At 34.9% G+C, this 72,089-nt stretch overlaps 3 protein-coding genes and 1 non-coding gene across 4 annotated transcripts; 2 read left to right on the top strand and 2 right to left on the bottom strand.

Annotated features, from left to right (window-relative positions):
* The first annotated feature begins 32,908 nt into the window (after positions 1-32,908).
* On the top strand, positions 32,909-35,387 carry LOC139892561 (mediator of RNA polymerase II transcription subunit 30). The gene is made up of 3 exons (XM_071875673.1): positions 32,909-33,377; positions 34,965-35,048; positions 35,141-35,387. The coding sequence occupies exons 1-3, from the start codon at positions 33,000-33,002 to the stop codon at positions 35,237-35,239; spliced, it is 561 nt and encodes a 186-aa protein (XP_071731774.1). The 5' UTR covers positions 32,909-32,999; the 3' UTR covers positions 35,240-35,387.
* A 684-nt stretch (positions 35,388-36,071) lies between these two features.
* TRNAS-CGA (transfer RNA serine (anticodon CGA)) lies at positions 36,072-36,153 on the top strand. The gene has a single exon. It is a non-coding gene; the product is annotated as a tRNA-Ser (tRNA).
* Positions 36,154-36,447: 294 nt separating this feature from the next.
* Positions 36,448-39,319, bottom strand: LOC139892562 (non-specific phospholipase C6). The gene is made up of 3 exons (XM_071875674.1): positions 38,200-39,319; positions 37,563-37,739; positions 36,448-36,929 (listed from the first exon to the last, which is right to left on the bottom strand). Exons 1-3 carry the CDS (start codon positions 39,317-39,319, stop codon positions 36,631-36,633), a joined length of 1,596 nt encoding a protein of 531 aa, XP_071731775.1. The 3' UTR covers positions 36,448-36,630.
* Positions 39,320-43,996: 4,677 nt separating this feature from the next.
* On the bottom strand, positions 43,997-48,489 carry LOC139892563 (CBS domain-containing protein CBSCBSPB1-like). Its single transcript, XM_071875675.1, has 14 exons — positions 48,299-48,489; positions 47,177-47,345; positions 46,948-47,080; positions 46,698-46,868; positions 46,254-46,332; positions 46,026-46,139; positions 45,862-45,928; positions 45,654-45,759; positions 45,378-45,436; positions 45,060-45,166; positions 44,826-44,953; positions 44,649-44,734; positions 44,469-44,558; positions 43,997-44,383 (listed from the first exon to the last, which is right to left on the bottom strand). Exons 1-14 carry the CDS (start codon positions 48,424-48,426, stop codon positions 44,177-44,179), a joined length of 1,644 nt encoding a protein of 547 aa, XP_071731776.1. The 5' UTR covers positions 48,427-48,489; the 3' UTR covers positions 43,997-44,176.
* Between the last annotated feature and the right edge of the window lie 23,600 nt (positions 48,490-72,089).

Genomic DNA, 72,089 nt, shown 5'->3' on the forward strand with positions numbered 1-72,089 from the left:
GATCACAAAAGTACAATTCGTTTTGATGTTTGATTTCTAGATTGAAAATGGATGATGAATCATTGTTTGAAGAAATGAGAGAAAAGTGGAAGTAAGAAATAAGAGATAAGGGAGAAATGAGAGTTGGGAGGTGGGTGGTGGTTGACTACACTAGTTACATCTTTGGTCAAATGGCAAAGTTGGTCCCTCGAGTTTAAAAGCGGGTGCGTGAACTAACCAAACGAATTATTTTAAATACGCGAGAATAAACGGGAGATGTTACAATCGAATAACGGAAATATTAAGATCTTTAGTTAACGAAAGATACGAATTTAGATAACGAATGATATTATCTATAAAAAAAGAAGGCGTTAAAATAACTTTAACGGAAAAAGGCGGGATGTTACATATTATCACATATATAATTATTAAGTACATTAATAATTCGGTGTGTGTATACACATATAACGTGAAGGTTATAATTAAAGATACCATACAAAGTCTACAAACATCACCGCTACTTGTGGCCTTGGGTGGTCCTTGTTGCCTTATGGGAACTGCTTGTGGATTTCGAATGTCATGACTTAGATTCTGGTCAAGAATCCTGGGCGCCTGGTAACAACAGATCATTCGAGTGACTTGCATGATAGCAACGAAGTTTGGGCAAGATTGTACAACATCTTTGTGAAGAATTATAACCCGAACTTCTTTAAACTAGGAGCTTACTATAAGTGGAAGCTTTCCATAAATAGTAGGTTTTCCAAAAATAGAAACTTTTGAGAAATAGAAACTTTTCTTAAAAACCGTCACTGTTAATATAGTTTGCTATATTAATAAACAAACTTTATGTCTGTTAGACATTAACTAATCGAACATTATATCTCTAGGTTGAGATCTCCGATTACATACTCCGTTCATACTTCTTGCGTGGAATAACTTACTTGCTACTAAGGTGAACTTCATAGCCCCACTTTTAACTATTTCTTAACTGTTTTATAAACTTTGGGGTGAAACACATGCTTGCTTTTAAACTGTTTTACGATTAGACACAAGTACTCAAACTTATTAGTTCAAACTGTGCTATGACATGCTTTGTTTCATGCTAAATCTCTGCCATGATATCGTTAATTGCTACTTTGAAACGCAAACTTAGTTATTGTGAGTAGGCCTACTGAGAGTGACGTCTCTACCCATTGGCATGATCATCAAGGGGGTACTTAATAATGATTCAACGACACCGACAGTTCAAGTGTCATAGGGTAACTTTGTTTAGTCTCGATATCATATGCCTCAGCACTACTAACGAACTGAAAAAACTTTATAACTAAATCTTGTGGTCTGAAACTTTATTGATTATATAAACCTATGATGTTTACTCAACCATTGTGTTGACATTTTAAACATGTTTGTCTCAGGTGAAGATTAGTTTATGTGTTGCCTTATGATGCTTAGCAAGCTGTTGCATTGGAGTCCACATATTTAGAACTTATCATTTGTTATTTATACATGAATTTCATTATGTAAACATTATTACGTTTCCGCTGCAAATCAAATTTTGTTTTATTAAAACGTCTCATTTAGAGTCATTCTCGCTTTACACTTGTGTTATGATATTGTGAAGTCATATTTTCCCCGGCCCTATTTGGGGGTATGACACTTAATTACTAAACCATAATTTTTAAACCCTAAAAAAAATGCAGAAGAATAATATTACTCATGATGCATGTTTTCATTTTTTTTCTTCTAGCGTTTTTCCGCCAAAATAATAACATTCATCACAAAGTGTCTTTTTTAAATGTTTATATTTTCATGTGATCTTGATGCCTGGAAAAAAATTCGAAAAAAACGAAAAAAATTTACTTTCCCCCAAAAAAATGCTTCCCTCTTGATTAAATCTATATGTATATATATATATATATGTATGTATATATATATATATGTATATATATATGTATATATATATATATGTGTGTGTGTGTATATATATATATGTGTGTGTGTCTGTGTGTGTGGGAGGGTGTGTATTTTGCTTGTTTGTATGTCTACTTGAAATTACATGTCTCTGTACACTATATTATCCATGCTATATGTCCAACTGTTGTGCATTACTGCTATATGTGTCCTCTTTTTATGAGTACTTTGTATGGTTGCATCTTCCTAGGCGCACATAACTCTTACATGTAGGTATCATTTGCCCTCTCTATTTCGTTTTTATGAGCATTTCTGGCTGAAGATCCTTTATCTCTTTGCTTTCGAGTAGAGGGAGGGACGACGTTATCTAGTAGCAGGTTCTATACCCGCGGGTGGAGTAGTGACTTCCTTCTAATTTATAGTACGAGGAATGATTGTCAACACCCCACCTCCCTCATACCCTACATTTGTAGGATTGGGTATTGTTGTTGTTGTTGTTGTTGTTGTTGTTCCGTCGTGTCTTAAAAAAAAGCCTGGCGTTATACTTAGAGCCCCAACCAACATAAATGTACTTCCCCAAAACAATCGATCCATTCAAAGAACGAATAACCTCAACAACAATCGAGTGAGATTCAAATGTTACAATTGCATACATGAGTTATGGTCAACTTTTGAACTCGGCTATAACATCGAACTTGCAAAAAACTGAAGAGACGGTTGGTCAAAACCACCTTCAATCAACCGACGAACATAGTATTACCAGGCTCCACACTATTCTTCCAACGACTGGGGGAATACTTCTAGGAACAGAGTAATCAACGAGGTTTGAGAAGGGTTAGGGTTTAACAAATTGGCTAAAGAAAGGTTATGGTTATTGTGAATGAAAGAAGTGAGGGGATGGTGGATGAGGTTGGGGTTGAAAATCCGATCGACCAACTAGATTTTTTGTAAGTTTATTTTAGGTTTTAAATAATTAATGTATATTAAAGGGGCTTATATATAAAAAAAATAATAAAAAATACACTTAAAACTTCAAAACGTATCTAGTTGCTTTAAAAAACACACTCCCACTGTAAATGTGGATATTTTTGTCAACCTTTCAAAAAATAAACTCCTCATTATTTGAGTTTTTTTATTACGAAAATTAAAATTTAGCAGATTAAAAAGCCATAATCATTCTCGACTTTGAATTTAGGTGAAAAAGGAAGGGATGGAAAGAATTAGGAACGGGAGTAAATAAGATTATTGTTAACAACACTTTTTGTTCATATTTGAGTAGATTGGAAGGAAAAATAACATATTTATCTTATTACTATTTACAATCCTCTTATTATTTCATAACCAACATTATTTTTGTTGTACTCAACATAAGATAATAATAAAAATTAAACCATTCGTCTTTTCTACTTTTTTTATGTTCAAAATTATTAATATGCAAAGAACAAATAACTAAAAGATGGCTAGATGTTGCATATAGATTATGAATGTGTTTGGCGTTACTAGCTGGAGCTGGAGCATATAGCTGGAGCATGAGCTTATGATTAGAGCTGGTAGCTGTAGTGTATTTTTAAAGTTGGAAGCTGGAGCTTATTTTTTAATAAGTGTTTAGCGAAAAGTAGCTGGAGCTAGAGCTTATTGTTGTAAATTGACTTAAATGGACAACTTCATAAGCTAGAAATTCTAGGAGCTTTTTTTTAATAAGTTAGTTCAACTAGTTGCTTTTTTCAGAGCTTATTTTTTTTCATAAGCTCTGGAAATTATGTCATCCAAACGATGCTACTAGCTTAAGGTTATGAAAAATAATAAGCTTAGGGTGTGTTTGCCGACGCAGCTTATGAGAGCTTAAGCTTATTTTTTTCGTAAGCTCCAGCTTCTAAGCTTGTTTGGTATACAAATATTTCATAGCTTATGAAAAAGTAAGCTCTGAAAAAATAAGGTTGTTGATGTAGATTTTGAATATAATTTAGGAAACTTATGGAAGTAATAAAAGTAAAATTACATTATAAGCCCCTTAAATCATTATGTATCATTTATCATTTATTTTTTGCCTTTTATGTCATTTTACATACATAACCTTCAGCTACTTTGCCAAGCACTTATAAAATATAAACTCTAGCTTCTAACTTAAAAAAAAGCTCGAGTTTTTGGATCTAGCTACAAGCTCCAGCTTCAATTCCAGCTACAATCTATTTTCACCCAAATACATCTTTAAGCTCGTGCGCTATAATTTATTTACATATCAATATCAATTTAGTTTAAATATTTCAAATAATATCTCTGTAAAAATATTTATCTTGTTAAGAGTTGATAGTTTTAACTACCTTTGGCCTAAGCTTTGATAAATTCTTTCTAGTATGAAGAATTAATAGTAGAGAGAAATAGCAATATATATTTCTTATTTTTGTAAGAAATTGGTGTGTGTTCTTTCTTACATTCATCATCTATTTATACATAAGAATAATAACTGTATAGAATCAATCACGGGATATGAATTTTAAATTTGTCTCCTAAAGTTGAATTATTGTGGATGGAGATATAAATTGTCAAACATCCATTTTTGGCTTTTTATGATTATAACACTCCCCCTTAGATGATAATTTTTGTTTCATTAGAGATCAACTAGTACTGCCTCGTTAAAAACCTTGCAAAAGAAAATCCAGTAGGAAAAAACTTTAGCTGAGGGAACAATAGTGTAGCATGAGTTGACTCCCCCTCAAGTAGACATCGGTGAGCTGTTACATCCTTTTAACATGCCTCATGCCAATATTGTGAACATGTGCTCTGAAAATAGCAGTTGGAAGTGCTTTGGTGAAAAGATCAGCAGAGTTTTTGCTGGATTGAACATATCTCATTTCAATCTGGTTGTTCTTAATGAGATCTTGAGTATATGAGAAGAATCTAGGAGGTATGTGTTTTGTTCGATCACTTTTGATATACCCTTCTTTCATCTGTGTTATGCAAGTTGCATTATCTTCATAGATAGTTGTTGGACTTTTATCGCGTTCTAGTCCACAAGAATCAGTAATGAGTTGTGTCATTGATCTCAACCAAAAACATTCCCGAGTAGCTTCATGTAATGTAATTACTTCGGCATAATTTGATCATGTTGCAACAAGTGTTTGTTTTTGATAACGCCATGAAATTGCGGTACCTCCATTTAGGAATACATATCCAGTTTGAGATTTAGCTTTATGTGGATCGGATAAATAACCTGCATCTGCATAACCAACTAAATCTTGTTTTGAATCGTTAGAATAAAATAATCCCAAATCAGCAGTTCCTTGAAGGTATCGAAATATGTGTTTGATTCCATTCCAGTGTCTTTTGGTAGGAGCTGAGCTGAACCTTGCCAAAAAATTAACTGTAAAAGAAATGTCAGGTCTTGTACAAATTGTAAGATACATATGAGCTCCAATTGCACTAAGATATGGTACTTCTGGTCCAAGAATATCTTCATGATCTTCACAGGGACGAAATAGATCAGTGTCAACATTAAGTGATCTAACAATCATAGGAGTACTTAATGGTTTTGCCTTGTCCATATTGAAACGCTTTAAAATCTTTTCTGTATAAGTTGTTTGATGTACAAGTAAACCATTAGGCATATGCTCAATATGCAAACCAAGGCAATACTTGGTTTTTCCGAGATCTTTCATTTCAAATTCTTTCTTTAGAAGTTGAATGGCTTCATGGATCTCTTTATTTGTACCTATGATGTTAAGATCATCGACGTAAATGGCTATGATCTCATATTCGGATGTTGTTTTCTTAATGAATACACATGGGCAAATAAGATTATTGGTATACCCTTTGCTTATCAAGTAATCACTTAATCGTTTATACCACATGCACCTCGATTGTTTCAACCCATATAAAGACCTTTATAACTTGATTGAGTACATTTCTTTGGGTTTTGCATTGGATGCTTCTGATACCTTAAATCCTTCAGGTATCTTCATATATATCACTATCAAGTGATCCATATAGATAAGCAGTCACAACATCCATGAGATGAATTTCTAATTTTTTAGAAACTGTCAGGCTGATTAAGTATCTAAAAGTAATTACATCCATAACAGGAGAATAAGTATCCTCATAATCAATTCCTGGTCTTTGAGAAAAACCTTGAGCTACAAGTCTAGCTTTATACCTTGTAACTTCATTTTTCTCATTTCTTTATCGCATAAAAATCCATCTATATCCCACAGGTTTCACATCTTTAGGTGTGAGAATGATAGATCCGAAAACTTTTCTTTTATTGAGCGATTCAAATTCAGCTCGCATTGCTCCTTTCCAATGATCTCAATCATGTCTATTTTGACATTCCATGACAGATTTTGGTTCTGGATCATCATCATCATTCATGATGTCATATGCAACATTATATGAAAATATCTCATCAATATTTTTTATTTCATTTCGATTCCATAATATTTTTGAATGTGCATAATTGATTGAAAATTCTGTATTGACATCATCAATCTCCTTTGCAGAAGGAGTATTGATTTGTGGTTCTTCTTGAACACTTTCTTTTACCTCATTATCAGCTGATTTTCTTTTTCGAGAATTTTTATCTTTTGAACCAATTGGTCTCCCACGTTTCTGGCGTGGCAAAGACTCAAGAGTGACATTATTGCCAGCTTTTGGAATTTCAATTCGAGCTGGAGCATTTGCTGCTGGTATATATTATTTAGTCACTCTTTTTGTATCTGTAAATGCATCAGGCAATTTATTCGCAAGTTCTTGCATATGCGTTATTTTTTGATCTTCGATCTCGCATTCTTTTGTGCGAGGATCAAGATACATTAATTGAGGTTCACACCATGAAACATCATTTTCTTTATTTTTTTATTTCTCCCCCTAATCTAGGGAACAATGTTTCATTAAAGTGACAATCAGCAAAACGTGTTGTAAAAACATCACCCGTCATGGGTTCAATATATCTTATGATTGAAGATGTTTCATATCCAACATATATTCCCATCCTTCTTTAAGGACCCATTTTAGTGCGTTGTGATAGTGCGATAGGAACATAAACCGCACAACCAAATGTTCTAAGGTGGGAAATATTTGGCTGATAGCCAAAAGCTCGTTGCAAGGGAGAATATGTGTTACTTGCACTTGGTCTAATGCGAATTAATGATGCAGCATGTAAAATTGCATGACCCCATATATATACTGGGAGTTTTGTTCTCATTATCAATGGTCTAGCTATTAACTGCAATCGTTTGATTAGTGATTCGGCTAAACCATTTTGTGTATGCACATGGGCAACGGGATGTTCAATAACAATCCCAATAGACATGCAAAAATCATTAAATGCTTGAGATGTAAACTCACCAGCATTATCCATTCTCACCCTTTTAATAATATAATCAGGGAAATGTGCTCTCAATTTAATAATTTGAGCAATAAATTTTGCAAATGCCACATTTTGACTTGATAATAGACAAACATGAGACCATCTACTAGATGCGTCTATTAGGACCATGAAATATCTAAATGGTCCACATGGTGGATGAATTGGTCCACATATATCACCTTGAATTCTTTCAAGAAACATTGGTGATTCTTTTTCAACCATAAGAGGTGATGGTCTTATCATCAATTTTCCGTGAGCATATGATTTACATGGGATAAGTGCATCATGAGGGATCTTTGATCCGTCAATGGATGTCCATGTGTATTTTGAATTATTCTTTTCATCATTGTTGATCCTGGGTGGCCTAATCTTTCATGCCACATATTAATCATTACAGGATCACATGCCTTTTCATTAACTACTGTATGTGCTTCTGGTACATTTATATATGTATAATGTAAACCAGAATTAATTCTTGGTAGTTTTTCAATCACATGATTCTTGTCAGTGATACTTAAGTATTTATCATTTTCTGTAGTCACCGACTGATAATCATATCCATTTTGGTATATGTCAGAGAAGCTTAACAAATTTCTCTTTGACATGGGAGAAAATAAGGCATTTTTTATCAGAAAATTTGTACCATTTGGTAACATGAATTTTGCCTTTCCCATTCCTTTTATTAAATCCGCAGGACCTGATATAGTATGTACTGTTCCTTCTGTTGCTTTAAAATCAGTGAAATATTTTTTAGATTTGAGTATAGTATGTGTGGTACCACTGTCTGCAATACAAAGATCCCCACCATTTGACTGATTTTGCACTCCAGTAGTGTACATCATGAACTTCAAATAAATGAGAAACAAATAATGAGTTCATAATTCATCAATATATTACATTGAAAATATGTTATAAACGAAAGTACATAATAAGGAAAACATATAGTAAAGTAGATATGGTATAGATCGTAAATCTACATCCATTTATTTGGTAGGGACATATAATAGGAATTTTATTCATTAAAGTAGTCACTTGTTGGCTCAGTGATTTTTGTATCAAGGTCATCCACAAGGTTTGTCTCTTTTCCTTTTCCCTTTAGGGATTCTTGATATTGATTAACAGAATATTGATTTGTTCGACAGTTTTTAGACCAATGGCCAATTTTACCACATCGATAACAAGAATCTTCAATATTCTTTGAAGAGCTTCCTTCAACATTATGATTTGTGGGATTGTATGGTAGTTGAAATTTATAATTTTGTGGATTATTATTTCTTTGTCCACGACCACGACCACCATAACTATTACGACCACGACCACCACCACGACCATTACCATAAGGGTGATTTCGAACATAGTTATGATTTTTATTATTCTTATGGTAATTTCCATGATGATGGTTTTGGCCAATATGACCACGACCTCGCCCACATCCTCGTCCATGTGCATTTCTTCTTTTACTATTATTATTCTTAATAGCATTAGCTTCAGGGAATGCTAGCCCACCCGTAGGACGAGATTCTTGATCCTTCATCAGTAATTCTTTATTCACTTCTACAACTAAGAGATAAGTTTGAAGTTTGGAAAAAGTTTTGTAATTCTGCAATCTCAAATTTTCTTGTATAGTTATGTTTGCAGAATGCATTGTGGAGAAAGTTTTCTCCATCATATCAGTATCACTTATTTCTTGACCACAGAATTGAAGCTTTGAACGGATCTTGAACATGGCCGAGCTGTATTCACTTACCTTTTTAAAGTCTTGGAACCTTAGATTTCTCCATTCTTCACTCGCAGATGGGAGTAATATTTCTTTTTGATTATCGAATCTACTCTTGATACTTTCCCATAAAACATGTGGATCTTTGATAGTGAGATACATATGTTTTAAGGTGATATCAATATGTTTGCGAATAAAAGCAATTGATTTTAATTTATCTTGATCAGAACAAGTATTATTTTCTTTTAAAGTTTCTAGAATACCCAATGATCCAAGATTTATTTCTACGTCCATGACCCATGATGTGTAGTTTGTTCCCAAAACGTCAAGGGCATCAAACTCAAGCTTTGATAAGTTTGACATTTTCTATTTTCAGAAAGATGAACAAAATAAATCATAATCATAATCAATTTTTATTCATAGACAAATAACAACATGAAATTATAATTAGCTTAAATTCATAAGTAGCAAACAACAGAATAATGGCATGATTATAAATAATAAAACCATAAGGGAAGGATAAAATATAGGTTCATCTGGTGGTGTACTAGCAACAAGGATGATAGCTAGTATGATCAATACAGTAGGAAAAATCATCCTTGAGTTAATCATCTTTTAAAAAACTTTTGAGATTAGTAATTTGAGAAAATGAAGATTGATATGTGAAAATGGAGATGTTAAATTTATATTTGAAAAATATAGTCGTTCTAACGTCGTCAATCGACGTTAACAACTGTTATGTATATATGACCGTTGTAACGTCGTTAATTAATGTTAACGACCGTTATGTTGCCGTTGTATTAAAATAATTTTAATAAAAGAATTTAATTAGTATAAATATACTTACTATAAATACATTTACTATTAATACGAAGATTAAGATAATAACTAATAAAAATAAACGTATTATGCATAACTAATAGTTTTAAGAATAAACATTAGTATGCAATAAATAAATGTAAGTAACTATAAATAAATGTTAGATAATATAAATGTAAATGTTAGTATACAGAAATAAATGTTAGTAAACATAAATGAAAATTAGGTACTATAAATAAATGTTAGATAACATAAATGTAAATGTTAGTATACAGAAATAAATATTAGTAAACATAATTGAAAATTAGGTACTATAAATAAATGTTAGATAACATAAATGAAAATTAGGACACAGTGTCGACCATATATTATTTAGGCGGTATAACCGACCATATATTATTTAGGTGACAGAGTCAACCATATTATAAATGTTGAGATAATCATGCTGATAACGTGTTAAGAGTTAATAGTTTTAACTATCTTTGGCCTAAGCTTTGATAAATTCTTTGTAGTATGAAGAATTAATAGTAGAGAGAAATAGCAATATATATTTCTTATTCTTGTAAGAAATTGGTGTGTGTTCTTTCTTACATTCATCATCTATTTATACATAAGAATAATAACTGTATAGAATCAATCACGAGATATGAATTGTAAATTTGTCTCCTAAAGTTGAATTATTGTGGATGGAGATATAAATTGTCAAACATCCGGTTTTAGCTTTTTATGATTATAACATATCTTAGACCACCTTTAACAGTGGCGTGCTCGGAAGTGTGTTGGCCAACACGCCGTAGCGCGGCGTGTTGGACCAAAATTACGGCGGCGTGCTTCAAGTGAGCACCGAATATTTGTGAGGCGTGTTGCATTTTTTCCCATTTTTTAATTAGTTTTAATCCCCCTTTTCACTCAACTTCCAATCAGATTTTAACACATCATCCAACACGTCACTTAACACTTCACCCCATTACACACCGGTATGGCAGCACGCTCATCAAGCATCCCACTCCACCTAGCAACACGCCCATCATCCCCTTCAGGGATAAAGGTGGTCTTAGTTTATACTTCTTTCATTTCTCTTATTCAGTTTTAAACTCTAGATTCTTATTTTATACGGTTGATCAAGCCAAAACTGACCTGAGTGCAACTTGTGAAGGGAACCGCCTCTTTACACTCCGGGTGGCCGTGTTAACCCGTCCAGATAGTTCTCATCGAGGGTGGTAAAGAGGGCGGCTTGGTGGTGGTAGACTTTTGCCGAGCCTCCATGAATATTGATGAGAGGAGAAGGAGTTTCTCCATCTCAAGTCTTATGTTTTGTATGTGTAGAATGAATCCTCCAGAAATCTTCCTTATTCCTCCTTATATAGGAAAGAGAGGGCCAAGCCCACTAAAGGTGGTCCACTAAAAGGATCCCACCAATAGCCCATTAATATATAGCTTGCCATTAGTAGTTCATGGACTAAATAATATGGAGGCCCATCAAGAGTGGTCCGTTAACATGTCTAACGAGTGTAACAATACACACGTCATTATGTCCCCCAAGTTCGATATGACAAGCTCATAGATGTCGTGTCGAACTTCTTCAATCATATCGTACCTACGAACAACCACAAGGAACTAATGGGCCAAGTACCTCCAAAAGATATCATTACTGATGACGAGCTTACAACGAGCCAAATAGCAAATTGAGTCTGAAGCGTAAACAGCAACAAACGTCTTGCGCAACATATGTCGTCAAGTCCCCCAAGTTCAATATGATGGACTAACACGCGTCATGTTGAACTTTTTCACATATCATTTTAAATAACCCCAAAAGATATCATCTCAATTGATGATAAATCTGTAACGAGTTCAAATAACGAAAGTACGACAAATAGCGTTTGAAACCTCTATCAAAACAAAAGAAACAACAATCGCGAGCTTGTTTCTCAAAAGGCTAATGACGAGTTCAATCGTCTAAGTGCAACTATTTCAGTTGTCTTCTCTAGGGGCCTTGTTGCTAACAACTATAGCAACATACAGATGTACTGTAAGGACGCTACCCGTCGTCACGGATGCATAGCGTTATCAAGTTAACTTGTATAATTATTGTCATGACATGCATGTATCTAGACCATGCCGAGATAAACGCGACGTGTACGAAACCCGAAGGTATCCCGTTACGGTGTCACTTGGCGTACGTTTCTACGCGCAGTGCCGTTCATGCCGTCCGAAAGCTAGATTATACTTTGTTCAAGGCATGTGTAACATATGAATGGACTTACATTATTACATTCTTACGAAACACCGAAGTACTGCCATAGACAGTTACATAACACGTTCGTTAAAATTGGGAAACGAAATGTGTTTAAATTAATAAGCAACCAAGAAGACAAGTCCGATGCGCAACACGAACACAAAGTTTGGTGATCAGCCAAACAAAATTGGGAACTTACCAGTTCGTCAAATGTAATACTTCTTCAGGTTGGTTGCGTGCCAAGCTCATGGCACAAGTATGTCATTAGGCGTTCTCAAGTGGCAAGGTAACGTTTCAACCACTGCACAAGGGCCTTCCCAATTTGGCCTAAATTTACCAACATCCTCTACCCGGCTCACATGATTATTATGCCCAAGTAAATCACCGGAAAGGAACGAATGCGATTTCACGCACTGGTTATAATGACGCCAGGAATACATCTCGCAAAAGCGTACTAAAATACGAACTATAGCATAGTATAACATCCTAGTCCCCCAAGTTCGGTATGATACTATGCAAAGTATCATATTGAACTTATATATTGTGCCAGTGAACTTTAAGCCCAGATAAGGATTTGTAATTCACTCCTCACCTCATAGCTCTTAGTGGATGATGTCACATGAGCTAGTACTAGAAAGCGGAGACGTGTCTGTTACCAGATGGCGTGACGTGAGCTCTTACTCGGAGGCACGATGTGGCCCTTTCCCGAAGGCATCACGTGAGCTCTTGCTCGGTGGCGTGACGTAGCTTTCACCTGATGGCGTCACGTGAGCTCTTACTCGGTGTATCGTAGCTCTTACCCGATGGCGTCACGTGGGAATGACATTTCATCCGGAATGACTTCGCATCCCAAATGACATTACTTCGTAACGGACTGAACAAAACCTACACTGCAGTTTTCAAATTTATGACATGGAGTCACTAAACAGCCATGAACCTCCAAAATGATGCCATAGGCGGAAGGCGGCATGACACTATGTATGATGTTAAGGGTGTACGTAGCATAACCATGAATTTATGAGACGACGTCATAGGCTTAGACTAAACAGCCTTGTACCTATAAAATAATTCAACGAGCTTACACTAAATAGTCATGGACTTACAGACTGGCGGCATTACACATGAAACGATGTCGTGGATTTACATAGCACAATAGTGCATGGCCATGTGAAGGACAAGAGCCTCATCCTGGTGGTGTCATGCGAGTTTTTAATCAGTAATATCACTTGAGTTTTAACCCTTTCGCATTGCATATATAGGTCTTGGTGGCTATCACGTGAAAGTACGTGGCAATATCACAAAGGTACACAACGCGCCTCTATATATATCAGGCAAGGAATTAGATTCATCATAAGGTAAATTTGAGTATTTCAATTTACCATGAAAAGCTGGTCACATGATTATAAATTACAACAAGCCACTCCGCAATTTCCAAATGTAATACACCAATGAATTAAAGAATGAGTAAGCTTACTTCCATGCACGTGTTCGACCTTCCCGAAGCCACATAAACTTGCACTAAAATTATGTTAATCTCTGCTTTATTTAAAACTGATGCATAGTATCTTCTTTATTTCCACTAACACATTTTTTCTCTATTGTTCTAAATAGAAACATAAGCAATAAATTTTGTTTTTTTTTTTTTTTTTTTTGATAGCCTCCATAGAAAGCATTAGCAATTTAACTCAAGAATAACGAAACTTATCGTAACTAAATACGGTTATAAAAAATGGGTATGACACTAATTTTGTGTGCTCATGACGACATCGCTTAGCGTTAGCGCTATTATGAGCTTACCACGGCAGTATATGCATTTCATATTTGACTTGCTTTTAGTAATTTGGATTCGAAAGTGAATCTTCCTAACTACAGCTTCTTTGACAACCCTTTCGATGGTAAATCACATTTGTAACGTCGCTACATGCCGGAACGGTATCACCTCCCTAACGGGCTTGGCTTAACCTCTCTAACATCACCGCGTCGGTATTGGCATCACGTCGCAATGGACGTTACATGGGTGCCGTCACGTGTGTGGTTTTTCACCAATATATAGTTGTACTTATTGTCACCGTCATGATGGACTAGTTGGACCTCCAAAAGTCTTCAATGTGTGCTATTATGGTTCTATTTTGGTGCCGTAACAGGTTTATCACAACTATATCAGATTTCAAAGGTAGTGTCGTGACGGACTTAGCTTGATGCCCTAAATGTCGTCATCTCCGTAGCGTACCTCAATGTAACGCTGTAACGTACAGAATTACTTTAATGCCGCTACGGGCTTATCGTCATCCGAAATGCGGATCCATAACGGATTTTTCTTAATGCCTTGGCATATATATTTTTTTTTATAGTAGCAGACTTCACTTCTCGTAGCACTAGCTCATTTGGTGAATGGTGTCGTTACAAACTTATTACGCCGTAGTGGAATGAGTGTCCACACCATACGGACTTCAAATGTCGTGGCGTTGCGGATTTATAGGTGCCATAACAGATTTAGCACTATTTCAAAGGTAATGACGTGACGGACTTATTTTGATGCCGTCACGGGCATATCATCACCTCCACAGCGTTCTTCAAAAGCATAGCTCCGGACTTATTGACGTCATCACGGGCTTAGAATTTAAGTTGGTGCCGTGATGGATACTTTATTGTACCGTCGCGAAGTTCAAATTGGATAGTGTAAGACGTGTTCGTATCATCTTCATCGGTTCGAGGTGTAATGACGGAGCTTATGTTTCCTCAATCACCTTTGTGTCACCTTTTGTTATTCCAGGAGACGTCACAGTACATGTGACGGCCTGAGAAAGTTGTGTACCAATTGAATTTAATTGGGTCATGGTATTAGTAGCGTTACTAGGTACGTCAAGATTTAGGCAGGTGTATGGCAAGCGCTATGTTGACTTCCCTGTGGAACGAACCGGACTTACTAAAAACTACACTACTGTACGATTAGGTACACTGCCTATAAGTGTTGTAGCAAGGTTTAAGTATATCCATTCTATAAATAAATAAATATCTTGTGTAAAATTGTATCGTATTTAATAGTTTTTCCTAGTAAAATATAAACTATTCGAACCACACCCTTATGGCAAGCGCTATTCGAAGCGGAATGTATCTTAGTACCTAACGGACTGAGCGTTTTCTCCGTGGCGAACTTCAAATGCGACGCCGTTAGGGTCTTATCTTGATGTATTGCGTGATGGACTCTAATAAAGCTTGAGCTCGGTATCAATGAGCACGCGAACTTGATTGTACCCCGAGTTTTCGAGCCGTTGCAAGGCTGCCGATTCGAGCCGCAACATAGCCTCTAGTGATGGCATCACGGAGCATTAGCCGTGATCATCAAGACAATTTCGAGGGGTCCCCTCCATGTTCAAATTAACAAGCGTTACGGATTTACAATGCATGCCGCAACTGACATCACGTCACCATTATAACGACTAATGGGTCTATCGTCACCTCCACAGCGTACTTCAAATGTAGGCCGTGATGGACCCAAGTTGGTGCCGTCACAGAATTATTGATACCTGTGTTGCATTAGCTCCACTGCGATCGATTTAGTAAGACCTTCATAGCATGAGCGCGGTAACGGATGTGTCGTCACGGCCGTAGCGGAAGTGTTTTGGTGATGTAACACTCATGAAGCTTGGTACTATATTCAAACAAACTTGATCGCATCACAGGGTTTGTTACCATCTTCACTTGCTAAGTTGCTATTAATGTTCCATCACCGAGCATTTCTTAACTGAAAAGCACCATTTGTCTTCAACTCAAAATGTTTCAGTTTTGTCAGGTGGCGTGACGGTATCTCGTCTCAGCTCCGCACCGCTATCGCACCGTAACAGGCTCATTGTACGTCATTGCCGTAGCGTGGAAAACGGTGCTGTAACAAATTGTTACTGGCGCAGCAAATCAACCTCCACACCGCTACGGCTAGCGGACTTCTAGATGCTGTAACGACACGTGTAAGCTCTAGAAGCATCCCAAATTTGAGTGGCATCACTTGCCGGGACGGAGCAACCATGCTAGGATTAGACTTCGAATGAGCTTGGTTCCAAGTTTAATGCTCTGCTCACATGAGACGTCACACAAAAAGTATTCGTCCTGGTTAGTATTAGTATGGTAAGAATAACAACAGGGTATACATCTTGAAAATTTTATCAAACTGAAACTAGCATACGTGCGTTTAACGGTAACTAAAAACCAACGATTACCATAAGCATAAAAAGTAGGGACGTCATTAATTGGCGGTCTATAAAAGTCGTTAGTTACAAAATTAATTTGTTCGGGCGGTTACTTGCAATATTTGCAACTTCCCTTTGCATTAACTCTGATGTGGTCACCCACGAAATTCCACACAACGGTTACAATTTCATGTCTATTGTTGGATTAAAACAAATTGTGACGAAAGTAACCTACGTTAAATGTTAAATTCATGAAATCAAATGCAAGTAAAATTCAGGTGTACCTCCCTTTTGTTCACTTGTACATCCGGCAATGGAACCTGTATAACTTTAACAAAAAGAACCAGTTCGAAGCGGCTAACGATTATATCTTTAAGTGTACAATTATTAATAAATCTGGGAGATAAATTAAAAATTTATAGTGCCAATCATTTACCCATCTAGTAAACAGGTACATGAGTTGATTCGCTCGCGTCGGTTACGAAACCAACAGTTGCGAAACTAGCGGTTACGAAAAACCAAATGTAACCGACAAATATTACAGTTACCTTTCACTTAATCGAGTGAACGGCAATTACCATCATGTGTTTCCGAGATGGCTTTTCGAGCGACCCCATGTAACTTAGCTTCTCAAGACGTCTCATGTCTGGTCGACATCCTTTATCAGTTGATGGTGAGAACAAGAAGTAATGAGTACTCCCCCTACGATTACTTATTGCTACTACTCTTGATTAAAAAGCGGTTAATGTGATAATAAGTAAACCCCATAAAAACTATTAACATGTCATGAAAATCGTGTGTACTTTTACCAAAACAGATTAACTCAGCAGATAGTTAAAATAATAATCTTTTATTATTTTATGAACAAAATTTAACAAGATTAAATTCACTTATTCAATAAAACATGCACACGATTAATCTTTCCCAATGATCCAGTTACACCATAATAATTGTCATGAATATAAAACAAAAGAGGAGTTAACGATATACCTTTCTTGGAGAATTGATGAGACGGAGAGAAACTTACGATCAAAAGTATGACCGTCTCTTTGGATAGTCCACTACACTTTCAAGCGACACCAATGGATGCTAGTCCAAACCCAAGTAATTTATTATAATAATCAAATTATTATTATTTTTTTTTGAAAAGCAAGAAGGACTTATATTAAACAATCACGAATAGTACATGGTTGACTGGGCAACCTTAACAACACAATACATCACGAAAGAAATAGAGAAAACAAATTACACCGCCCTAAGCTAATTGCAAAGATTGCAACTAACAAAAGAGAGAAACTAAGGTTGTGAGAACCATTGAAGCCAATCCATAATATGACCCTTGCAACGTCGTGAAATCCAATCGTATGAAAGAACTTGAACCTCGCTAAATAAAGATGGGACCGTCTCGAGCTTATTCTTGAACACCTTTGCATTTCGATTCTTCCATATAATGTAACAAACCACCCAACAAACCGCTTGCCATTGGTTCCTTTTGTGATCATGTGCTACGTAGCCGAAGGTACCATTAAAAATATCCTCATACCCGAATAAAGCCGAATTATACCCCCACCATTTAAGGACTTGCGCCCATATGTCTTTGGCCATTTGACAAGAAAAAAGTATATGTTCCACCGTCTCAATGTCACCATCACAAATCGGACATCTCACGCTGTTCAAATCGATGCCCCGTTTATCTAACTCGAACCTTACCGGTATACGACCTAATCTCGCCCGCCAAATAAACACCTCTACTTTTTTTGGAACCAAACCATTTCGCAACGACTCAATTGAATTAACCGCACGTGGTAGGATGACTTTGTCCACTAGAACCGAACAGTCCTTGACCATATATGTACCCTTCGAATTGAGATTCCAGCTCCAACAGTCTTTTTTATCTTCGATCAGCTGCAAGTTCCGAACAGTATCTCGCAATTCAGTTAGTTCACTATTCGTTCGTCCCATAGGTGGATAGGCCCAATTGCCGAGCCCATCTCCCTTAAATTCTTCGGTTTTGTTACTGATGTTGATATCTTTGTCAATCTCGAGCCTGTATAATCTTTTGAATTTGTCTTTGAGGCTTGCGTTCCCCACCCAAATGTCATTCCAAAAAGAGGTGCTTTTCCCGTCCCCGAGCAAGCGTATGAAAGACTTAGAGAAAGAAATCCCTAACCCGTCCACATGTTTTCCTGCAACACAAATAGAATTCCAAAGGCTAGCGTTTGGTTTTCGGACAAGCCCGTTTCCAAGCACAAGACCTCCATTAGAACCATAAATGCTACGAATTACGGTGACCCACAAAGTGTTAGTTTCGGTTTTAAACCTCCACCACCACTTACAAAGAAGAGCTAAATTTTTACTTTTTAAGGACATGATATTTAAACCTCCTTCTTCGTGAGGAAGAAGGATTTTTTCCCACTTAACCCATGACATTTTAGAGTTAGAACCCGTCCCGCCCCAAAAAAATTTCCGTCTCACACTCTCGAGAGAATTTAGCACACAAGTAGGGGCACGAAAGAGCGAGAAGTAATAGAGAGGTAGGCTAGAGAGAACCGACTTAACTAAAGTTAACCGTCCACCGAATGAAATCATTTTTGCTCTCCAGTCCGCTAACCTCTTGTTAAATTTCTCGATCACCGGGGACCAATCATTCAATTTCTTCATCTTATTACCCACGGGAATACCCAAATACATGAAAGGCAACCGACCTGCAAGACATGAACACCAAGACGCAAGAGCTTCCACGTTATCATTACTAATGCCTATCCCAAATAATTGACTTTTATTATAATTAACCTTCAACCCCGAAGCCCGTTCAAAACATTCCAACAAGTACATTAAATTTCGCGCATTACGTCTACTCCATTCGCCAAAAAAAATCGTATCATCCGCATATTGCAAATGAGAAATGACGACTTTATCTTTACCCACCTCCACCCCTTTATACATCCCTCTCTCAACCGCCTTTTTTGTTAGGATATTAAGTCCCTCCGCTGCAATAATAAAAAGGAAAGGTGATAAGGGATCACCTTGGCGAACGCCCCTTTTAAGATTAAACTCACTTGTCGGAGACCCGTTTATGAGAATGGAGATTGTAGCCGATTTAAGACACGAGGAAATCCACTTACACCATTTGGTACCGAACCCCATACATTTCATCACTTCAAGAAGATAATCCCAATTAAGCGAATCAAAGGCTTTCTCGAAGTCTACCTTAAAAATTAGGCCGTGCTTTTTGTTTCGTTTAAGATCTTCGACCACTTCATTTGCAACTAACGCACCGTCTAGAATATATCTACCCCCAAGAAACGCACTCTGTTCCTTCCCTACAAGACTAGGTACCACTTTACAAATTCTCAAAGACAACATCTTCGCGATAATTTTATAATAACTGCAAATAAGACTAATCGGGCGATAATCACTAAAACTCAGCGGGTCCGATTTCTTCGGAATAAGGGAAACAAAAGAGGCATTGCAACCCTTTGAAAACTCGCCAAAAACCCAAAACCAGTTGATAGCACCTACCAAATCATCTTTGATTATGGACCAAAACTTTTTGAAAAAACCAAAGTTGAACCCATCCGGTCCCGGGGCCTTCGAACTACCACAACATTTGACCGATTCCCAAATTTCCCCTTCCGTGAAAGGAGCTTCTAAGAGCTCGTTGTCCGCTGATGTAATCAATTCAGAAAACAGTCCTTCAAGGCTTGGTCCATCCGAATTATGTACCTCGAATATGCTCTTAAAATGGTTGAAAGCAACTTCTTTGATTGTATTAGGATTTTCACACCAAGACCCATTAACATTAATCCCCCGGATGTTGTTTTTATTATATTTCCTCTTTAAGGAATTATGAAAATATTTTGAGTTTTCGTCTCCATCGATCATCCAACGAACACGAGCTTTCTGTTTTAGCATCCCTGTCTTGATTTTTTCCTTTTCCATCCATGTTTTTCTCGAGTTTATCCATTTAGTCCGCTCTTCATCCTTTAAACTACCTACTTCTGCTTTCATTTCAAGATCCGTTACCACCTTTTTAACCGACTCAATCTCACAATCAAGCTTGCCAAAGTGAACTTTACTCCATTCTTTAAGGTCTCCTTTTAATCTTTTTAACTTGTTACGAAAAACGCAATCCTTCCGGTTACCCCCCATTGGACCAGACCAAGAATCGGCAATAATCTTGTCAATACCCTCAACCACGAACCAATCATCAAAGATTTTAAACGGTTTAGGCCCAAAATCCACTTCACCATCCGACATCATAATAGGACAATGATCCGATACAGTTCTATCTAAAGCCACCACTTTTAGATCGGTCCAAAAGCTAAGAAAGTCGTCCGAAACCAAGAATCTATCTAGTTTACTCATTTTCAACCCATCATCACTAACCCTAGTAAATTTCCTCCCACCCAAAGGAATGTCCACTAAACTATTTCTATCAATAAACTCGTTAAACCTCCTAGCCCGGTTATAAAAAAATTCACAATTCAATCTTTCCGACTTATCTCTAACCTCATTAAAGTCCCCACAAATGACCCACGACACACCATCAATACACAAGATCTTGTCAAGCGAATCCCAAAACTTACATTTATTGGCGTCATCATGCGGACCGTACACATTGACAATAATCGATTCATTTCCCGACTGTTTCCATTTCCCCCGTATAGCAATAAAAAAGTCACCAATTAGCTCACTATAAACCTCGAAGATGTTTTTATCCCAAATTATTAATTGTCCCCCCGACTTACCAATCATTTCTTTTTGAACATACCCACAATCATTAGAACCCCAAAGCCCGAATATTCAATTGTCGACAAGGTTATGACATTTAGTTTCTTGAAATGCTAGAATAGAGGGCCTTTCGACCAAACATAAGCTTTTAACATCACCAAACTTACTTTCTTTCCCGGACCCGAACCCACGAATGTTTAAGGAAATAATCTTCATAAATAAAAAGAAGATACGAACAGAGAAAGAAGACACTTACATATCTTTCTTGGTCCATTTTAGACCAAGATTGGTGCCGAATTCCTCAACTCCAATACTGTTTTCCGATATCAATTGGCTCACCTCCTTCTTCTTGCTATTCCTAGACGACGATGGCTTCTTACTCAGTTTCGATCTTCTACTACCACATGTCACACAATTAATCCCACTTGGATCCTCAACGCCTTTCCCTTTCCTAGTCGATTTTTTCGCATGTAAAATTTTCGATGAAGCTTTCCAGTTGCCGATGGAATTCCAGCAGCAATTGGACGAATCAGAAGCATAAACAACCCCTTTACTTGCTTTTTTAGGCAAATAGTTGTTAGCGGTATCCATAACATTCAACGAGGATGTATCACCGGAAATCTTAGCCTTCTCCACCCCGTCACCACCGTAGTTCTTAACTGGACTTTTACATTCTTCTTCATCCGATGAGCAATCGGTATCACCGAGATCCTCTATCACCACATTATCTCTTGGATCGGCCGACCTAATGACATTAAACTTATTTTGATTAATAGGCCCATCAACACTAAGCACCTTTGCTGGATTATCACGAGATACTGGGCCAGATTTATCAACATGAAAGTTGGGCCCATTTAAGTTGAAGTGAGCTGACCCAACACTAGTACCCGAATAACAGCCCTCAGGATTTACTTTTTTATTCGAGACATCAGACCTCACCTTGGTATCCGGAGTCTTGGACTTGGAGATATTTGCATCTATAGGTGATTCTTGCACATTGGACAAAAAAGCATCATCATTATTATCTTTATCAAAAGGTTGCTTAATTCCCATGCAGGAAGACCCATCATCTTCCACCTGCAATGGTAAGCTGCCATGACCGCCACCATTCACCTGACCTTTTTCCGATCGAATCTCCCCATCTTCAAGTTCATCGGAAGCGTCATCACCGGACAAAGAATCCGGAATTTCTTCCTCATCTTCCGAGCTGTCCCAATCCGACTGTGGAATATTTTCCAAATCAAGTTCTATTTTATCATCACATTCTGAAATACCAACATGTTTGCACCAGATGCCTGCGACCAATTTTACTATTCCATTGATGCGTTCGTCATTCTTAGTATGAATCAAGACTTTACCAGAAATTAGATTTTGATTACCTCGAATAATATTGCAATTCTTGAAATCCAGGGCTGGCCCCCACCACTCCGCAATTGATTTAAAGGTACTACAAGACCAATATTTAAACGGAACCCCTATGATCTCGACCCACGTTAATCTACCCGAATTGACTGAACGGCCATCCCACAATTTTAACTCATTAAAGCACTTTTTCACCGGCGAATTAGCATCACATACAATATTTTTGGCCGTAACACTGTTGGCACATATCAATAACACATGTAGGCCACCAATGTACTTAATATGTATACCATCGTATCCGTTAGCCAGCCCTATCGTGGTAATAAGGTTAAGTGCACCAATGTTTTTCAGTTCACCAACAATAATACAATCTTCCATCCCCACCAATGGAGAGTTATCTTCAACCTCCACCGTACGAAACCTTTCAGCTTCTTCCGATTTCCAGGCCTTTCTCGATCTAGATTTGATCAGCAGTGTTCTTAAATCCTCCTGAGGTTTAGGTTCACCGAATAACCTAGATTTAGGTTCACCGAATACCTCATTGAGAGCCGGAAAATCATCTCCACGACTAGTGCCCACCTTTGATGACCCCTTTGGTATCCAGACAGCACCACCAGTATTACCTTTTGGTCCGTTGCCTTGAAAAACAGGCCTGGTATTGAAACGATTTGAGTCAGGGTTTTGCGAACGGTTGACGGCTCTAAAAACCCTAATTGGTCTTGAATCAAACGTTATGCTTTCTAGTCGACGAAGAAACTGTGCTTCATCTCCAACACCATGGAACCTAGCAAAAGCGAACTTGAGTCCATTTCTTAGTCGTTTGCCTGCCAAGTAGATGTCCCTAAGATCGCCGAATTGCTTGAAGACCCGCCAAAGATCAGAAATAGCCCAATGATCACCGAAATTAAAGAACATAAATGATGTCAAACGATGCCCGAAAAACTTTGTTGTCGTCGGAACCCTAGGCTTTCCCTCTCCGCGATCTCTCTGCCCCGTCGTACTAAACCTGTGTGCATGACTCTCTCTCCTCTCACTCTCTCCCCTCTCACTCTCTCTCACACACTCCATTTTTACACTTTGGTGGTGGAAGTTGGGTGGATTAGGGTGGTTTTACGGTGGTGGGAATTTGGTGAGAAGAAATTGGAAATGGGGATGAAAGTTAGCAGAAGATGAAATGGAAATTGTGCGAACTTAATTTCATTTGTATTTTAATAATACGAATTTTACAGGAATTGAAATGAACTAATCAGAGAAAAAGGAATCAGATCTGGATCTGTACAAACATTACCTTATCCACATACATGAATATAATAATGGATCTGTAAAAGACAGTTTTGATAGCAGATAAATAAACATTGGAATCAACTACGATTCGTAAATAAAATTCTACAAATTACAGTAGCACGCTGTTTACTGAACTTTTAATCTAACTGGATACGTAACTTTCGCTAATAAATTAGGTTAATATTATCTTAATTTAAACGAATTTGAAGTAATTAGAGCTGATCAAAATAGAATTGTGCGAATAATCAGTGATAGAATTGTGCGAATAATCAGTGATTGATAGTACCGTAGATGACGGATGAGAGTGGAGACTATAATCAAATTATTATAATAACTCTATCAAATCAATAATACTCCGTATAAGCTTTCAGGCTACTTTTCAAAAAGATCGAACTAGAAAACTAGTGAGCTTGCTTTATAACTCCTGCCACAATGATCAACAAAAAATATGGTTATTCTTTTCAATTGCACTCCAAAAATTACATATTCTCAAAAAATTGTTTTTCACGTAAGAGATAGAACATAGAACATATATTTATATTGAATGTATAAAACTTTGTTGTAGCTATTTTTAAATTCCCACTTGGCTAAAAAGCTCCATAAATTTAGGGATGGTAAATATATTATACCAACAAATTTGATCTTGATTGACACATAAAGTAATAAAAACAAATTAGCAAGATCCGGAGTATATTGAATCAATCTTTTCAACTTATTGAGAAAGTAAAATAAAATCTTTCTTAATGAAAATCAAATTTTCAATTAAATAATAAATTAACTAAACAATTAATTTATTTATTTAAGTATTTTAATTTATTTTGATACTTGAGTAATATATATACATCATACATATATTTTATTTGATGTCTATGTGTATATATGTGTGACCCCGAAGGCTCAAATGAATTTAGCCATATAGTTATATGTTGTACATTGCACATTAATCCTACAGACTCCCACTTGTGCATGACACAACACCAAGTAACTATACAAACAATGAATACCGTCTAGCAACAGGTCACTGTTCCTAAATTCACGTGAGGGTAGTTTATCAGAACTGCTTATAGTAAGTGTTAAATGTCATTCGTCCTTTTTGTTTCAGATACTTTAGTTAAACTTGAGATATGGATCATCGGTCATTCTCATTTGTTTAACAATTTTATTTCTCGATCTTAGAACTGAATTAGATCACCAAATTAATTAAGTATCATCTTAATTGCATCTGGATGTGGCCACACAAATATCTTATTCATTCATCGAGGAGCTCAAAAGTATCTAACTCCAAACATTTTAGAGGAACAAATCATATATTGAATACACGTGTCTATCACGAGCTTTACATTATACCCAATAATGACCTTTATAACAGCCTTATTCAGGACAGCGTTTAACCATATCAAAGTACAATGTTCCACACATCAAAATTGGCGTGCATCTCAAGTCTAAGGACATAAAGACATAATCACTAAAAGATTCACTACTGACAATGATCCATGTAGTGACATCTCGGATGGGTCATTCCAATATTCATCATCAATGAATACATATGAATTTTGGTCTCTACAAGTTAACTATTTATCATCAATAAATATAACCAAAACTTCATATTAATCTTAATTCATGTTATTCCCATAACATGATTGATTATGGAGATTTTGAATAATCAACAATTACTCATGGATTAAACATGCTAATATAGAACACAGTGATATATATGAAAACGATCATACCATCAATATATCAATTCATTATGATAAAACTGTTTAATGTTTCAAAAATATTCAAATACTAAATTACAAATTAAAAATATCAGCAGCATAACGAAGTCCAATACTACTAGCATGATCATCATGCTTGTTGTGTGTCATGGGCTTCGTGAACGGGTCAGCCACATTATCATCTGTATGAACCTTAAGAATACTAATATCATTCCTCTCAACGACTTCTTGAATGTAGTCAAACTTTCGAAGAATGTGTCTGCTACCTTTACGTACACGTGATTCTTTCGCAAGCATAATAGCACTTGAATTATCACAGTACATTTCCATAGGGGATTCAATGCTGGGAACTACTCCGAGTTTAGCAATAAACTTCCTAATCCAGACAGCTTCTTGAGCAGCTTCTGAGGCAGCGATGTATTCTGCTTCCGTTGTAGACTGTGCAACTGTGCTCTGCTTTGAGCTTCTCCAATCAACTGTCCCGCCATTCATGACAAAGACATACCCTGACTGGGATCGAGAATCATCTCAATCAGTTTGGAAACTAGCATATGTATAACATCTAATACTCAACTCTTCTTCCAAACCACCGTAAACCAAGAACATATCTTTAGTTCTCCGCAAATATTTAAGAATGCTCTTAACAGCAATCCAATGTTCTTCACCTAGATTCTGTTGATAACGACTCGTCAAACTCAAAGCTAACGAGACATCAGGTCTAGTACATAACATGGCATACATAATGGATCCTATAGCCGAAGCATACGGAACACATTTCATTCGTCTTATCTCATCAGGTGTGATAGGACTTTGAGACTTGCTCAAGGTTATGCCCTTTTGCATGGGTAATGCTCCGCGCTTGAAGTTTTGCATGTTAAATCTTCGCAAGATTTTGTCAATGTATGTACTTTGACTCAAATCAATAAGCCTTTTGGATCTATTTCTATAGATCCTGATTCCAAGAATATATACTTAGCTTCTCCAAGATCTTTCATGGCAAAACATTTTCCAAGCCAAGATTTGTCATCTTGCAAAGTTGGAATGTCATTTTCAATAAGTGGTATGTCATCAACATACAAGATCAAGAAGACAACTTTGCTCCCACTAGCTCTAATGTAAACACAGGGCTCATCTTGGTTTTGAGAAAAACCAAACTCTTTGATTTTCTGATCAAACTTAAGATTCCAGCTCCTGGATGCTTGCTTTAATCCATAAATGGATTTTAGAAGCTTGCATACTTTAGTAGAATGATTAGGATTCACAAACCCTTCCGGCTGAACCATATATACGTCCTCGCTTAGGTCGCCATTTAGGAAAGCGGTTTTGACATCCATTTGTCATATTTCATAATCATGAAAAGCAGCTATGGCAATAAGTATCCTAATTGATTTAATGCTTGCGACTGGTGAAAAAGTTTTCTCATAATCAATTCCTTGAGTTTGAGTATAACCTTTTGCCACCAACCGAGCCTTAAAAGTATTTACATTACCGTCCATATCAGCCTTCTTCTTGAAGACCCATTTACTGTCCACTGTCTTGCAATTGGGTGGAAGATCAATCAAGTCCCATACTTGATTATCTTTCATGGACTGCATCTCTGCCTTCATAGCAACTCGCCATTTGTTAGATTCTGGATCTGACATGGCTTCACCGTAGCTAGAGGGTTCATCATAATCCCCTAGATGAGGTTCATCTGAATTAATCAGAAGATTTAACCTCTCAGGTTGATGAGGAGTTCTACTAGATTTACGAAGTATAGGTGCAACACGTTCTGGCTCACCAACAGTGTGTTCAGCTTCAACATGCGGTTGGCTAGTGCCTTCAGAAAGTGTGTTACTTTGTGATTCTTGAATTTTCTCAAGATCTACTTTACTCCCACTGACTTCTTGTAAGAGAAGATCTCTTTCAAAGAATTCAGCAAACCGAGCAGTAAACACTTTGTTTTCAGCTTGGTAGTAAAAATAGTAACCCATTGTTTCCTTTGGGTATCCCACAAACTGACATTTGATACCTCTGGGTTCTAACTTGTTTGAAGTGTCACGTTTCACATACGCTTCACAACCCCAGACTTACAAATAAGATAACTTAGGACTCTTTCCATACCATAACTCATATGGTGTCTTTTCTACCTTCTTGGTTGGAACCATATTGAGTATGCGTGCAGCAGACTCTAATGCATAACCCCAAAAAGATATTGGTAGAGTAGTTAGACTCATCATAGATCGAACCATATCAAGTAAAGTTCGATTCCTCCGTTCCGACACACCATTGTGCTGTGGTGTGTAAGGTGGAGTGAACTGTGAGACAATCCCACAATTCTTCAGGTGGTCCAAAAACTCTTGACTCATATATTCCCCTCCCCGATCAGAGCGAAGGGCTTTAATGGTCTTTCCAAGTTGATTCTCTACTTCATTTTGGAAGATTTTGAATGTTTCAAAAACTTCATGTTTATGTTTCAGCAAGTAAACATAACCATATCTACTATAATCATCAGTAAATGTAACGAAGTATGATTCACCATTTCTAGACATAGTTCTAAAAGGGCCACATACATCAGTATGTATTAGTCCTAAAAGATCTTTAGCTCTTTCACCTAAACCGGAGAAAGGATCCTTTGTCATCTTTTCACATAAACATGACTCGCGTACATCAAATGACTCAGAGCCAGTTGATTCCAAAAGCCCATCAGATTGGAGTTTTGAAATGCGTTGTTTGTTTATATGACCAAGACGACAATGCCATAGATAGGTATTATTCAAGTCTTTCTTGACTCGTTTGGCAGTACATGTATATACAGAATTATTATTTGAAATTACACCATGCATATCAATTTCAAAAATACCATCACGTGGAATAGCATTAAAATAAAATACATTATTCTTAGAAACTGAAATACCAAAGTGCATAAATGTAAGTTCAAAACCAACATTTTTCAGAAGGGAAACTGAAATTATATTGCTCGTAATACTAGGAGTATAATGACATTGTTCCAACAAAACAATAAGACCACTAGGTAGAGTAAGCTCATAGGTGCCAATAGCTTCGACAGCAGCTCGAGCCCCATTCCCCACTCTTAAGTCTAGTGTGTTGTTCTTCAGTCTCTTACTTCTTCTCATTCCCTGCATATTGTTACAGATGTGAGTACCACAACCAGTATCAAAAATCCAGGAATCACAAGAAAAAGTATATAACTGTATATGAAATATACCTGATTTGCTGGTCTGGCCAGCTTTGCCTTTTCTCGACTCAGATAGGTAGGAAGGACAGTTTCTCCTCCAGTGGCCAACTTTTCTGCAGTGAAAACATTCGGCGTCTTTCGCTGGGTTTTCTTTCTTGGGAGGTGGTGGAATTTTTTTCTTAGCAATTGACTTGCCTTTTCCTTTTCCCCAAGTTTTCGGCTTATTCTTTCTCACCTTACCATCCCTAATTATCAGGACACCTGGATTGAAAACCTTATATGGAATATCCTGTTCAGCAGTTTTGAGCATCAAGTGCACCTCTGCCAGAGATTTCTCCCAACCTTGCATATTGTAATTCATTACAAATTGGTGATACGATTTTGGTAGTGAAACCAAAACCGTGTTCACAGCCAAGTTAGGCGGCAAGGTAGTTCCAAGTTTTTTCAATCGGTCAATGTAGCTTTTCATTTTCAAGACATGAGAGCTCACTGATTGACCCTCCTCCATTTTGTATGTTTGAAGAAGCTTATAAGTTTCATATAACTCTTGACTAGCCTGTTTTTGAAACATATTTTTCAGCTCAGTCATCATATCATATGTTGTACGATCTTCCATTTCCTTTTGGAGGTCAGAAGTCATACTAGCAAACATGATTAAAGCTATCTTCTCTTGCTCATTAAACAACTTCTGATAAGCATTCTTTTGAGCAGCAGTAGCTGTCTCAGGAGGAGCTTCGGGTAAGGGTTCTTCAATTTTGTTCAACTTCCCTTCATATTTGAGAACAATTCTCAGGTTGCGGTACCAATCGAGGAAGTTTGAACCATTGAGTTTCTCCTTTTTCAACAAAGAACGGAGGGTGTTTTGGTTTACGTTTTGATTGTTTGACATCTACAAAAGAACAAGGTTCAATTTTAGTATTTTCGATATAATACTTTAATAAATTAATTACCCAAGTTTTAATATATTTAAAAATAATTAATTTACGAAAGCCTAAGATCCACATAGAGGTTCCATAACTACATCTGTTGATCAGCTAGCAGTTATAGAGTCTACTGGTAGGTAGCGAGTACCAATTGCATCACATTTGCAACTCTTAGATCTTTATGGGACCTTGAGATATGTGTAGTCGAACAAACCACTATTATCTATTGGCATGTTTGTCCCATCCTTGCCTCGAACTCAGGTCTCACCGTGAATACGATTAAGTCGTTCAATTTGAAAATAGTGAAAATTCAGCCTAGTCTCACTCGTAACTGAAAATCCACCTCGTGGCTATAATTCGATTAGGTCTCACCGTAATTAAAAAATAACGGGGAGTGTTTGCAAGCTCATTGGATGGCATGACTTAAATTTGACGGGTATTTTGAAAATGTTTGTGTTAACGAATAATGCATGCACACAAGATTCGCTACACTATTTGTTAAAAATCATTTTAACCAAATTTTTTTTATATGTCGATCGTGTTTATGCGTCTAGTTTGTTATTTTATTTTATATAAAAAATAACAAATACACATTGTGTATCATTTTAAAACATTTTTAAAAGATGTCGCTCATATATATTATTTGAGTTTAAAAAAAAAATTATTTAACTTTAAACTCGTTAGAGTTTAACTTTTTAAAATCATCAATTTTAACCTTTGAAACTCGTTATTATTTTTATTTGATGTTTTCATCAAAAACATTTAACATATATTATAATCAACAATTAAATATAAATGCGGAAAAATAAAACACAACCATACCATGCATCACACACACATAGCCTAGTCCAAAAATCCTATGCTTGATCTCATGAGCCGACATGGGATCAAGAGGTCAAACTAAGGGTAATATCGTAGCTCCCACTTGATTCAAGAATCAAGTGAAAACTTGACAAACGCCATCGTTGTCTACTTGACCTGTTCACCATCTTCTAAGCCAAAAACATGTTGTATTTTATCTTCAATCTTCATCTTGTTACATTTATTTAAAATTGAAAAATACAATTAATCTAATACTTTTACAATTTAGAATAAACTTAAATACAATACTATGAAAATGAAAAATAAATATAATACAACTTTGGCTTCAAAATGGCCTTTCTAATAAATAATCAACATGACATAATATTGCCGTAATCAACAATCATACATAGGTCGGGGCATTATGGGCTATGTGTGCAATCACAATTTTAATAACTACATTATTAAAACTTAAATATGGCTTGTCCATGGTTACAATGCATGTGTATAACAATGGAATAAAATAATCAACAATTATAATAAATATTCAAGCCATAACAATTAAATCTACAATTTAAAATAGTGATATTCTTTCAATCATATTTGTGCGTCATGAGGTTAAGTCTAGATCAACCGAGTTGACTTTAAAAACCAAAAAGGTTCCGACTTTCACCAATATACCACAAAGCTAAATCTAAAGAATAGTCACACGACAATTAAGATGGTGTAAAAGCGGCTCGGATACCACTGTTGGAAAATCGCGTGTACTTTTACCAAAACAGATTAACGCAGCGGATAGTTAAAATAATAATCTTTTATTATTTTATGAACAAAATTTAACAAGATTAAATTTTCACTTATTTAATGAAACATGCACACGATTAATCTTTTCCAATGGTCCAGTTACACCATAATAATTGTCATGAATATAAAACAAAAGAGGAGTTAACGATATACCTTTCTTGGAGAATTGATGAGACGGAGAGAAACTTACGATCAAAAGTATGACCGTCTCTTTGGATAGTCCACTACACTTTCAAGCGACACCAATGGATGCTAGTCCAAACTCAAGTAATTATTATAATAATCAAATTATTATAATAATAACTCTATCAAATCAATAATACTCCGTATAAGCTTTCAGGCTACTTTTCAAAAAGATCGAACTAGAAAACTAGTGAGCTTGCTTTATAACTCGTGCCACAATGATCAACAAAAATATGGTTATTCTTTTCAATTGCACTCCAAAAATTACATATTCTCAAAAAAATTGTCTTTCACGTAAGAGAGAGAACATATATTTATATTGAATGTATAAAACTTTGTTGTAGCTATTTTTAAATTCCCACTTGGCTAAAAAGCTCCATAAATTTAGGGATGGTAAATATATTATACCAACAAATTTGATCTTGATTGACACATAAAGTAATAAAAACAAATTAGCAAGATCCGGAGTATATTGAATCAATCTTTTCAACTTATTGAGAAAGTAAAATAAAATCTTTCTTAATGAAAATCAAATTTTCAATTAAATAATAAATTAACTAAACAATTAATTTATTTATTTAAGTATTTTAATTTATTTTGATACTTGAGTAATATATATACATCATACATATATTTTATTTGATGTCTAGGTGTATATATGTGTGACCCCGAAGACTCAAATGAATTTAGCCATATAGTTATATGTTCTACATTACACATTAATCCTACACATGGAACAATTCAAGTTCAATGAATATAATTCACCAACAAATATCAAGTGCGTATCATGAGTAATTCGACGGTTACTTAACAAAATTGACGGTTGTAAAACTGATGAGTCGGTTACCAAATTGAATCCTTTTAGAATCCATGTTCATTAAAACCTTTTGGAAATTACATGCATGTTCATCAAACATATTAATCACACATGTTCTGATTTCTACTTAAATAGATATAAGTGTTCAAGTGGATGAGTCAATTTATACCCTAACGGAAAAATAAAGTGCATCAGTGGGTGTATGTATTACGCCTATTGGTCATATTCAAGCAGTAAGAATGAACATGGACCAAACGTAAATTCTGCACCTATTTTAGTGTAGAATCCATTAGTTCGGTAAAATAAATTAATGAGACCTTACATACATGAACGAGTCAGGCCAGACTCATTATGATAAAAAAAAAAAAAAAAAAAAAAAGAAAAAGTGAGACTTTTTGTAGCGGGTCTCACGGATGGCGCCAAATGATCAAGCCAAAACTGACCTGAGTGCAACTTGTGAGGGGAACCGCCTCTTTACACTCCGGGTGGCCGTGTTAACCCGTCGAGATAGTTCTCATCGATGGTGGTAAAGAGGGCGGTTTGGTGGTGGTAGACTTTTGCCGAGCCTCCATGAATATTAATGAGAGGAGAAGGAGTTTCTCCTCTCAAGTATTGTGTTTTGTATGTGTAGAATGAATCTTCCAGAAATCTTTCTCTATTCTTCCTTATATAGAAAAGAGATGGTCAAGCCCACTAAAGATGATCCACTAAAAGGAGCCCACCAATAGCCCATTAATATATAACTTGCCATTAGTAGTTAATGGATTAAATAATATGGAGGCCGAAGAGTGGTCCGTTAACATGTACTAGTGTAACAATACACACTGTCATTAACGGTATTAGTACATTTTTCGTTTATTCTCTTTCCCCTTCCCATCCCATTCTTTTTTCTTACTGGAGAACACATTAGGGTTTGTAAGTGAAAACCTTGTATCCCCAATTCTAATTCCATTCAACTTCCACATCAAATCAAATCAAATCAAATCAATGGAAGACACTAGCAGCACGACCGTCACAAGTCAGAAATCAACACAAGAATTAGCAATGGAAGGTCAAAAGCATTTAGAAGATACAATTGAATCAGCATATCAAATTCTATCTTCAATGAATGATGAACTCTGTAACCCTAATTTATGGTCCAAATCATCAACTTCTTCTCCACCACCACCACCTCCCTCTATCAATAACAGTAACGGCCATCACGTTCAATCTAACGGAGATAGTAACGGCGCTATTGCCACGTCATCCGATGGCGGTCATCACTTTGAAATGGGCGGTGGTGCTCTCGATGAAGCTCGTCTCCGTTACAAATCGTCCGTTACTGCTCTTCGATCGGTTGTCGTTGCTATTCCTAATTCTAGAAAGGTATATGTGTTGTGCTCTGTTTTTAATTAATTATGTCCACCTTACGCACCTTCTTAAGTAATTGTAGTTTAGTAATATGATACACTTACTATATCTTAAGTAACTGTAGCTAAATCTTGCGTTCTCATTATCTTGTTACGGAGTACTTTTTATTGATCCCAGGCGGATAGTATTGGTGTAACCATGTAAATATATAAGATTTAAATTGTTCAAGAGTTTGCTTACATCAATCTCTCTGGTAATGGCCTGCCTTCGACTCCTGTGGGGTGCAGCATTACATACAAGGTTGCCCCCCTTACCCTTGAATTCCACCCAAGGGTGCTTTCCGCACATCGCGCTGCGGGGGCAGTGGGGGAGGGGGGTTTTACCGCCAATGCCCTCGGATTGGGCTAGGTTTCCTCCTGGGCAGCAGGTGGGGCAGTGGCGAATCCAGGATTAAAACGCAATGGGGTCCTAATTTTTTTTTTCCAGCTAAATATAATTGAAGGGTACTTTAGCGGTTGTTTACCTCCAAAAAACTACAAATCCTAATATTATATGGGGTCCTGTAGTAAAATTTAGTGGTGTCCTGTATAATCTGAAGAGTACTTCGTTAAAAAAATTTCCGGACTAGCGGGGTCACGGGACCCCACTGCTTATAGTGTGGAGTCGCCACGCCACTGAGTTGGGGGCGGGTTATGTAACTGCGGGAGATGAACGCGTGGGTGGTTAAGTCCCTCTGGGTGATCCCACCCGTATTGATGTTCAGAAAAAATATCTAAAGTGTCACTAGATAGTTGGTCCAAGAGTTTGCTTACATATATAATCTCTATTACGGCATTTGTTATATTTTATGAATAGTAATCTTGTTTGGTCTTGTATATTGCATGATTATTAGTGCTATATACATGAAAATACAGCAAAACCTGTAATTCTGACCTCTTTCATGTTATTTTGCTATGTACAAGTAATTTATAAGTGTTAGTATCTTTTTATAAAAAATTGTGCCCCTCTGCATCCTGGACATTTTGCACCTTGGAGTGCCCCTAGTACTTGTTACAACAAACCATGTACCATGCTGATACTAAGTCAAAACATAATTACCCCATCCAGAGAGTACGGTTTTTTTTATGTTCGTATATTAGGATCAGTGTTGGCTCAAGTACTGATATGTTCAGCTTTCATGGCCAGTGTGAAATGGCAATGATGATGCAAATTACATTCCTTTCCTTCTTGGCAAAAGGTTTAATTTGGCGGTGAAACCCTGACACCGTGTGCCGTAGCACCTATACCGCCCACCCCGTAAGGGCTAAGTATACCGTGTAAAACTCCTCCCCCCAATACCCAACAGTTGGCGCAGGCCAGATTCGAACCTGCACCCCATATTTGGCAAGGGGTATACAACTGCGGGCCCGGGGTTCATGGGAGCCGGGTACCATTCAACCAATTGGTCGTTGGTATTCCTTTCCTTCTTGTTTGTGGTCTAACGTGGATTATGGTTTGAAAAAGTGTTTCCTTTAATCTACCATGCTATTTTTTAATTTTTTATTTATTTATTTATTTATTTTTTTTTGCTATTGACTTCCCATTTGTTTCTACTAAATGAAGGCCAAGGCTTATGATGTTGATCCTATGTCAACTGATGATATGGATACGGAGAATCTGGAAGAGCGGGCTTCTGCCTTAAGAAAGGTATACCACGTTTCAGGAGCTTGGAAATAAACACAAGTGTTTAAATCATTTACTGCAGACTCTTTTAAAATGTGTTTTTCTTTACATTGCAGGAGCTTGAAAATAAAAACAAGCATTTAAAGCTTCTTATAGATCAGGTTCGAGAGCTCATTACAGACGTTTCAGCTTGGCAAAGTCCTGTTACTTTATGAACTCTATTGGTAGATGTTGGTGAAACTTTACCTTTTAATTAGTTGTATTCAAGTTTAGGATCGTATAACGATATACTCCATAACAGTTCAGTTAAATTGTAATTTGGTACAAAAGTTTACATGGAAATCTACAGATCATTTCGCGTTTTACTTTCTAACGTCATTAGTGGTATGCAGTATTGTTGTATTTTCTAACTGTGTAAAGTGATACATAACATGGCTTTGGATCGACTTTTGACCTGTTACCCGTGTTACTACATTTTTTTACATGATATGAACAAATGATGAAGCAAATTGACCCATTAGTGTAATTGGATCAGAACTGTTTGTGCAGTTGGTTCTTGTAGACGTAGTTGCCCAAGCAATAGTATGTTCATCATAACTTATACTCCGTATTAATTAGGGCAATATGTTCAACATATGTTATCACTTATCATTAATCACTTTAAAAACCTTTTTGAATTGTACACTTGCTCTTAACGATTCATAACTTCACTAGATTCTGCCTATTTGTTACAACATGTGACGTGTGATCATCACTACTTGCTCTTAATCCTATCATCTAATTTATTTATGAAAAATTTTACCTTTGTATTATCAATGTTCAATTAAGTGGTCTAAAATGTTGCACAATATCTTGAAATATGAAGAAAAACGGTTACCCTTGATTTAGAGACTAACAAAACTAATGACAGAGTCCGAGTTTTGATGTAGTGATGGTAATATGAGAGAAGCCCAAGATTTTAATAATAATACCCGAATTGAAAAGTTTAAAATTTCTGCGTTCTTTTGATATAGATAAGTATAAAATATAGGTAAATAAATTCAAGTTGTCAACATGTCCGAGTGGTTAAGGAGACAGACTCGAAATCTGTTGGGCTTTGCCTGCGCAGGTTCGAATCCTGCTGTTGACGACCTGTTTTTAAGTTTTATGTTTTTCTATATATTTGCAGTTGATTTTGATCTATAAATCAAATCAATTAAGTTTACTTATTTCTAACTTTAATAGAAGAGGCCATTATTTTCAACATCCTAAATATATGTATGAGTTAGTAATTGAAAGAATAACTTTATTTGATTTATAGTTGCTAATCATAGTCCTTATAATTATTGTAAGCAAAATGTTTTTTATTTTATCTTATTAAAGTACTCTGTGTATGAAACATCTTAACAAAATGAGTCTCAACTGTCGAAGAAACTAACCAGAAGTTTGCATATATATGATACATTAGTACTACAATCATAGCCAGATTGTAAAAGTTTACAGGGTAATTCTATATATTTATAGATCATTTCCACACAAAATCCGGCTCGAACCATTTAGTTTAAACCAGGACAAAACGATACTACATGATTACATATGTTCCAAGACTTAGCCGTGTGATGATTTGTTAGTTATGAATCACTTTTCTAGTAGTGAGTGAAGATCTCATATCGACAATTGCAGATTCATCTGCACCTAAGTTAATAGCTTCTTTACTAGCAGTGATGAACCTTGAAACTGCCCCAGTTACGTACGTATGAGCTTCCTTTACACTCATTTTCTTGCCCATTTCGTCCGGAAAACTGCTCAAGAAATGGTCACCGTTAAGTACGGCTGCTAATTGAACCACTTCACTTTGAAACTGAGATAGTCCTCGAGTTTCATCTGGCTCGGTTTTTCTCAACGGTGCAGCTTCAGGCAGAACCTCTGCATTCAACAGTAAGTTCATGAGTACTTAGTTAACCGAAGAACATGTTTATAAAGATTTAGTCTTTAACAACGCATTCCGGATCACTTTCAACCCGTTTAGCTATTTAACTAGTTACGGATAAACATGACCCAAATCGGCTCAACTGTTATACATGAGTCAAAATGGGCGTTAAGGTAATCTGTCCAAATAGGCTTTGGTTGAACAGGTTGTTTTTAGTGTGGGCTGAAGCAGGTTTGTTTACTTTTATTATACCTGGCAAACGGGCAGGTTGGGTGGAGACCTGAACGGTTTTTGGGTCGAAACGGTCGGTAAGAATTTTTAGACTGGTCAAACAGCTCGGGTCTAAATGGGTTAGATTTTAGACAAACCCATTTGACCCATTTTAAGACTTTGGGTTTGCTTTGCCAGGTATAACTTCTAATCATTAACATATTTTAGAAGATTTTAAGTAGTAAGAAATACACATTGGATGACTTTCACTTTTAGTGTTCATCCATTTGATCCGTTACAGATAAACCATGACCCATATTGACACACATAATAATCAGTCAAAATTGTAAACTCTGATCAAAATTATAACATAGCGTCCAAAAATTTAACTAGTGTGTGTTAACTATGACGAATCTAACCTGGGCAATCGGTTCTTGGAGAGCTGAGTTGGCCAACGACCTGTTCAAAAGTTCCGGCCCAAGCATCTCTATGAGTTAAAAAGTTGGATCGCAAATTGAATAGTTTCTTTATGGTTGCAGGGATCGAAGAATGTTCATATTCCGAATTGGGTGTTGGTCCTTTTGGGCTACTAATCACTGCATTACACATATGACATCATATAAACACATAAAATAGTAACTTTAACCTAAAAATCTTGAATCTTTATACCAAGAGAGATTCGATGCAAGAAAATTTATCTTAAATCTTGATACAACATGTGTGATTAGAATCATAAATCTTGAACTTGCCTAAAATGTGTGATATGAATCAAGAAATATAGAACCTTGCCACAATGTACGATTTGAAACAAGAAATTATATATGATTCGTACTAAAATGGTAAATATTTGAGTAGTAGATTAATTCAATGAGTATCACGGGCATAAATGTTTTTTTTCTCGAAAAGGTTTAGTTTATTAAACGCACATTGTCAAGTGGCATCAAGAAATTTCGAATCTTTATACGTTGAGATACAAAGTTTAAATCTTTATACGAAAAGAGTATCGAATCATGAAATCTTGAACTCTTAAGTAATGAAAAAAATTTGGAACTTTACCTGTGCCTTTTTTAATCCAAGGAGAGACCATTATGGTTGGGACTCTAACACCCAACCGATCGAACTTAAAAAACGACGGTGCTGGACCCGTATTACCATCTGGGCTAGGAACATTAACATAAGGAGTCTTAACATGATCAAAAAACCCACCATGTTCATCATATGTAATCACCAAAAGTGACTCATTCCATTGTGGACTTGATCTTAATGTCTCATAAACTTCCTTAACCAAATTCTGACCATTTGCAACATCATGTGATGGATGATCATCATTTGCTGGAAAACCTTTTATATCAAAGTATCTTGGCTCAATTACACTCAAGTTTGGTAACTTACCATTTTTAGCATGTTGTTTAAAAGTACTAAATTGATGGAACTTGAATACATACTTCAATCTCCTCATATTTCTATAAAACAATGTTGTGGGTAAGTTTTGATAGTACACTCCCCAATCTTTACCATTTTCAACAAGTGAATCAAAGATTGTTTTTTGTGGATACCCTTTTGCTAACTGTTTAGTGATATGGCTTGTTGACCCATGAGAAGTAGCTGAGTATACAAATAGTCTGTTGGGTTGGGTTGGACCCGGAATTGAAGAAAACCATCTATCGAAAACCGCAAATTCTTGAACAAGTTTAGCATATATTGGAACATTTTCAGGTTTGAAACCTTTCATAACTGTTTCAGATAGGTTGGTTGATACTGATAATGCTTGTTCAACAAAACCTGTCATTGATGGAATTGGGTTGGACCCAAAAACCTGTTTCTCAACATCTTCAAATGAATGACCCGGATCCGGATCCACATACTCTGCATCATCAGTAAAACAAATGGATTGATCTTCTTGTGTTTGTTGGTCTTGCTTCCGGGTCAAGTTGGTTGGAATTGGGTTGCATTCTGAACCAGTGACACCGTTTATTGATGGATTGATGGTTTTTTTCATCCACCCAATCATGTGATCAAAAGACCTGTTTTCTAAAACCAACACTACAATCCTTTTGATGGGATGTTGCCCATCTTGACCCAATGCTTCTGCAAAATGGGTCGGGTTAAAGATACAAGAAACAGTGAGAAACAGCAAGAAAATGGATGAAAATGAAGTTCTAATGTTTCTTTCCATGGAGGGTTTTGGTAAAGTTCAAAGTTTTTCACTATTTCAAGATGAAAACTAAAGGAGTGGAAGAAATGAGTGGCATTTAACCAAAACAAATATAGAAAGCAAGAAACTTAATTTTTTTATTTTTTTATTTTTTTTTTTGATGGAGGGAGTTATTTAAATAATGCCAATTCTTTATCATAATTTATACTCCGTAATATTTAATATAACTCAAAAAAAGGTCCAATCTTCATAAATGGTGTTTGTATCGACATAATTACATTTACATTAAAGATTCAAGATACTTTTTACCACTATATTTGTTTTTTTAAGAAGGCAATAAAAGACATGAAATGGGGCCAAGAATGATCACAAGTGCAAATTGAAAAGAATGGATGTATGTATGCATGTGAATATGAAGATATTGACAAAAAAATTAACAAATGGTTATTATATATGTGTGTGTAAATATCCTCACTCATTCTAACAAACGCATTTGCAGACATGGCTGCCGTATGCATACAAAGCCTACATATGATTCCAACGTATGAATTTGGACTTTTTGCGCTCACAAAAGAAGCATTGGCTTGAAAACCGGAATTATATGATTTTGTATTATTATGCATTTTTTTTTATTTTTTTTGGTATATTTATGATATTTTCAACCGATAATATATACTGTAATATAAATATACATTTAGGTTTCTTAAAAAAATTTATGTCATTGCACTATAGTTTATTTCTGATTTAAAAAGGTACACACACTAACAAATTTAGGGATCGATCTGGTCTGGTATGTTGAACACATTTAATATACTGTTGAACTAACTTGTGGCCGTGGTGCTGTGGATTGACGCATTCTTCTCACAGGGGATATACGTGTTCGAATCTTTGCACACACAATTAATTCTCAAGTTCACCCCCACATTATGTGGGATGTCTGGGTTGAGGTCACATATTAATTAAATCTCTTAGTGAGAGGTGTCTCATTAAAATAAGCCTGTTTGGAAGGTTTTAACGGATTCGTTTACGGACCTTTACCCGGATATTGCCCGTATGGATGTTCCCGAATACCGTCGATCAGGTTCGGGTTTCCGCCCGAACGTGTGTGTTGCGTGCAAATAATGAGGGTCGTTGAAATAAATGATCCGCTGAGGCAAAAATCACCGTTCAAAAGAAAAAATTCATAATCAATTCTGACATGTGAAAACAAAGTTTTTTCTATTCAAGCCAAACAATTTTTTTAACAATGTAAATGTAAATGTGAACGTCTTGCTGTTCGTGAGTTTGATCTATTTCATGTTGGGTTCTGTTCCCTCACGCTGAATTGTATTGCAGCTTGTTTCATTTTAATAAAATTCTTATTGGCCTTTCTAAAAAAAAAAAAAAAAAAAAAAGGTGGGTTGGTAAGGTCCAATTAAGGTGTTCAAAGTTTGGTAGATATAGATGGTAATAATTTAGATCTAAATCTATAATAGGCGATGAAGGAACAATTAAATAATTTGTTAGAATTCCATCTCAAGTACTGTATTTCAGCATCCGCCATACACATCAAACAATTAAATATTATGCATCGTGCTATTTAATGCTAAGTTTGGACTTCTATTAATCAATTAAATTGACCATTTTTTTTTTTTAAAGGCAAGTAGAATTTATAAATAAATAAAAAATACACGAACTGGAACTAGCAAGAAGCTAGAACCAAAAACACGAGACAACACCCAACTAAAAACTCACAACACAGAGAGACTCGAAGCAATAATAAACTCAAGAATACAAGAACACGAAAAACGCACACCACGACTAGATAGAATCTATGTTTCCGACTCCGAGGATTCACAGGAGGAAGAACAACAACATGAGCAACAAGCTTCCTCATCGTCGTCCTCAATCGCATTTTTCATCACATTATTAATAAGAAATCTTTCTTGCCAGCGAAAGTTTTCCCGACGTCGGCGATGTTTCATACTACTCCTTCACCACACATGATTAATGAAGTGACTTTTAATCAGAGGAGGGGCTTTTCTTCTCTTGACACGAAAACGGGCAACAGCGTTGGATGAAGGACAATCGATAACCTCATTCGAGTCAACAAGGTTCCGGTCATTAAAACTAGATTCACCCGAAGCGTTTCCATTTACATCCGAATTATTTTCAGGCCCAAAGTTAATTTGAATATGTCCTGGGGAAGCCAACTTGTCACGCGTGTCATTGGATTCTGCAGCCGTATTGGAATTCACATCATCCTCCCTCGAACCAAGATCCATACCGGCCATTGAAGAATCGACCTGCACAAATTCCGGTGAAGAAACATCAACCGAAAAATCGTCGGACGGAGATGGAACAAACTCTCCCTCTTCAAGCTTTTCGTCCACACCTGTATATCCATCTCCTTCCTCATCTTGTTCCATGGCCACTTTATTGCAGGAAATACCATTCGAACCCACTTCATTATCCACCTCATTATCCATCATACACGAAACCTTGTCAGGCACCGATTGGGACTCACTGGTTTTCTCCACACTCAACGAACACAAATCACATTCGACTTTTTTCGGTAAATTGTTGACCTCGATTAACGTCCATGAGACACGATCCTTGTTAAAGCTAAAAACAAGGTTATGGTTGTTCATCGACACAGGTAGGCTAAATTCGTAACTTTTACCTCCAACCTTAATTTCAATTCGATTATAGGCAGGGAATTGAAAATTATTGGGTTCGAGATAATCAAATGGAATTGCAGTGTTATTGTCCCCACATTTAGATGAATTAGACTGCCCTCGGTTCCAAGGAGCCGGAGGAAAGTCCTCGAGCCCATCAATATTCGGGACAGGACCATGATTTCTGTTAGCAGGGAAAGCAGTAGTCTTCTTTTCACGATTTCTGCCAAAAGGAGGTTCGACACATGAAGAATTCTTCTCCAAAGCCTTATAGACTCGAATCCATCTACCATTTACTTGAATGGAATTCAAGACCTTGGTAAACGAATCAATATCGGTAATACCTTCAAAACGAACATAGCCAAAACGTTGACCACTCGACAATCTCTTCCGTGCAAAATACACATCAATAAGAGCACCGTAGTTCTCGAAGACTCTCCGACAATCAACACAAGTCCATGAGTCCGGGAAATTGAAGATCAAAAACGAAGTTACACGTTTATCACACGACGTTGAAGACGACAAGCCATTGGGCTTCGACATAGTGGTCATACCATCTTCAGCCAGGGGCCTGGCGGGAGAAGATGAGTAGACCGGAGAAGATGAGTAGATCGGTAAAGTTTTTTATGCTTAATAGATTAAGAATAACAACAGATTAGGAATTGAAAGTGATAGGAATGGTAGAATGCGGTGGAGAGAAAGGTGGTTTACAATTAAATTGACCATACGTGTAAATTAATAATCATATAACTAAAGTTCTCAAAATATACCTTTCGTTACATGCTTTCTTTGTGTCATTAAAGAACCATGGGAGCTGCATATGTTATGTCCACAAATAGTACATAGTACATACTTTATCATACTAATCAAGTATTTTTATTTACATAAAGATTAAATGTTAAGATTGGGAGAATTACGTTTAGTGAACTTAATGGTAATATTCGTCACTAATACTTATAAATAAATGCTAGCTAACAGTGTAATTGTGAAGTTTGATTATTTTGTCATTAGATGACACTTTTTGGTCTTTGTTACGTTTATCAGTAAGGAACACAGACGTAGCATTCAAATGGCAGTCCAATTCTTTAATTCTTTTATCGTAATCCGCCTAATTTAGTAGGCTTACATAACATAACATCATTTCATTTTATCAATCATATATATGTTCGCCTTTATATATTATATATTGTTTCATCTAAGAAAATAACTTTGAATGGTTAATTTATGTAGAAAAAATTAGTGGTAGTATATTGTGACTAGCGAAGTTAATGCAGAAGCAGCTTCACATGGTTACATTTGCATAAAAAGATATGGTCCATTAGATCCTCACCGACACTAATAACACCGACATTCACATTTTATCTGTGGGCCCATATTTTTATGCAACATCCAAAAGTCCAACCAATTTCTGGTCTCATCATGAAACAAGTTTCACACGTCCATTATTTTATGTACATTTGTAGTAGTAACTAGTAATACTTGTCACCGTTTCATCTCAATACATGTATTCATGTACATCATGTTCAAGTACACAATGATGGATCCAAGAAATTTAACAGGGTCAATGTTAAAATTTTAAAAGAAATAAGAAAGGGAACAATGAACTTTAATATATAAATACAAAATAATATAAAATCGAGGGCAGCTAACTCGGTTGCCCTAAAGGTCCGTCCCTACATGTACATGAACACGTACGTATGCATATACATCTACTACTTACATGGACACGTATGTATAGATATACATATACATCTACTACTTATTTTTTTTATACATATACATCTACTACTTATACATGTACGTATACCTCTACTTATACATGTACATATACATATATATGAAATTAATTTAATTTTTTCATTTTTGAATGAGTTTAACTCGGTGGAAGTAGATTGGGTGAGTTTCAGTAGGTTAAAAAATGTGAAATTACTGCTAATAACTAACAAAAAAGATTCAAACTTTTGGTCCAAACCGCATGTCAAGCAGGAACTACGAATAAGGGGACAATTTACGAAAATTAAATATCATATAAAAATTTCATATACACTGCACTAGTGCACTACTCTTATTTGTGTATACATTTTAGTTCCCAAAGAATGAGCACTAACCAAGTAACTTTTCAACATTTTTCGACATTATCATTTTAGTCTCCCCCTCATATATTCGCATAATCCTTCAAACATTTTAACAACAATCAACCACTAAAAAGCGATAACATGTCTCAGTTACCACTTCTTCTCAAGAACGCTAATACGCCTAAACCTGCAACTAACGCAGCCCCGGCTGCAACAGAACCGTATGCAGATGCCCATGCATCTGGATGAGCATGCTTTAAACCTCCTGTTGATGATGATGATGATGATGATGATGATGATTTACCTTTTTGATTTCTAGGCATCCCAGAATAATCTAATTGCAACTTTAGTCCCTGTTTGAATTATTCATTAAATTCTGTAAAAGGAAAAAGTTTATATTGTGAAATAAACTGAAGATTATGAAGAAAAAACATGTACCTTCCAACCAGCTGATCTGGCATGTTCAACTGCTGCAACAAGATCACTATCTGTTGCAAGTATCACCATGTCCTTGTCTTCATCTTCATACTACATTCATTATACAAAGTTACAAACAACCGTAAGGTTTTTAGGTCAAGTGAAAATGAAGACACTTTTTCACCTATTAAAAAAAAATACCAGAATTTGTGGAAGGTTGTTTCGGTCAATCTCACCACCTACTCTTTGAAGTATAGCAGTTATAAGCTCCGTTAAACTATGAGTTTCTACATTGAATCAAACAATTTAAGTTTCATAACATCAAATATAGTAAGATTTTATTAGAAAAATTTTTAGTAAAAAAAAAAAAACACATACCACAAATAAATCTATGCATCCGACCCTTTCGATCTTGAATCTTGAAACCAAATGTATTGGGAAGTACAGGTGAAGGATAAATAGCTCTTCCATGATCTGTCTCAGACGCCAATTTAAAAGAACCCTCACTGCAATATCATAATGATTATGATTAGGATCACCTTTATTTAAATGGACTGATACATAGATTATTAAGAATCATGTTATTTTTTATTTAGTATGACCTATGTTTACCTCCTGGTGTCACTATCATCATCTGGAGGTGCTGACATGGCAGAATCCCAAAATTTTTGCATCATTGAACTTGCAACATCGTTATCAATTCCCCCAGTACTTCCAACCTAATTTAATAGCAAATGGGTCAATTTGGATTGGTTTCAACTTTCAACCCAAACACATCAAAAGAGTTGATAAGTCGTTTTTAATGCATACAACCTCCTATATCAATTTTTACAATCTAAATTACCATTAAAAAAAAAAAGAATGTTTTTGAATAACAATAAGTACACCCATCTTCCCGTCTCTAATCTCAAAAAAAAAAATCTCACTTACTGAGGCTACAGCTGCATGAACGATGTGGAGTACATCAGTAGTAGCAACAACATTTCCATCTACATACAACATACAAAACTTTTAGTTATAAACTGTCAAAAGTATAAAGAGATTGTGTGAAAATAGTATGAATCATTGTAAAGGTGTAATTTTTATTTTATTTTTTGGAAAATGGAAGAGTATCTAGAACTTCTAAGGTTCTTAATGAAATTAGACACACACATAAAAGAATTTAGAGAAAAAAAAATTGAATATCATGTAAGTTGTAATATTTACCTTTATCAACAACAGGTAGATGTAGAAACTTTCCATTATGCATTATATGCAAAGCTTCAACTATCGGTGTATCAATGGAAGCACATTCGGGATTTGGAGTCATCACCTAGACAATTAACGAAGCATAAATTATGTACAAATAATCATAAAAATTATATTATGAAAAAACATCATATCTTGCATACAAAGAGAAAGAACTGTATATTACCTTTTCCACCAAGGTTGAATCAGGAGAAAGACCCAGTCCTATAACTCGCATCAAGATATCCTTTGAGCTATTATACAAAGAAATCACATATATATGACATAAGTAGCCAAAAAAACTTTATATTTTCAATATATACTTAATTAGTGTATAATTTAGAGACTAACGTTAAAATCCCACGTGGTTTGTTACCAACAGTTACAATGGCAGAGTTAATGCGACACTCCACCATTGTTTTTGCTGCCATTAACACTGTGTCGGATGGTGAAACAGTCACGAGCCTGTAAGACAAAAAATTACATAAATAATAAGTAACTTATTATTATGTCGAAGTCATCAATAATGGTTTTATAAACAGAAAAGTGGGTCGTTTATCAAGTAACAGTATTACCTACTTTGATCTTTCTGAGATTATGGTTGATAAAGTAGGCTTGAACAGTCGCTCCCGCAGTGTTTCAATGAACGTGTTTGAACCTATATAACGATCAGTAAATAACTTACAATTAAAACATCTAACAATTTGGTTATCAGTGAAAGATTTGATTACTCAGTACAAAAAGTTAACGAAAGACGTGCTATTAGGAGTTGTTTGGATGTGTAATATACGATAAATTATTAAATTATTGGTAACCAAAGCTCCAATAATCAGTTTTTAAAATTCAGATTAAGGGATTAAGATTAACTGATTACTTAAGAATTAAATCATTAGTTTCATACCAGCTGCAACTAACCTTATAATGTAAGAGAAAAATAGAAATACGTGTTCCTATTTATATGTGTTCCAACATGTAACCAAATGTAATAACACAAGTTAAAAAAGTCAAACAAAGTCAACCAACCAGAAGCAGAGGTTCCCCAATGCTTTTCAACACCTTCAACAGCAGCTGCAATGGCTTTCCCCTTTTCAGCAGCTCTCTCCATACGCGCTATTGCATCGTATAAACATTTTCCTATATCAAGTATAGCAACAACCTCTCCATTTTCTATAACAGGCAAGTGTCTGAATTTTCCTACAAATTTTTTTATATATTAGCAAATTTACACAAAAAACTCTCTAAATGTGACGAAGGTGTTCTGATTAATACAAACCTATGACCATTTTCTGTAAGGCTTCAACTGCAAGAGTATCAGATATTACAAAAACAGGGTTTCTTGTCATCACTGTTGAGACAAGGGTGGTTTCAAGATCAAGCTCACGAGCAACAACTCTGGTAGTAATATCCTTCATTACACCAAAAGTTAGTTAATGACTACATAATATTAATATTTAATATAATATTATTATATAACCAAAAACAGAACATGGATAAATAGTAACCCTGTCAGTCAATATGCCACAGAGTAATGCATTCGAGTCTGTGAGCAAAAGAGCGTCAACTTTGCGAGCAGCCATCCGACGACAGGATTCAATAACAGTTGTAGAGTCAGGTATAGTTAAAGCTTTTGAGAGACGCAATCGCTTCACTGTGCGTTCTCCTGTTACACCCCTGTTTATAAAAAACTTAAAGGGTAAATTTTATAATTATAGAAACAAATTAAGACAAGTATTGTATGATGAGATCTGATTATCTTATCTAAAATTCTATTCTCTTTCTCTATGCATTAGCACACACCCTGCATATCATAACACGCCGAAAATCCCTATACAATTATCTGTATAGTTTGAACTTTGTGAGCCATTTGAATTCGATTGTTAAACATGATTATTTATTACCTTAAACTACTGAAGATGATTGGGAGATTCGCACCACAATAATCAAATTTCAAAATTTGTGTAAGTATAAATTTTGCTTCTGGTTATCAACATATCTAAGGGTTGAATAACCAGTGGCATACCAAAATATAATAATTTGATTGTCCCTTATTTTGACCTATAATGACTGTTGTAAATAACCCGATTACTACCAGATTAATCCCCAAATAGCGAATTTTGCAACCTTGCCTATAATCAAAGACTTATTATTCCGATCACACATAATCAATCACTTCAATTCATCTATATATAAATTCTTTCTACAATCACAACTCCCAAACAACAGTACATACAATTTTTTAGCCATAATTTTTTTTCGGATATCAATTTGGGATCACCCAAGAGACTAAACCACCCACGCGTTCACCTCCCGTAGTTGCATAACCCGCCCCCAACTACTGCCCTGCAGGAAACCCGGACCAATCCGAAGGCATGGCCGGTAAAACACCCCCCTCCGCTGCCCCACACTAAGCGAAAGGCGACCTCGAATGGATACTTCGGGTCAGGGATAACATCGAGTGCAATTTTTTAGCCATAATATCTACCGATTCAATAATGGATAAATGGTCAACTAAATCAAACTCTTTTTTTTGTTCATCTTTAGTGTTAACAACTGTCTACAACTTGACTCAACTATTATTGTATAAAATCAATCAATTGCATATGAAATTAGGGTTAGAAACGTACATAGGACGAGAAGTAGTAATGGATCGTCGACTAATATCAGTAGGTCCTCCATTTTCAGAAGTTTTCTTTCTTGCAGTTAAACCCATACTACTTCTTCGTGTAGACCCTGATGGTTGACCAGTCGTCATGTTAACCAGCAACCGATCAATATTCCTTTCTTTCCTAGCCTGAATGGTACTGCAAATCTACTGAAACAATCAACTAAACAACCAATCGATATATACAGACAATTGATTTACAATAAAAAAAAAAAAAAAAACATTCCAAGTATATTGGAGCGATTACAAAAAGGAAGTTACGAACCCTAGCTATTGGGAATAATAATGCAGATTTTAGGATGAGATTTTAATTGGATGATAGTGAATGGTGATGGTGATACACGCATGAAATTATTTACTACTTTACTGTCGAATCTTCTTGTTACAACTGAGACAATATTTAAACGTTTTTTTTGGCTAGAATAGAAAAACAGAATAAAGGAATCAGACAAAAAGGTGTTTTAAAATTCTCTAATACGGAGTAAAAAATTTAAAATTACGGAGTGTTTTAAAAATTATCTAATACCATACGAGTAACAACTTTCAGATTATAAAGACTCGAAAAGGTTGATGGTGTGGTTGTTAAGCCGATTATAAAGACTCGAAAAGGTAAAGGTAAAGGTAAAGCGGTTGTCTAAGTAGTGTTAGAGTGGTTATGTTGTTTTAGCGTTAGTTGTGATTTTTATTGTTTAGATTTGGGTTTTTCATATTGGTTCTTGTAATTGATTGTGTCCCATGGTCGTTTTGGTGATTCAGGTGTTCAAGGCTCGGGTTTAGTTACCTTAATCTTTGTTTAGTATATGGTTCGTTTTCTGTTTCCGAGCATTCGAATGCTTTTTATCCGATTGTATCTTTGTTCGTCTTTTTCATCTATTGATGAAAAGACTTTGTTTTATGTTATCGTTATTTTTGCCAAAAAAAAAAAAAAAAAACCTTTCAGATACTTTTTTTTTGTTTTGAAAAGCTGAAATTTTCATATCACCAAAGTACATTACATACATGGAGACCAATATCTAAATACTAACCAAAGACCCCAACAAACAAACACCACTCCTACCGCCCTGATGGTGGTGGGCGCCGTGGGTTTTGTTGTTCCGATCTACTTGTTTTTGGTGGTTGTCGTGGTTTTTCACCCAGTTGGTGAAGACCATTGACGGCGGCTGATTGATGGTGGGTGGGAGGTGGAGGACTAAGGGTTCCGAGGTGGGTGCGAGGCCTGTTGCGGGTTAGGGTTAACTGTATGTCGTGGGTGTGTTTGCGAGTATTTTCCTTTCCGAGGGTGCTTTCGGGTTTGGACCAGGCGACGATCTCCCTGTTGGAGATCTGGTTCTAGATTCGGGGGAGGATTCGGATTTTTGCAGTTTGGGCTCTTCTTCAGACGGTACGAAGTGCTCTGCGGTTGCTTGGATTGCTCTATTCTGTGTTATGTTTAGTTCAAAAGTTTTTTATGCTTATTAGTGCAATCGTTGTAGGTTTCCTTTGTTCGGCATGTTAGACTAGTTTTGTTTCCTAGCAAAGTGTTATTTTCACCCTGTTGGTGGTATCGTTTGTTTTAGGACTCGATGTTTAGTCGTTCGTTTGTTGCCTAGGTTAGGATTATAACTGTATCGGTTGTACTTGTTTGATCTTCGGATCCATTAAATGTTATTGTTTTTTCGCCAAAAAAAAAAAAAAAAAAAAAAAAAAACCACTCCTCTTAGCCATGAAGAAACTACCACAGTGCGAAGAAAATAAACACACACACAAAAATAAGTTACCTTCTTTAAAAAAAAAGTTGAAGCATGAAATAATGGTATATTTGTTGTCTTAGTGGTAATTATTTTTAGAAAATGAGTAGTTACTTTGAATGTATAAACAAAATTAACATATCCAAATTCCTTTATAACAATTCTTAGAGTTGTCAATAGAAAACTTCATTATTTTTAAGATGAACTTACACATCTAAAAATTTTTAGATTTTGAAATGTTATGTTTAAAATTGATTTATAAGTTGATGGTACATTATATTAGCTAAAAGTAATTTACTTATATACTATTAGGTATCTAGGATTTGATCGTTTACTTCACAAAATTGCTCTAAATGCCCCGCCTATATAAAAAAAGGCGACTACTTCATAATAGTCGCTGACCTTCTACTCCTCCCGTCCTTTCTTTGATCCTCTTAAATCTAGGGTTTTGTGGTTGTATCGACGGTAGTAACGTTCGAGTTCGGTGACGCATATCTTCCATAATTTGAAACCCTAATTTGATGACGGTTCATTAAGTGTGATTCACAATGATTTGCTTCGCCCTCTTTCTTTCGTTCATCTACCTTTATTTGCTGAAAATCTCATGTCGGTACGTTCTCTGTTTAAGATTTTGGTTTATTTTTTCTATGTTCGTGGTTGTCCGATTGTATGGTGGTGACGGTGCTGACGATTGTTGTGGTTCAGTTTCATCTTCTCCGATTTATCTGTTTCCTATATTGTCGTTGTTCGAAAGGGTTTTACATTGGTAACTTTTTGTAGCCTCTTCTATTGTTATGTAGATGTGGATTCAGATGCTAGAAATGTGCATATAAATACTATTGAAGTTAGCATATGAATTATTGGAAGTGGTGTCCATTGAGCAACTGATTTTTTTTTATAAAGGATGTTTTTCTATGTGGAAAGCGATTGGTGAAGGTAAAAGGAAAAGTTGATTTCAAAGACTTTGGAGAAGGAAATTTATTAAAGTTAAATGTTATGTGTGCATTTGTTGAACACTTATGGATGTACTAAGGTTTTAATTATCAATCGAGTCTAAAACCATTATTAATTATTTTTACACTGTTTTTTTTTTTTTGAAAAGCAAGATAATATATTATTAATAATAAAAATGGAGATACAAGGCCCTATACAAATCTATACATTGAGGAAACAGAAGTACAAAGGAATCTATAAAGTTGCGAGTAACCAACGAATGCCAATAACACTAAAGAGGGAATAAGAACTTGAAAGAAACAAGCCGGACTAGAGAGGATAACAGTGACGATCTAGCGCCTACAAAGTTACACAAACTAGCCCGATTAATCAAACCCTCAATAGAAGAAATAGGATCCATGGGTTACACGTAAGTTACACTTGAGTGCTTGTAGAAGATTAGCCAATCCCAACACAGTGGGGAGAATCTACAACGAAGAAGGATGGATTTATAAGCCATTGATGCCACTCGATTAATTTCTTTTTGCTTGATCTTTTAGAAATCCAACAGTAACTTTGGGTTTGTATTTCGGATATAATCGATCCAGGAGACCACGTTTTTTTGGAGAAGACTTTCTGATTCCTATGTTTCCAAATTATGTAGCAAGTTATCCATTTGGTAGCTTGCCATAGTGAAGAGCCGAAATTGTTGAGTGCGAATGGTTGCTTATTGATAATGGCGTCGTTAAGATTGGAGGTTAAGGAGACATCTTGGGCCCACCAATCAAGAACAAGATTCCATATGAGTGCCGTTTTTGGACAAGAACAGAGGATATGTTCGGTGGTTTCAATATCCGATTCACATAAAGGGCATAAAGTAGAATCGAGATCAATGCCCCTTTTATCAATTTCGAATCGAACCGGTATCTTATATTGAATTGCTCGCCAGATGAAGATATATACTTTTTGAGGAATAAGTTTGTTACGGGGAATCGATAAGCTTAAAGCGTTGCTCCCTAACTTTAGAGAGTTAATCAAAATTGTCAAAGATTTAGTGGTGAAAATTCTTGTGGGGTCTAGACTGTATTTCCAGGAGTCTTGTCCGTCGGATAAAGTTACGGAAGATATAATGTTGTTTAATTCCATGAGGTCGTTTGTAGCCCGACCACTAGGAGGTCTTGACCAACACCAATTACCAAATGATGACCCATTGCAATGTGTAATTCTTTCAGCGATTGAAGTGAAATGTCCCGTTCTTATTGATTAAAAACGTTCCATATTAATTGATTTCGTTACGAGGTTTTGACCTCTATATGAGACGTTTTTCAAAGAATGCATTCATTTTAAAAACAAACCATAACCTTTATTTCATCAATAAAGGTTTAAAAAGCTTTACGTAGATTATCAAATAATGATAATCTAAAATATCCTGTTTACACACGACCATTACATAATGGTTTACAATACAAATATGTTACAACAAAATAAGTTTCTTGAATGCAGTTTTTACACAATATCATACAAGCATGGACTCCAAATCTCGTCCTTATTTAAGTATGCGACAGCGAAAGCTCTTAATAATTACCTGAGAATAAACATGCTTAAAACGTCAATAAAAATGTTGGTGAGTTATAGGTTTAACCTATATATATCAAATCATAATAATAGACCACAAGATTTCATATTTCAATACACATCCCATACATAGAGATAAAAATCATTCATATGGTGAACACCTGGTAACCGACATTAACAAGATGCATATATAATAATATCCCCATCATTCCGGGACACCCTTCGGATATGATATAAATTTCGAAGTACTAAAGCATCCGGTACTTTGGATGGGGTTTGTTAGGCCCAATAGATCTATCTTTAGGATTCGCGTCAATTAGGGTGTCTGTTCCCTAATTCTTAGATTACCAGACTTAATAAAAAGGGGCATATTCGATTTCGATAATTCAACCATAGAATGTAGTTTCACGTACTTGTGTCTATTTTGTAAATCATTTATAAAACCTGCATGTATTCTCATCCCAAAAATATTAGATTTTAAAAGTGGGACTATAACTCACTTTCACAGATTTTTACTTCGTCGGGAAGTAAGACTTGGCCACTGGTTGATTCACGAACCTATAACAATATATACATATATATCAAAGTATGTTCAAAATATATTTACAACACTTTTAATATATTTTGATGTTTTAAGTTTATTAAGTCAGCTGTCCCCGTTAGTAACCTACAACTAGTTGTCCACAGTTAGATGTACAGAAATAAATCGATAATTATTATCTTGAATCAATCCACGACCCAGTGTATACGTATCTCAGTATCGATCACAACTCAAACTATATATATTTTGGAATCAACCTCAACCCTGTATAGCTAACTCCAACATTCACATATAGAGTGTCTATGGTTGTTCCGAAATATATATAGATGTGTCGACATGATAGGTCGAAACATTGTATACGTGTCTATGGTATCTCAAGATTACATAATATACAATACAAGTTGATTAAGTTATGGTTGGAATAGATTTGTTACCAATTTTCACGTAGCTAAAATGAGAAAAATTATCCAATCTTGTTTTACCCATAACTTCTTCATTTTAAATCCGTTTTGAGTGAATCAAATTGCTATGTTTCATATTGAACTCTATTTTATGAATCTAAACAGAAAAAGTATAGGTTTATAGTCGGAAAAATAAGTTACAAGTGGTTTTTGTAAAGGTAGTCATTTCAGTCGAAAGAACGACGTCTAGATGACCATTTTAGAAAACATACTTCCACTTTGAGTTTAACCATAATTTTTGGATATAGTTTCATGTTCATAATAAAAATCATTTTCTCAGAATAACAACTTTTAAATCAAAGTTTATCATAGTTTTTAATTAACTAACCCAAAACAGCCCGCGGTGTTACTACGACGGCGTAAATCCGGTTTTATGGTGTTTTTCGTGTTTCCAGGTTTTAAATCATTAAGTTAGCATATCATATAGATATAGAACATGTGTGTAGTTAATTTTAAAATTCAAGTTAGAAGGATTAACTTTTGTTTGCGAACAAGTTTAGAATTAACTAAACTATGTTCTAGTGATTACGAGTTTAAACCTTCGAATAAGATAGTTTTATATATATGAATCGAATGATGTTATGAACATCATTACTACCTCAAGTTTAGTAGGTAAACCTACTGGAAGTGACAAGAAATGATCTAGCTTCAAAGGATCTTGGATGGCTTGAAAGTTCTTGAAGTAGGATCATGACACAAAAACAAGTTCAAGTAAGATTTTTACTCGAATTAAGATAGTTTATAGTTATAGAAATTGAATCAAAGTTTGAATATGAATATTACCTTGAATAAGAAAGATAACCTACTGTATATAACAAAGGTTTCTTGATCTTAGATGATTACTTGGAATGGATTAGAAAGCTTGGAAGTAAATTAGTAAACTTGAAGGGATTTTTGAAGTGTTCTTGAAGTGTTCTTCCTATGATGATTATAGCTTGATTCTTGAAGTAATTTTTGATGAAGATGATGATTAACTACTGGAAAAATACATTTATAATAGTGTGTGTGTGTGTGTTGAGAGAGAATTAGAAAGAGAATTGGAAGTGAAATGGAGTGAATGATGAGTGGTAATTGGTGAGTGGTGAGTGGGGTTAAAAGGAGTTCTAGTTAGTTGACTAGCTCATGGTAGAAGTTAAAATTGATTAGTCATACATGACATAATCAAGAGTGGAATCCCATGCTAGTTCCTATTGGTATATACCCATAGTAAGTACGTTTTGAAGCTGTGTATAATACGGGTAAGAATACGACTAGAATTCTTGATGAAAGAAAAGAATGGGAAAGTAACTGTAACCATTTTCGTTAAGTATGAGTGTTTTGATATATGTCTTGAAGTCTTCCAAACGTATTTTAATACATCTAAATACACTACATGTATATACATTTTAACTGAGTCGTTAAGTCATCGTTAGTCGTTACATGTAAGTGTTGTTTTGAAACCTTTAAGTTAACGATCTCAATTAATGTTGTTAACCCATTGTTTATTATATATAAAGAGATGTTAAATTATTATATTATCATGATATTATGATATATTAATATATCTTAATATGATATATATACATTTAAATGTCGTTACAACGATAATCGTTACATATATGTCTCGTTTCGAAATCCTTAAGTTAGTAGTCTTGTTTATATGTATATAACTCATTGTTAATATACTTATGGAGATACTTACTTATCATAATCTCATGTTAACCATATGTATATCCATATATATATCGTCATGTTGTTTTTACAAGTTTTGACGTTCGTGAATCGCCGGTCAACTTGGGTGGTCAATTGTCTATATGAAACATATTTCAATTAATCAAGTCTTAACAAGTTTGATTGCTTAACATGTTGGAAATATTTAATCATGTAAATATCAATCTCAATTAATATATATAAACATGGAAAAGTTCGGGTCACTACATGAAGCGTCTTTATTTGTCTCAAGCATGTATAATCTGTGAAAAAGTGTGCTAAAACGTTCAGAGCCAAACCATGCGTCGTTCCAAAAATTGATGGATGTGCCATTCCCTAGACATTTTGAGATGGAAGAGGAGAATGCGGCACCTGTGTTGTCTGCAATTTTTCCAGCTTTAATAATTTCTTTCCAAACCGTGCGACCTGAAATATTCCTGCAAGAAACGTTAGAATCCAACCCCCCCCCCTCTTAGATACTAGTAATAATTTTAACCCATAGTGCGTGTTTCTCATTTTTGAATCGCCACCACCATTTACATAGTAGTGAGATGTTTTTGCTAAAAAGAGAACCAACATTTAGACCGCCTTTCTCGTAGGGTAAAATAATTTGATCCCATTTTATCCAATTAATTTTATTTTCATATGATGACCCGCCCCAAAAAAATTTGCGTCTTTTAGATTCAAGGAGGCTAAGGATGGAAGAGGGAGCATGAAAGAGGGAGAAATAATAGAGTGGTATGCTACTTAGGATAGATTTAATGAGTGTTAGTCGACCTCCAAAAGAGATCGATTTAGCAACCCAATCAGAAAGTCTTTTGTCGAATTTTTCGACAATTGGTTGCCAGGAGGAAGGGTGAGATGAAGGTACACCGATGGGAAGACCAAGGTAAGTGAATGGAAAGGTGCCAGAAGAACAGCTAATATAGTTAGCCATATCTTCAATCTCTTGGGAAGAAGTGCCGACACCGTATAGTTTGCTTTTTTGGAAGGTAACTTTGAGTCCAGAGATTTTCTCGAAGCATTTGAGGAGTTTGGAAATGTGTTTAGCATTTCTTTTACTCCATTCCCCGAAAAAAAATTGTGTCGTTTTACACTGTTGATTCCACTCATACTTCATCCCTTAAGATTACTGTATTAAATATTAAGTCTCATGGTATATACATTTGCATCACATACCTAAACATGACACTTTATGCGAGAATCTGAGCCTCATTTCGCTTTAACTACTTTTTGAAGTGAAGGTCTAATAGGATTGAGGTTGGGTTAGGTCAGCCCATAAACACAAATTTAGTTCATTTTCAAAAAAATTTAAATAATTAATGCCGCCAATCTCGTTAATCTCTTTTATGATAATAAGTTTGCACTTCAAATTGCTGCTATTCCTGTTTTTCATGAGAAAATCAAACATTTTAAAATTAACTTACATTTTACAACGGAAACTTCTCAATTTTGTTAAAGTGAAAATATTTTTGATATTTTTACAAAGAGACTGGTAGTTAATGCAAAGGTTTAAAACTTGTTGATTGGTACCAAATTTAGATTAAGGAGAGATGTTGAAATGTTATGTTTGTATCAATTTAAACTTGGTTTAGCTTAATTAGTTGTGTTAATTATGTTTGTTTGGATGAGAAGTGCAAATATTGTTGGTGACACTGTGAAAAGTGCAGGGACTGCTGCTGTCTATTATGGGTCTTAGAGGTTGAAACTATTAGTTGGATTGAAGTTCAAGGGTTGGAAGTAACCCTTTTGTTCTTTGAGGGTGTATTTTATAAGGGCAAATAGCCAAAAAGGTAACATAACTTACCAATTTTTTCAATAAAGATAATATTGATAATTTTGTGCCAAAAAAGGATTATAAACTCAATTTTGATGCAAACTAGTTTATTGACCCGTGAATTCACGGGTTTGAATTAGAAATCTGTATTAGAATAGTATAACCATCAAAATATCAAAATATAATGTGTATACTAAAATGTCGATAATAATATAGAGTTGTGGTCTGTAAATTTAGAGCAGGGATAAACATTATAGAAAATAAAATGCATAACAAAAATTATATTTATCGAATTATCTGATTATGATATACTTTGAAAGTACAAACTTTAAGATACACGAAAAAGAAAAAGCGACATATTAAAGGTAAACAATTGACAATTTCAGCATATACCAAGGCGGTAGATATTATTTTCGACAATAGATAATCATTACATATCACTTAAAATCTCTACCACTTAAAACCTTAAAAGTCAGTACTTTTGAGTAGAGAAATCATTTTAGACTCTAGTCACTTTGAACCTGTTAAAGAAACACACACTCACATCAAAGTTTTGTTACATAAATTCACATAGTAGTTAACTTGATAAGCAGGCTCAAGAACCTCACGAATGATTGATGATTAAATGGTACATGCCAATCCTCTGCAAAGAACATGAAAGACTCGGTTACAAACTGTCACTCGGTTGTAATGCCACTGCTTAATAAACAATAAATATCAATATCAGTATATAAGCAAATGTCATGCAAACCCATTCGACCAATAAGACGATCAAAGGAATCTTATATTCATGGTATATATAAGAATATTTCAGTGTAAACAATGGGTGTTTCAATTTGGACACTGCCAATTTAATGGTACTTCAAAAGAACTACCCATCTACTTCTAAAAAACCAATACAAGAGTTATAATGCATATACATATGGATTTATATTACAATGCCAAATTTTTACCCATTTTACGCATCTCCATTTGAGCTGATATTTTCTTAAAAAAAAACCCGTTTGACCCGTCACCCGTTCATAAATAAGCATGTCCAAAATTGGCATGTAATGTAAGTTTTTGTTACTCATGTAATGGTCAATTTGCAGGATAACTCATCTGAAGTTATCGAATTATATGCAATTGCAGCAACATTCACAGTAATATTTAGAAGGTCTTGTTTATTGGCAAACATAATCAATAATGCATCTTCTAATTCATATCCTTATACAAACACATTCACAATTAACAAACCAATCATATCTCCTATTGAGCTTCAATATAAAAACTTAAATAAGCTTCAAATGAATACCTCATAAAACATTCGTTGTAGATTATCTTTTGCCTTAATGACACGGTCACAATCAATACCAACAACCAAAATTAATCATTCATTGCAACCAGTGGCGGATCCAGAATTTTTTCTCACCGGGGGCGAAATTTTTTTTAAAACCATAGCAATTTTTTTGAGTAAAATATGGAGGTTTTGGGGCACAAAATTGAAGTTTTTAGGCAAAATTTGAAGATTTGTGGGTAAAATTTGAAGGTTTTGGGTCAAAATTTGAAAGTTTTGGGGCAAAATATAAAGGTTTTGGGGCAAAAAAAAAAAATTCACCGGGGGCAAAGTCGAAAAATCCAAAATTTTTACACTAAAATTTCGAAATCCACCGGGGGCGGGCGCCCCCCCTCCTTACACTCTAGATCCGCCTCTGATTGCAACCTGTCAAGAGCAATTAGAAATTTAGAAATTACCAACATCGATAATACAAAGCTACTTGAAGACATCAGAATCTTATTAGTTTCCACCCATTAGTGCCCTGCCATCAGATCACCCATATATAATACAAATTAACATGAACATTCAAAAGGAAAAAAATTATCAAGTTATTTTAGTATTGTACATGAGTGTAAATATATAACATAAAAATCCAATTCATGTCACATGCTTGATGGAAATAGATCATATTGGTTAATTAACTCTAATTACATAATAAATAATTAAATAAATACATTAATCACATATTCATAATGAACGAACAAAACGAAAGCTAAGGCAAGCATGTTGTATGACAATAATCGATTTATAATCTATTCCAAAAGTTCAATAATGCAAGGGTTTTAAAGAGTTCTTCATGTTGAAAATATGTTCTCGGGTTGGTTACGGTTCAACCGTGGTTTGACCGTGGTACATATATTCCGAAGGTATGCCCATGACATTAATAAATATAAAGTCCATTATTCCTATTCGGTCACACACAAAGGCCAATTATAAATTGTTTGATATACCTTCAAATCGGGAATTAATTTATTGAACATTTATTAATGGTTTAATAAATTAAATAAATATGAGATTTGTTTAATTAATTACTTAACTTGTTAAGTAATAGTTAATTAAATATTTTGTACGTATCTAGACAACATTGGTTCATGCAACTGATGTTACATGTGAAATGTTTTCCTTTTAGAAAACTAACAAAAACATGCAACTTGAAAAGAGTGGAAGTAGTAAAGTGTTTCCTTTTAATTAATCAAGACATGCTACTGCTACTTAGTCAAGTGTGCATGTAATCTCATATTAATTTCTCCAAATCTTTTTCTCTCTTAAAAAACTACCGAAAACCTCTTCATCAATATAGTGGGTTTAAAAGGAGAAGAGGACCTTGAAAGGACAAAAATAAAAGAGGCGTGCTTGTATTGTTTTAAACAACCGAGACTTGCATCTTAAAATATGTCCCCACTCTCTTTTCTCCCATATTTATGTTGACCAAGAAAATCTCCAAAGTTTTTTCATTAGTTGTTTTTTTCCGGTGAACTTGAAAACAAAAGGAAAGAAAAGTCTTTGGTGAAATAGAAGGTATATATCAAATAAGGTTGGAACTTTGAGTGTCTACCGTTTAGAGGAACTCTTCTTCGGGTTCTCCGCAACAATCATCAAGAAAGGCTACAAAGGTTGTAATCTAACTTTCTCTTGTTCGATTTATATTTTGTTTGCTAAAAGTTTTGTACATGGGTCCTAGGAAGAGTATGATTTTGTAAAATTTTAAAATGCTTCCGCTCGCTATGTTTTGGTATCATACTCAAACAAGTGGTATCAGAGCCATCTTGTACAAGTTTTAGCAAACTTTTCTTATGATAATCGTTTTGATGAATGTGTATGCATGATACTTGGAGATGATTATGCATAACAAACATACAAAACTATTATCATGATTTGTGTTTTTATGTTTCCTAAATAACATTTGAATCTTTGGTTTTGGCAAAATGTTAAATGGTTAATCTTTTTTTAAGTTTTTTTTTTCAGCTTGAACAGTCTGTTTTCCATGGACTGTTTCGAGGCTTTAAACTCCATATTTTCGTATGAGGCCAATTGCATTTGAAAGCTAACTGAAAGAACTTAAATTTGAAAAAAAAAATCATCGAAAACGGATTAGAAATGAGTAAGATATGACCATTTAAAGTTGATGTATGAATCTGCCAAAAATAATTCCGAAAATTAAAAGGGTAACTTGCATGTTGACTATTAAAGATTCAATGTTTAGGAGAATAAAGTACATAAATTATATTCATGTTTTACATGAAATGAGAAAATTAAAATTATTAATTTTAGACTTTATGCTTGGTTAAAGTGAATAAATCTCCAACATGTTTTGATTCACTTAATATGTTTGTTTGGATGGTTTTGGCATGAAAACCATACTTACAAAATATAAAGTGGGTTTACATGCATACATAAGTTATGTAAACAAGGATTGATTATTTTGTGTGCCATTAAGTGTTGTTTAAATCGATCCTTATCGAAACATGTTTCATGAAAATGGATATTTGGCACTCCATTTGTTTTGTATGTGATTGTTGTATGAAATCGGTAGTATTTGTCTCAATAAGACCCTTGTGTGGATGTTTGGTTGTATGATTTAATTTATTATTTATTCGGATGAATGTAATAATTTATTAAACGACTTACATGTCGTCTTTCTATTTATATTGTATTTGTAATAGTATAGGAAATAGAATAGTTTTTTTTTATTTTGTAAGATAATGCAACCAAGAATGGAATCAAGAAGACGATGTTCACAAGGCGGCCCATCCGAGCATATAATGGAGATGGCAGTTTTAGTGGGAGTAAATTCTCACACAAGGTTATGTCCCTAGTTGACCATGTTTTTCCGTGTGTTGGCTCACCGGAAAAACGCATAGGACTCGAGGCATACTACCGATATTTGCGTGTCATGTTTATTATTGTTTTATTATTTGTCTATGTCATGCTAGCTAGAAAATGTTTTAAAAACAAAAGGACAATAATCATATAAAATGGTTTGGTTAAAATTAGTTTAACAAACGCAACACGCAATACATAATTAGCAAATGTTTTAAAATGGTATAAACTACTTTTGCTAAAAGAAAACAAAAAAAAAACCCTTTTAAATGTAAACTTTACGCTACCCATGAGTAGTACACACATCCGAACCTTCTACCTATTAGAGTTCGCGATACCCTAGAGTCTTGGGCCGGATTTCACGTGTATCTATCACGGACGGTTTACAATCTGAAATCGTGGTTCGCGGCAAACCCGCCACGAGGAAGGATTTGCGTAGAAGGGATTAAACATGCCAAGTGAAATAATTGATTATCACTAAATCCCGTAGAAGTTAAGAATTTCATAATGGATGAAATTGGTAATATGTTTACCTACCTAAATAGCTTATGATTAGCGATCCGCGGCAAACCCGTCGTTACCATAAGTGAAATATGGATCTTAACCTTGTTAATTATAATTGTTTGAATATTGAACACAATTGGGTAATTATCTTAATAAGGATTAAACATATCAAACTAACTGATAATGCTAAAAACGAACATATATTTCATAGCATTATTCCTCAAGAAAGACAAGCTTTTAGTTGCAATTGTTCTATTTACAAGTGATATTCGTTTAAATAATAAAAGGTGAAGACAAAAGACAGATTCGACGAATTGAAGACGCAAACGACCAAAAATCTCAAAATACAAAAGACAATCAAAAAGGTTCCAATTATTGATAAGAAACGTCTCGAAATTACAAGAGTACAAGATTCAAAACGCAAAGTACAAGATATTAAATTGTACGCAAGGACGTTCGAAAATCCGGAACCGGGACCAGAGTCAACTCTTAACGCTCGACGCGACGGACTAAAAATTACAAGTTAACTATGTATATAAATATAATATAATATATAATTAATTATATTAATTATATATATATTATATTTATAAATAAAAACCGTCGGCAGAGAAAGACTCCAAGGGTGTGAGCTGTAATTTCATTCTCCGCGACTCGCGGAGTTTGAAGACAAAAATGCCGCGAGTCGCGGAGCCCCAAAATGAAATTCTGCCTATAAAGCCAACCGAATTCTGATCGTAAAAATCAATCTTTTTCTTCCTCATTCATACGTAAAATTTATATTTATATTTATAATTTATATTTTAATTTTAATTATAATTCTAATAATAAGGGTATGTTAGCGAATATTGTAAGGGTGTAAGTCGAAATTCTGTCCGTGTAACGCTACGCTATTTTTAATCATTGTAAGTTATGTTCAACCTTTTTACATTAATGTCTCGTAGCTAAGTTATTATTATGCTTATTTAATCCGAAGTAATCATGATGTTGGGCTAATTACTAAAATTGGGTAATTGGGCTTTGTACCATAATTGGGGTTTGGACAAAAGAACGACACTTGTGGAAATTAGACTATGGGCTATTAATGGGCTTTATATTTGTTTAACTAAATGATAGTTTGTTAATGTTAATATAAAGATTTACAATTAGGCGTCCCTATAAATTACCATATACACTCAATCGGACACGATGGGCGGGGTATTTATATGTACGAATAATCGTTCATTTAACCGGACACGGGAATGGATTAATAGCCACTAGAATAATTAAAACAGGGGTGAAATTACATTCAAGGGTAATTGGTGTAATTGCTAACAAAGTAGTAAAACCTTAGTTTACACGCAGTTGATAACCTGGTGTATTCATTAAACAAAGTATTAAAACCTTGTTACAATTCGAATCCCCAATTAGTTGGAATATTTAACTTCGGGTATAAGAATAATTTGACGAGGACACTCGCACTTTATATTTATGACTGATGGACTGTTATGGACAAAAACCAGACGGACATATTAAATAATCCAGGACAAAGGACAATTAACCCATGGGCATAAAACTAAAATCAACACGTCAAACATCATGATTACGGAAGTTTAGATAAGCATAATTCTTTTATTTCATATTTAATTTCCTTTATTTTATATTTAATTGTACTTCTAATTATCGCACTTTTATTTATTGTTATTTAATTGCACTTTTAATTATCGTCCTTTTTAATTATCGCAAGTTTATTTTATCGCACTTTTATTATTCGCAATTTCATTATCGTTATTTATTTAACGCTTTAAATTAAGTCTTTTATTTATTTAATATTTTACATTAGGTTTTAACTGCGACTAAAGTCTTAAAATCGACAAACCGGTCATTAAACGGTAAAAACCCCCCTTTATAATAATAATATTACTTATATATATGTATTTGTATTTTTATAAAAGTAAATTAATATAGCGTTGAGCTTTGTTTAAAAAAGATTCCCTGTGGAACGAACCGGACTTACTAAAAACTACACTACTGTACGATTAGGTACACTGCCTATAAGTGTTGTAGCAAGGTTTAAGTATATCCATTCTATAAATAAATAAATATCTTGTGTAAAATTGTATCGTATTTAATAGTTTTTCCTAGTAAAATATAAACTATTTCGTATACCTTAGCTTTGACATCAAGTATTTTTGGCGCCGCTGCCGGGGAAACTCTTAAACGCCGGAAGCGCAACGCTAATATAAAAAAAAAAAGAGAGATTTTTTCTATTAAAAGTCGTTTTTGTAAAAATACGTTTTAATTATTCAAAAATATAAAAAGAAAAACAAAAATATAGTATTTTTAAGATTTTGTTAAATATTTAAGTTTTATAAGTTTCTTTATTTTTATTTTAGTTTATAAAAATATAAGTTTTATTTAAATATCTTTTTAAAAACAGAAAACAGAAAATAAAAAAAAAATAAATAAAAAAAAAATGCGTAAAATTTCAAACTGATCCAGAGTTGAAAACTGGAACCCCGCGACTCGCGGGGTTTGATGCAATAAATACCGCGACTCGCGGAGACTTTCTGACACGCGACAGAACCCTAATTCAGCATTAATTACGGGTTATTTAATAATTATTATTATTATTAACCCTAATTATTATTATTATTATAATTAATTTTATTTTTACTTTTACTTTTTATTTAATTTATATATTTTAGTTAAATTAGTTTAATTAAATTGTAAAATTAGTAGTTTTATTAAATAAATAATATAAAAATAATATTTTTATAAAAATTGTACTTTTTACAACTTTTTGTATATTTTTATATTTTGTCCCTTTTTAATCGTTGTAGCATAACTTTTGTATTTTTAGCTCATATTTAGTTTTAAACTTAGTTTTTGCCATAGTCATTTTTACTCCTAGATTTTTAGGCTTTGCCGTAGAATTCCTTAAGTGCTTTTTCTTTAAGACTAAGATTTAGGTACTCTAGAATTTTGCGACGCCTTTTTAAGTTTTAGTTTCTTTTTAAGTTATTTCCATTTGGGATTTAGTTTTTCCTGTAAGCTTTAATATTTTTAGACACTTTTTACTATGTATCAATTATCATTCCAATTAGTAATTTCAATTTGCGATTATAATTTTAAGTTAGTTGTAGTAATAAGGTTAGGTTAGTCAAGTATTTTTAAGTTTTATAAGTTTCTTTTATTTTTTTTCGTCACCTTTTATTTTTCAACCATTTTTTCTTTTTCGACGAACTCTTTTTCTTTCTTATTTCTCGCTATTCTAGTTTTAGGACATAGATTTTTATTCTACTTCTTATCTAAATTTCTTAAAATTACGAAAATTTATTTTAAGTGGTTAAATTGATAGACATCAAAATTTTCTGGTTCGTAGTAATAGTTGGATTTGTACGTGGACCGGGTTATTGGAGCCAAACAGTCCTCAATTATATTGAGACCAAACGAATCCTGCCCCTCTGCTGCATCTTTTGGCTATTCAAAACGTGGGCAAAATCAGAAAAGTCTATTGATTGGATAACTTATTATAATTTTTCTTTCTTTTTTTAAAACTAATAGGATATTCAGTGAATGCACCGAGCAAGACGTTCATCACCTTTTGTACGTTCACCACCTGTAACTCGATCAAGACATTTAGCAAATATAACCGCCGTTGATTTTTCTTTAGAATCGTCATCCAGTCGACCAAGTACTTCAGTTCAAATTTCCGATAATCTATTTTTTAAACCCGACCTCACAATTGAGAATCCGGAAAATATTCAGGAACGGTTCGTAGATCCTGAACCATTAAACTTTCCTCCGGAGCCACCAATCATTCAAACAGAGATTGTTGAGGAACGAATCATTAAATCAGAATCATCTAGTGATACCGATTCAACAAATTCAATTATGGAGAATCTGAAACCTTTAAGTATGGAAGACCGAATGAGATCTAAACGCACTGGCCAAGGTCACGCAATTACTCATCCAGACATTAATGCACCAGATTATGAAATCAAAGGACAAATTCTACACATGGTGACTAATCAATGCCAATTTAGTGGTGCGCCGAAGGAAGATCCAAATGAACATCTACGTACCTTTAATAGGATCTGCACACTATTTAAAATACGAGAAGTGGAGGATGAACAGATATATCTCATGTTATTTCCCTGGACTTTAAAGGGAGAAGCCAAAGATTGGTTGGAATCGTTACCTGAAGGGGCGATCGATACATGGGACGTTTTAGTTGACAAATTTCTTAAACAATTCTTTCCTGCATCTAAAGCCGTAAGACTTCAAGCAGAAATTATTACGTTTACACAGAAACCAAATGAAACTCTATATGAGGCGTGGACTAGATATGGAAAGTTATTAAGAGGATGTCCGCAACATGGTTTAGACACCTGTCAAATAGTACAAATATTCTACCAAGGATGCGACATCACTACAAGAAAAGACATAGATATAGCAGCTGGTGGTTCTATTATGAAGAAAACCGAAACTGATGCTTACAAAATTATTGATAATACTGCTTCCCACTCACATGAGTGGCACCAAGAAAAAGATATCATTAGATCATCTAAAGCAGCTAGAGCCGATTCTAGCCATGACTTAGATTCCATTTCCGCAAAGATAGATGCTGTGGAGAGACGAATGGAAAAGATGACTAAAGATATTCACTCAATACGAATTAGTTGTGAGCAGTGTGGAGGACCACATTTGACAAAAGATTGTCTCAGTATTGAATTAACAATGGAACAAAGAGAGAATATTTCATACATAAACCAAAGGCCTGGAAATAATTATCAGAATAATTATCAACCGCCAAGACCGATTTACAATCAAAACCAAAATTATAATCGAAATATTCCATACAACAACCAACAAGGTCCTAGCAATCAACAAGTATCCAATAATACTTACAACCAGCAAAGACCGAATTTTCAAAACAAACCACCACAACAAACCGATGATAAAAAATCGAATTTAGAAGATATGATGACAAAGCTAGTTGAAACTCAAACGCAGTTTTTCACCTCTCAGAAACAAACCAATGAACAAAATGCTCAAGCATTTAGAAATCAACAAGCTTCTATTCAAAATCTGGAACAAGAAGTAAGTAACCTAGCAAGGTTAATAGGTGAAAGAAAACCGGGAAGTCTACCTAGTGATACAAATGCTAACCCCCGAAATGAAACAGCTAAAGCCATTACCACAAGAAGTGGTACAACACTTAAAAAACTTGAAATACCTGTAACTTCTGATGAAGTCATTCCTACTCCACAAGAACCACAACCTGATCAAGATAAGGAAAAAGAACCGGTAGTTGAAAAGGTTAATGAAGATAACACAGTTAAGTATAAACCTTATGTTAAACCATACCAACCACCACTTCCTTACCCAAGTAAAATGAAGAAAGAGAAACTTGAAGCCGAGCAATCCAAATTCTTGGATATGTTTAAACAGATAAATGTAAATCTTCCTTTCATTGATGTGATTTCAGGAATGCCTAGATATGCTAAATTCTTGAAAGATCTAATCTCAAATAGAAAGAAAATGGAAGAACTCTCGGCTGTTACTATGAATGCTAATTGTTCAGCAGTGCTGTTGAATAAAATACCAGAAAAACTATCTGATCCAGGAAGTTTCACAATTCCATGTTTTCTGGGTAGTCTTAGTTCAATAGAAGCATTGGCAGACTTAGGTGCTAGTATAAATCTAATGCCGTATTCACTATACGCTAAACTAGACCTTGGAGAATTGAAACCAACCAGAATAAGCATACAACTAGCCGATAGATCAATAAAATATCCTAGAGGGATAATGGAGAACATGCTAGTTAAAGTTGGTACTTTAGTATTTCCAGTAGATTTTGTTGTTTTGGACATGGAAGAAGATTCTCAAGTTCCTCTCATATTAGGAAGACCATTCTTAAACACGGCTAAAGCAATGATAGACGTGTTCGGTAAGAAACTGACCCTAAGTATAGAGGATGAGAGTGTTACCTTTTCAGTTGATAGAGCAATGCAACAACCACAATCTGCAGATGATACATGTTATTATATTCAAACTATAGATGCACATGCAGAATTATTAAAAGAATTTCCAGAATTACAAGGAACAGGAGAATGTTCTTTAGGAGAAGGTAATGAACCAATTGATGAAGCTGAAATGTTAGCTACACTTATAGCTAATGGATATGAACCAACAACAGAAGAAATTCAAATGCTAAAAGAAGAAGACAGATATCGATATAAATCATCGATAGAAGAACCTCCGAAATTAGAGTTAAAGCCACTTCCAAACCATTTGGAATACGCTTATTTACATGGTGAATCTGAATTACCTGTAATAATATCGTCTTTTCTTACTGAAAATGAGAAATCACAACTCATTTCTGTGTTAAAAGCTCATAAACCAGCCATTGCATGGAAGATTCATGATATTAAAGGAATAAGTCCTTCGTATTGCACACATAAAATCCTTATGGAAGAAGGTCATAAAACGTATGTGCAACGCCAACGAAGACTAAATCCTAATATGCAAGATGTAGTTAAGAAAGAGATTATTAAACTGCTAGATGCAGGTTTAATTTATCCAATCTCTGATAGTCCATGGGTAAGCCCAGTTCAATGTGTACCTAAGAAGGGTGGCATGACTGTCATTACAAATGAGAAAAATGAGCTTATTCCTACTAGGACTGTAACAGGATGGCGTGTATGTATTGATTATAGAAAATTAAATGACGCCACCAGAAAAGATCACTTTCCCTTACCTTTCATAGATCAAATGTTGGAAAGATTAGCCGGAAATAGTTACTATTGTTTTCTAGATGGATTTTCCGGATATTTTCAAATTCCAATAGCACCCGAAGATCAAGAGAAAACCACATTTACGTGCCCTTATGGTACTTTTGCTTACAAACGCATGCCATTTGGACTTTGCAACGCCCCTGCAACCTTTCAAAGGTGTATGATGGCGATTTTTCACGACATGATAGAAGAATGCATGGAAGTTTTCATGGATGACTTTTCAGTCTTCGGTGATACATTTAAATCATGTCTAGTTAATCTGGAACGAATGCTAATTAGATGCGAAAAATCAAATCTAGTACTTAATTGGGAGAAATGTCATTTCATGGTTAAAGAAGGCATCGTTCTTGGACATAAAATTTCAAAAGAAGGAATTGAAGTGGATAGAGCTAAAGTAGATGTAATTGCTAAACTTCCACATCCCACCAATGTTAGAGGAGTTAGGAGTTTTCTAGGGCATGCCGGTTTTTACCGACGTTTCATAAAAGATTTTTCTAAAATTGCCACTCCTATGAATAAACTCCTAGAAAAGGATGCTCCATTCATCTTTTCAGATGAGTGTATCAAATCTTTTAATATTCTTAAAGAGAAACTCACTAATGCGCCGATCATGATAACACCAAATTGGAATCTACCATTTGAACTAATGTGCGATGCAAGTGATTTTGCAATGGGAGCCGTTTTAGGACAAAGGATTGAAAAACGATTTCAACCTATATATTATGCTAGTAAGACATTACAAGGAGCACAAACGAACTATACAACTACTGAAAAAGAACTCCTTGCTATTGTCTTTGCTTTTGACAAATTTCGATCATATCTCGTTCTATCCAAAACGATAGTCTCTACCGACCATTCTGCTCTTAGATACCTATTTTCAAAACAAGATGCTAAACCAAGATTAATCCGTTGGATCTTACTCTTACAAGAGTTTGATATTGAAATCCGAGATAAAAGAGGAGCAGAAAATCTCGCCGCTGATCATCTTTCTCGTCTTGAAAATCCTGAGTTAGAAGTTCTAAATGAATCGGCCATACAAGACAACTTTCCTGATGAATATCTATTGAAGATAGATTATAATGAAATCCCATGGTTTGCAGACTATGCAAACTACTTAGTTTGTGGATTCCTTGAAAAAGGATTATCGTACCAAAGACGAAAGAAATTCTTCAGTGATATAAAACACTATTTCTGGGAAGATCCACATCTGTTTAAAAGTTGTCCCGATGGAATAATACGCCGATGTGTATTTGGAGATGAAGCTAGTAAAATATTAAACCATTGTCACACAGGACCAACAGGAGGGCATTATGGGCCTCAACTAACAGCAAGAAAAGTTTATGATGCTGGATTCTATTGGCCTACAATTTACAAAGACGCACACCTTCTTTGCAAATCCTGTGATGCATGTCAAAGGGCCGGAAAAATAAGTCAACGTGATGAAATGCCACAAAATGTCATCCAAGTATGTGAAGTATTTGACATTTGGGGTATTGACTTTATGGGTCCATTTCCAAAATCTCATAATAATCTATATATACTCGTAGCCATTGATTATGTATCTAAATGGGCGGAAGCACAAGCTCTCCCAACTAACGATACACGAGTTGTAGTCAACTTTTTAAAACGTCTTTTTGCAAGGTTTGGAACACCGAAAACTTTAATAAGTGATCGGGGTACTCATTTCTGTAATAATCAACTTGAGAAAGTTCTTAAAAGATATGGAGTAACTCATAAAATCTCCACCGCATATCATCCACAAACAAGTGGACAAGTTGAAAATACCAACCGAGCTTTAAAACGTATTCTAGAGAAAATCGTAGGATCAAATCCGAAGGAATGGTCCATTAAATTGGAGGATGCACTCTGGGCTTTTAGAACAGCCTACAAAACTCCAATTGGAACCACACCTTTTAGACTTGTTTATGGAAAAGCATGTCATCTTCCAGTAGAAATTGAACACAAAGCATTTTGGGCTTTGAAGACATGTAATCTTGATTTACATGAAGCCGGACGTCTACGATTAAGTCAACTAAACGAATTAGAAGAATTAAGACATGAAGCATACGAAAATTCGTTAATCTATAAGAAAAGAACGAAGAAATGGCATGATAAAAGAATCAGAAGTTCAAAAGAATTTAAAGAAGGAGACAGAGTTCTTCTTTTCAATTCACGATTCAAGCTATTTCCTGGAAAATTGAAATCAAGATGGTCTGGACCATTCATAGTCAAAAGAGTTTTCCCATACGGAACGATAGAATTGATAAATTCAAATGGGATTGAATTTAAAGTTAATGGTCACAGAGTTAAACATTACATACATGGTCCGATGGAAGTCGACAACGAAGTTAATCACAATTTCGACACCACAGCTAACTAAGTGTGGGGAGAATCAAGTCTTTAAAGGATAATATGTATTTCTGTTAGAGTTAGATTGTCTGTTTTCGTGTAAATCTCAAAAATGGAACCCGAATGGTCTTTCCCTAGCAGACCCTAAAGAACTAGTCTTCTCCCCCCATTCTGAATTTTTATTTTTTTTAGGTTTTTACAGAATGAAGACTGCCTGTGAACTAAACCATGGTCTAATGCTACACGCTTTGATCACTAAACGTAATAATGACATACTACCGAGTGAATTAGTATCAGTAATCAGAGAAAGAATGGACGGAGTTAGAAAAGAATCTAGATGCGAAGATAATAAGTTACAATTTGGTAAAGGAAAATCAAAATCCGCAGCGAAAAGAAGAGCACGACACCTAGAACGATGTCACAAATGCGGAATATGGTCACATGGAGGTAAATGTTCAAATAATCAAACCTATTCAAATACCGAATTTGTTACTTTATGCAGAGACGGACCGTTCATATGTTTAGAAGAAAAGACACTGAATGCTCGAGGTTACGCCTATGTAGCCATGGAAAACCAATTAAACCGACTATCTTATGAATGGGATAGATCATATAACTAAGAAATCTATTTCACAGGTATGTCTGTACAGTTTTTATTTTTATTTTTATTTTTAACCTTTTGATAATAAACGCTAATTTGTTCGCTAAAAAGTATTAAATTGGTATTGAATAAAATTAGGTTTGGCGACCGAAATTATTGATATCATTCAAAAATTTATTACATCACTGCGAAATTTAACGTTTATTCTTAAGGTATAAATATCTTTAAACAATCAACCCAAAATATTTTAAAAATTCGTCATGAGTTAAATTAGGTCTTGGAACCGAAATTACTTTACCGAAAAGAGGGGCGCATATTTTTGATAATATTTGATTGATTAAAGTGGGATAAAAAGACAAAAAGATTTTTAATTTTATTTTTACAATGTTTTTAAAATTAATATTTAAATCTTAAATTAATATTGTAAACTTTGTAAAAACAATATTTTTAAAATTGTAAATATTTGAAAAATTAATATAAGTTTGGTATGAATTTATAATATGAATTTTTAAATTAAGTTTGGTGTGAATTTTTAATTTTTAAAATATAAATTTTTAATTTTATGCATTTTAAATTTTAAGTTTGGTGTGAATTTTTAATATAAATTTTGAATTTTATATTTAAGTTGTGTGAATTTAAAAACAAAAATTTACTCTATCTCATTAAGTTAAAAATA

The sequence above is a fragment of the Rutidosis leptorrhynchoides genome, chromosome 2 (genome assembly GCF_046630445.1).
Source record: "Rutidosis leptorrhynchoides isolate AG116_Rl617_1_P2 chromosome 2, CSIRO_AGI_Rlap_v1, whole genome shotgun sequence".
Taxonomy (NCBI): domain Eukaryota; kingdom Viridiplantae; phylum Streptophyta; class Magnoliopsida; order Asterales; family Asteraceae; genus Rutidosis; species Rutidosis leptorrhynchoides.

Coding starts and splice junctions, on each gene's coding strand:
- LOC139892561 (XM_071875673.1), top strand. CDS start 33,000: ATGGAAGACACTAGCAGCACGACCGTCACAAGTCAGAAATCAACACAA. Junction 33,378..34,964: donor CTATTCCTAATTCTAGAAAG/GTATATGTGTTG, acceptor TACTAAATGAAG/GCCAAGGCTTATGATGTTGA. Junction 35,049..35,140: donor GGGCTTCTGCCTTAAGAAAG/GTATACCACGTT, acceptor TTTACATTGCAG/GAGCTTGAAAATAAAAACAA.
- LOC139892562 (XM_071875674.1), bottom strand. CDS start 39,319: ATGGAAAGAAACATTAGAACTTCATTTTCATCCATTTTCTTGCTGTTT. Junction 37,740..38,199: donor TTGGATTAAAAAAGGCACAG/GTAAAGTTCCAA, acceptor TGTGTAATGCAG/TGATTAGTAGCCCAAAAGGA. Junction 36,930..37,562: donor TCCAAGAACCGATTGCCCAG/GTTAGATTCGTC, acceptor TGTTGAATGCAG/AGGTTCTGCCTGAAGCTGCA.
- LOC139892563 (XM_071875675.1), bottom strand. CDS start 48,426: ATGACGACTGGTCAACCATCAGGGTCTACACGAAGAAGTAGTATGGGT. Junction 47,081..47,176: donor GTGGCATATTGACTGACAGG/GTTACTATTTAT, acceptor GGTGTAATGAAG/GATATTACTACCAGAGTTGT. Junction 46,869..46,947: donor CTTACAGAAAATGGTCATAG/GTTTGTATTAAT, acceptor AAAAATTTGTAG/GAAAATTCAGACACTTGCCT.